The sequence below is a fragment of the Puntigrus tetrazona genome, chromosome 12 (genome assembly GCF_018831695.1).
Source record: "Puntigrus tetrazona isolate hp1 chromosome 12, ASM1883169v1, whole genome shotgun sequence".
NCBI lineage: Eukaryota > Metazoa > Chordata > Actinopteri > Cypriniformes > Cyprinidae > Puntigrus > Puntigrus tetrazona.
Window position 1 is genome coordinate 3108802 of NC_056710.1, and position 72089 is coordinate 3180890.

Here is a 72089-nt window from a genome sequence, read left to right on the forward strand (position 1 = left end):
CAGAACAAGCATCTATTCTTGAAAGTCTCTCGTTCTAATTATTCCATACCAGCCAACATAATCTTGCATATAAAACAGCAAACTGAAGGAGGCGAATGTTTTTTTTGAGAAACAGGGTCAGCTTATCTAGAAAGCGATACATCCTTAGTCTGAAAGTGCTTATAAAACTTGGATGAGAGTCAAAACATATTATTAACTTTGTCCATATAACACCATTTTTACCTTGCATAACCCTTGTTTCACAACATCTGCATGCAAGCACATCTGCTGCTCCCTTGTCCATGTTAGGTAGCGTGCTAGTTGTTTCTTCCCCTAAGGGTCTGTGTGCAGCTCTATGCATCCACTGTTTGAAAATCCCCAGTGATAAACAGCACCTTGACCCAAAACTTTTATGTCTTTTTTTTTATTTCTGGGAAATTTGCTGCAATAGTGAATGCTCATCTATTAGGGTTGTAAAAAGAAACAATTACCATAATACAACACAGATGGGTAAGAATAACTGCACAGTTGTAAACCAAATACCACCTACAATATGAGCGTGGAACTAACAAATCATGTACACCCGCTGTTTTTTTTTTTGCTATAAATATTATCAGATCTGCAGAAATTCATAGGAAATGTCTTTTTAAATGCCTCTTGACAACCTCTGTATCAGAGGGAAAAATCTAAAGTTTCTAAGCTGAAAATTAGTTGTGAATAGGAATTACATTTTACTATTGTAGAAACAGGCTGGTAAAACATATTTGTAGGCTTATATAACTGATTGCCATTCCCTCTAGCATATCCCATCATGACTCTGGAATCTTGATAATGGGATTGTTTTCCTCCCTCATAATATGGCTGCACATCTGTAGAGGTTTAGCACGTTTAAAGCGAGAACATTTCATTTGTTATGTCACTAGCTGGCACAAAATCTAACACATTTGTGCAACCCACATACAGTCATGTTTTATGCGAAAAGTACAAATAATGATTCTATAGGCTCAGGGACGCGTGAAAAGGTCAGGGAAATGGCCACATGGACATCTGCTTCATGCAAGTGCAATTTTAACAAACTGAAAAAAAATGGCTTTGCTTTCATAACATTTCATTTACTTACTTCAGTGTTTTTGACAGATTTCCTCAGAACAAAAAGCAAGGGAGCCCCAAGTTGGAGTAAATGGACGTATAGCCTTAGACTGTGTCAATGTTTTTGTATTTTATGTAGTTATAGGATGTCTTATACATTATGTGCCACCTTCAGACAATTTTTCAAAATCATACTTTTGGTAATATATAAAACAGCTTTAGTAACTTCACATTACAATAAGAAATAGAAAATTACATTATTTTTGGTAAGTGTATAAAACGTATTTAAAAAGTTTTTAAATATTACTTTTGACCAATTAATGAGCAGAGTCTGTATGAATCATGCACAATTAATCACTCAACTTTCACAGCTTGCTTTATATAATGAAAATATGATACCAAGGGTAAATAAGTGATAGTGAAGCTGCAATAACTAACATTCAAGCTATTGTTCAGATACAAGTGTTCCAGGTACATTATGTGTTAATGTTAACTATCTATAGATATCACTCTTTCTACTGATTCCAGTTTTAGTGGAACTTTATTATTATTGCATATAAGACTAATAATCATTTTTAAAGATTATTAACATCTTGATCTACAGTGAAAATACTGTCTTATTTGAATCAGGTTTAAAAATTCATTAAAAACCTCCCCAACTATCAGAAATAAATACCTCCTGATCTTTCAAATTTCCTGTGATGTTTTCCTTGTTTACCCATTGGGAGAAAAAACTTAAATTACATCGTTGAATTACTTTCAAGATTATCAGTTTTATGACAGTCAACCATTGTTTGCCAATTTCATGACAATAAAAAGAGTACTGCCATAAGCTGAATCACAGAAAGCTTGACTAATAGCTTATTTTATTTCATTGTAAACTCCAAATACAGCTCACTCTAAAATGGCTGTTTAATAGTAAGCGCCCACTCTTAATGTAAAACATGCCAAAATGATATTACATTGCATCTTACAGGTTTTGCGACACTTTAAAATGTCAGTTTGTAGTGATAAAAATTTTTACAGTTTACGGAAGCAGATACATAAATCTCGGTTGCTGTACATATTGCAGCAGTGGCACCAAAACGTTAATGCTCCTTACAAAAGTAACATAACTGACAGCGGGATAAGTAAATCAGAGACAACAAGCGCATTTGCTGATGCAGCTAAGCCATTTAGCTATTTCTTTGAGTTCTTTTACAACAACTCGTAATCCTGAGCACTCAGCATTGTAAATTCAACTCTGTACCAGGTGCACTACTGAGCAAGTTTACTGTATCAAAAAAATTGCTGGTTTAAGTAATGCAAATTTAAACCTTATTAGTTTACAAATAATGCACCTAGGTTAAATATGTTTTGTGGTCATAACATAGTATTGTACACAGGAACCAAGAAAAATTAATTCTACCCTGTAATAACAGTTTTTGGAAATGTATAATATTTGTTGGTATTTTACTGTAACTTGCATTCATTTTCATTAAAGTGTGTACTTAGGCACTATTCTATGACAGTAGAAATATAGTATATAGCAGTATTGTACTATAGTATGTAGTAATATATAGTATAAATAGTAAAGAGTAGTGTGTTCATACTGAAAATTCCAATAGGAAAAAGTGCTCTTTATGATGTGCTTAAATAACAAAAAAAGAAAAAAAAAAGAAAGAAAGTGTGGAATGTTGGACACTCCGCATACACATGACACAGTTCAGTTGTATAGTGCATCATTTTAGGACATTAGGAGGACATCTTTGGATACTACTTTGGATACTACAAATACATCTTGCTTCTTTAATAATCATAGTTTCACAGTTTGACATTTTGATACTAATATGTGAATTTTAACAGTCAAGCGATGGAAGCCGTTGATGTGATACAGATGTGGTACATTTACCAGAAAAGTCTGGCCATTTTATGGTAATTTACCTGGTTCAGTGTGTGTAAGTGCTAATGAAAAGCAATGTGTTATAAAGACAGCACTGCAATAAAGTTGCCCCTTGTTTGTTCGTCAGGCATCACATGTTTCTTAAATCACGTGTCCGGCATGTTATAATTTTTTTGCTAATGTTAGATAATAAGCGTTGGTGTACAAAGCGCAGTTTACATGTTTATAAATTATACAAGAGGCTGATATGTCATCATTATCCTGCATAAATGTGTCTTGTTGTCTTATCGTGAACACCCGATTTGGTCACAAATATTTATTCAAAATTTCGAATTCGGCTCTTTGGTTAAATTCAGTTATGTTGCTATGTATTGTTTGTCATATTAGGATTAGTATTATGGTCACCAGACTAAAAAAAGTGTTTGAAATTGTTTTGGATTACAGGTTATGAATCATGTGGATATTCAGATATTCCAGGTGAAATCTGGGCCAGTTCTTTTTATGAATGGGAAAAACTGTCGTAAATGCAAACAGGCGTCATTAGCCTCATGTGAACTATAGTACATTGCCAACTATAGTAGGAAGGCTTGCAAATAGACTTAGAGACAGTTGTGATGTAATGTCGTTTGTGTGCTATTAGTGGGTCACATCCTATTGACTTAAACACAGAGGCGATTTCTTACCAACAGTAGCATTAGTGTAGCCACATGATTTTATCATCTTTAAAGAGCACTATGTGAAATATAACGAATGTAATTGAAAGTGTAGCCTATATGTTACAAATCTGAGCCTACCGGGATGGTACTAAATAACCACTTTGAAATTATTCATTTTATGAATTACTCATTAACGCTTGCGTTACACATCTCAAATCTGAATTCCAGTTCAAGGACCTTTCTCAATCCCTTCCTGTCTTCTCACACTGTCCTAGCACAAAGGCAAAAAAAAAAAAATCCTTAAGAGTTTAAACATTCAAATTATATCCATTTGTCATGCAATATCTGGCAACCGGAAGTCTTGGATCAGTAGTCCCAGTCAAAGGGAGTAGCGCAAGTCTGAAACATACCTGCCCTCCCTGACGATTTTTCCACATTTTTGCCTGAACTCAGAACTGCGGTGTAGACATAGGATTCTTAAACTTCCCTTACGGTTCTTATACTCTGCATGCCACCGGCTGAGATTGTCTTACGGTATGCATTTCCTCCTCTAATACAAACTCAGCACTTGGGCAAACCAAAGTGTGTGTGTGTTGGCTTTACTGCAGCGTACAGTGGCACCCTTGCTTCTTCAGCTTATGTTTGAGACAGACGCTCTTTATACTGTCATTTATGCAGTAAAATCTGTAGTCGTTAAAAATCTACACCACTGATTCTCTTGCCCAATAAATCACCAATAAACTGACGTCTGTGAGCAATTAAAGCCAAATGCCCTCAGTTTGGGAATTTTAAAACATGATATCACACATATGCCCTTCGCGGATCGTTTGGGCGTACAAGAATGTAAGTGTTTGGGCAAGACCCTAGACCTCTCATCAAAGGCGTGGACAACATATAAGGGTGTTTCTTAAACACTTAAAAAACGATAAATTCTAGGACATTTTCTTTTGTTATATAAAGACAATTATTTTTATTATGTCATCCTCATTTGCTTTAATACTAAATATATTTTAAGTTTGGGAAACTAAATGGCTGGATATTATTAATGGACATCGACAGGTGTAAAAAGTCCACAAGGCCAAATGCTTCTCTAAAGATCTCCTGAATTTGTAGTTAAGAAAAAAAACAGCTCCAAGACTGTAAAATTTGACCTAGATCTGGATCCTCAGAGAATAGGCTTCTTAGATAATGTCCAGCCTCGAGAACTCCAGATGTGGATTACATCATGTGATTAGAGATGTCTTGCTGTAATAGTTTTGACTGAGTAAGAAACAGAGCCTTGGCTGTAGATCTAAGGCGAACTTTTCAGCACAACCGGGTGCACAAACACTGTAAAGCGCTATTTTTGGCCAGTCCAACGTTGGCCGGAACAGAAGTGAGGTGATAGCTTAATGAGCCAAAGGGAATACGCAGAAAGCCGGGTTACGTGGATTTGTGCAGACAATGCCAGGCTTGATTTGGAAATCATGTCCAATGACATGAAAGGCCTGGTAGCACCTAATTAATCACATCAGATGAGGTTTGTTCAGTGTGTTCAGTCTATCTGTTTCAAAACCTATATTGTTGAAACAAAATTGACAAATTAAAATTTCAGAGAGGCTGGTCTAATTGTGCAGTCAGAATCTTATTTTCCATTTTGCAGCTCGTTTTCGAACCGACTGTCTTATTTCACAAGCTCATAATAGATTTTATGCATCAGATAATTTTGAAACTGACAAAAAAATTAGTTTAAATCATTGTTGGCTATCATTTGGATTTTTAAAATCTAATTCGTTTGGTAGCATTTTTGCTTGTGGAAAACAATATGGGTGGTAGAAAACGACTTTTTGAAACACCTAACATTTAATGAATACCTCTGATGGGACCAAACCCTTTAATGCACTAAATTTATGGAGACCACGCTGTCTCTCTTGAAACTCAAACTTTTTGGAATCTACATTTCCTGTTGCAATTCAAGAAGAATCTGGATGAACTACAGCTGACTCCTCTTGCAGGGAAGGGTGTAGGCATGTGGTTATCTGCTGTGATTTGTTTTTGCACCTTTTTCCAGTTTGTTTCAGTGCCAAGCATAAATCCAGTAATGGGGTTGCAGACAGACTGGCAACATCTAATAAGCTTCTGTGTTTACTGTCTTGAAAGGAGCCAGTTTAAATCACGCAATATCAAGGCGCTCAAGCATTCTGCCAACTTAGAATTTTTGATTAGGGAGTATAAAATTCAATCTTTTCTCATCCATTAGAGAGACTTGAACTATCAATGTTATCTAAATTATAAGAGATCAGATAGCTGATAAGGTAAATATTGAAGAAATTATAAGAGTGGGTATAGTTGGATAAAAGAAGCAGGGATATGTGAGTCATTGCTGTATTATTGGAGTGTATTTGATATTTTGTCTGAATTCCCTCTTGGGCATTTTGACTTTATAGTTTTCAGCAGACTATACATTTATATAACCCATGGTGATTTTATAAAAGAAAAACTCTTAGTCTTTAGAATTGTCTAAATATTGGGATGCTGATCTGAAGAACTTTTTTTAATTTTCTTTAAAAAGCCATAAATAAACCCCAGAATTAAGCTTGGTCCGAATTAGGAGTCTTAAGCTCACTGTGTTTTGACACGGTGCTCTAAGATGTTATAGGCAGCTCACTAGGTTTGGGATTTTTGGTTCCATGAAAGAACCATTCAGGTCTGAGGAACATAAAACAAAATTGCACTGTGAAAGTTCTTCATGGAATCATAGGTGCCAATGAAGAAACTGTGATATTAAGAGTGTAGGATGCAAGCACACAAGGTCTTACCTTTCCCGCAGGCTCCTCTCTGGATAGAAGATGATGGGTGGCTGCTGGAGTTTCTGTGCCCGATTTACTGACTCTCTTGAGCTCGCAGATGTTCCTGTAGACACCCCATCACTGCCACCGCAGACAGGCTCGGGGATCTTACAAACGCACACGCCGGTCTTTCCTCTCCTCCCTCACGGTAGTTGTTGATCCGACCCCCTCAGTGACGGCGCACTCCAGACCCTCTCCACACTCCGGGTCTCCCAGTTTCCCTGTACCGCCGCAGGGCTCATCCTCGCCGGCCGCGCACGCCGGGCAGCAGTCGCACTGGTCCAGGATGTCTCCGGCCAGACACTCGGCCGGTATGGGCGGACACACACTCTTATCGCAGCGCTCCGGACATCCGATCACATAACGCTTAGAGATCCGCGCATCGCACAGCACAGGCACCAGAATAACAGACGCGCAGAGAACCCACAGATGCATTTTAATATTGTTCTGTGATAAACTTTTCAAGTAGAATCTCTTCAAAGTAACTAAGTTGAAGAATACGTCGCCGGACAAATAAAAATATAACGAACGTAAACTTGACAGAGTTTGTTGTGCTGTCAAATGCCCGTTGCCTTGCGTTTCTGTGACAGACTTTATAAAGCTTAGGGAGTATAAACAGCAACGCCGATTGGATGGATAGGAATGACGTCAAATATGTGGGCGGGACGGGAGAAAGGGTAAACATTGAGGCCACGCCTCAAGCATGTGTTTAAATATTGTGCTAACAAATCCCATACATCCCATATATACATAAAATGTCATGCATAAATAATAAATAAATAAACAAAAACATCTGCATAAGTTGTATTTGCAAGTATATTTTAAGGTACAATTCATAAAACAGAAAAAAACAAACAAAAAACAATAAAGATCTGTCACAGAACGATTTCAGATTGATTTTATAAAGCATACTAGACTGCAAATGAAAAAAAGTAAAAATAAATAAATAAAAATAAAATTGTATCCTGACAATCACAACTTTTAAATTCAAAATTAGTATTATTATTAAAGTCCAAATAATCAATCTAAATACATTGAATTTATACTATCAAAAAAATAATAATAATTATGGATTAAGTCAGTAGACTGGCAATTTCAGGTTATTTTTATGGGTTAATTTAGGTATAATTAGCTCTTCAAGGTAAAAATTGAATCTTACTTATTAAATTATTACAGTATCTCTTTAAGATGCTTTACAGTATATTTGTATTATTATACAACTATTATTATTCAAGTCATAGAGTGATGTGACAGCCTATTCTTAATATTTATTGCCATATTAAATTTAACTAATTTGGGATAGTACAAAAATACTTTTAATATTTCAGATCTAGTTCTTTAGTACAGAAATACCTGCAAACATAAAGCGATGGGTTCCTGGGATCAAAGCGATGACCTTCATTAGTGAAAGTTGCCGCGTGATTTATACAGTTTGTTCATTTCAGTGTTCATTTTATGCTCTTCGAGCATGGCGGTATAAATCAATGGATTTGTGAACATTTGACTTGTTATATAAGACATCTATTATAAAGCTTTTAAATGACCAGTCTGCTTAACTAATAAATCTATAAGTCATTGTGGAGATAACTGGAGTTACATTTCAAGCCTATACTTTGTAGAGCTTAATAATTGACCTACTAAAAATACATTGAAAAAGCATATCCGAGCTCGATCCAAGCTCATAAACTTGTGTTCAGCACTGTAGTCAGATGTAGTACTTGAAGAATTTTTAGACGTGCTTGAGTCACAGAGTTGCGGGTCAAGTTGTCCTCCCATACAGCTCTCTGAAGGGAGGCGCTCCAGCATTATGGGAGTGGATCTCCTCATGCTCACTGATCCTAGGCAACGTGTAGATTTTCTCAATATTTGTACCTCACAAATATCTCAATATTCTGGAATTTGAAGCCATGACTTTTCAGAGGCCAAAATGTGAAATGAATCAAAGGGTAGAGTCAAATGATTAGAGGAATTTGCTAAGGCTATTACATTCGCTAAGACTTAATGATCGGGTTTTGTTTCGCGTTTTTGCATTACATGTCTCTCTCGATCCAGCTCAAATTCATCTCAATTTGAAATTATTTGTCTATAAAAGGAAAAATCTCTGGCTAAAAATCCCTTTATATATATATATATATATATATATATATATATATATATATATATATATATATATATATATATATATATATATATATATATATAAATTATATAATTCTAAAAAAACAAGTGATTTTAAAAATAAAAATAAAAAAATTGTCTGTAGGAGCGAGGATAGAATCAGCAAATTCGATTTCAAAATGATCTGATTAATTCAGGAAAGAAGCATGTTTATAAATGGTCACTCTCAACCTAATCAACATTCATTCATTCATTTAACAAAACACTACAGTGTATTTGCTGAGAGAGAACTCAATGGTTTCAAATTTAGCTATTTTGTTGGTGAAATATTATCAGTTATGCATCTAAAATGTCACTTAAAATGAACATCCCTGAACTGCTGGAACAAAATCAGTGTCACGTTTGGAATTGTTCTGACATTCGGGAAAAACAGCTCATGTGATAATGCTTGAAATAACACCCATCATAGGCTATAAATAGAAGCGTATAGAGCGTTTTGCAGTGTCAGAAAAACAAATGTGCAGCCGTCTTTAAAATAAAAGAAATTGAATTTGCATTTACTGCAAGTTCCCAGCTATTAGAGTTTTAAACGAGCGGTTCATTCATAAATTTGTATGACCTTCACTGTTGAAATACAAGAAGTACAACAGCACAAGGTTAAAAGGCGTATACTTGGGATCTATAAAGGGTTATTCTTTAGAACCTATGCTCATTAATTTGCGCTTAATTTTAGTAATGTTTAGTAATGTTAGGTAAGTCCCTTTTCTGATCGTATAACTCACGCATTTGAAGAACATTCATGTGAGCACGCGTGCAGAAATAGCCTAACTTACTTCCGCACTAAAAAATAAGGTGGAGAATTTGGTTTGAAAGTGCACCACTGAAGCATACTTGGCTCTTTCGTTAAGCATATTTCTTGTGCATACGTTCTTGTTATGCCACATACGGAAAGCCTGTATTTGTTGAAGTTACTGTTACCAGCATCACCTCACTAAGGGTGTATGGGAATGATTTGATGACATCATCTGATTGCATCAATTCCAGAAACAGGCTTTTCACGAAACATTATAGCTTTACATCTATTTAATTACATCTCAATAGCAATAATACTTTGACAGGGATAACAAAATATTTAAAAACAGCATGAAATATGCTTACTAGTTGACCATTTTACGATGTATGACCTGTTTGATAACGTTGACTTGGATTGTAATGAAATCAGCTCATTTCAGTGCTCTGTGTAACACCATCCTACACTGGATATGGTTGAGGATATGATATGGATATGAATACATTTTAGTTCATATTCATGTTGTCTTAAAATAACACAGTTGAGTACACTTTGGCGATCTTAAGTTTATCTTAAAGTACTAAAAAAAAATCATTTTTAGTATATTAAGTACAAAAAATTTGCGCTCGAAAATAGAGCACTTTAATTATTATACTTGTCTTTTACCTGGGGACATTCACAGTGTTGTCTATAAGCTGTGTGTGTTTGGGGTCGTTGTCCTGTCGGAAGGTGAACCTTCTGCTCAGTCTGAGATTTCTGAATGCTCTGGACTGGGTTTTTATTTAAAGCCATCTCTATATTTTTGCTGCACAGAGCGTTCCTTCTACTCTAAAGACTCCTCATTCCTGCTGCTGAAACACAGCCCCTACAGCATGAGTCTGCTACCAGCACCACTTTACTTGTAGGATGGTACTCTGCAAGTCATGAGGCAAAGCTGGTTTCATCAAACATGATGCTTGGAATCGAGATTAATCCGAGACAGAATATCTTGTGTCTCAGAACCCGAGGGGTCTTTTTTTTTTTTTTGCAAATTCCAAATGTGTTTTCATGTGTCTTAACTGAGGAGAGGATCAAGTCTTACCACACTGCTATAAAACCCAAAGTGATGTTTGTCTTTCTGTAGATTTCTTCTATCTCCACATACGATCGTGAAGCTTTACTAGAGTGACCATCAAGTTCTTGGTCACCCCTCTAAACAAAACCCTTCTCCATCAATTGCTCAGTTTGGACAGGAGGCTAGATCAAGGAAGAGTCCTGGTTTGTTTCAAACTTCTTCCATTAAGGTTTACAAGACTACATGCTTCTGACCCTTCAGTGAAGCATCAACTTTTAAACTCTTTCACAGATGTATGGCTTGAGTACAAACCTGTTTCTCAAATTCTTTAGGCAGTTTCTATTCACCTCAATGTATGGTTTTTGCTCGTCGCATTATCAGCTGTTAAAAACGTTTTATTAAGTCATGTGTGCCTTTCCAAATCATACCCATTCAATTGAATTTGCCTGGCAGGTTCGCCAGACCCCAAATATATTAACATCTACAAACAGTATGAATGCTCCTGAGCTATATTTCCAACTCCTTCAGATAGGGATATACGGACTTTATGCTTTGGAATCATTTTATTTTTTTGTTTTAATAAATTTGCCGTAGTGTATGGAGTGTAGATTGGTATGTAAAAATATGTATTTTAACATTTAACATTAAGTTAAACATAATGCAACAGTAACGTAAATGAAAAAACAAAACTAAATAAAGTATCAATACTTTTACAAGGCACTGGGAATATATATATATATATATATATATATATATATATATATATATATATAATCATGAACATAGTGGTTGTATTGCTTCACAGTTTTGTGTAAACCATAATACTATTTTATTTATTATTGGATAAATAAGAACAAAATGTTTGAAGAAACAACAGCATTTGTTTGGTGAAATAAATGAAAGTTGTAACATTATAAATATTTTTACTATCACTTTTAGTAAGATTTAATGCATCCTCCTTGAATAAAAAAGTCATTTCTTTTTTATTAAAAAAAGTATTATTATAAATATAAGGTAATATTGTTTCATCATTGAAAAGACACTGATTTGTACTGCAAGATGAAGCACAAAACAAACAAAAGTCTGAGGTTAATATGTAGAAAAACAGATGCAGATACAGATATAAAATAAAGACAGTTTTATAAATTACACTTCGCTACTTTAAATCTCCAGGATGTATCACAGCTGCATATTGTGTTGATCCATCCCAGAGCGATAGATTCTTCAACACTTTTATCATAAAGAGCAGAGTACAAAGTTGGCAAATATTGCACATAAACACACTGACTCAAACATCTGGACATCTGTGGACTCTCTCAAACACACAGAAGATAAAAAATAGCAGCATGAATCATACAGTACACAAAACTATAAACACCAGATTTGTTTGACGTGCTGTTTGCGTAATACATGGTGCGTTTCCAGCGCTGTAACTGAGCACATATTCCCTGCAACCGTTCATCAGGCTGTTCACTATTCCTTCACTTCTTGACGTGGAGAGTATCAAGCTGGGCTCATATCAGATGGAACAGCAGCATTCCAGGAAAGCTAGCCTCCTCCTCCCAGAATTTCCTGAAACAATCCCCCAGGACAAGTGAGTCACTCTTTCACATCAGAGAGCATATTTCACTCAAGTAACTTTTAATTATGGCACTTCATTTGCTTTTGCTATGTTTGGTACTACAATGAATCAATTTCAAGTCAAACAGAGGAAGAAGGGAGAAAAAAATCCCAAAATTGCATAATTATGTTGGCTTGACAAAATGTATACTCTCATTTACTAAAGAATTAATTTAATACTGCAAATGTATTTCCTACAGCTTTTCAAGTCTGACCACAAAGCCCTAACTGCGCACAAATATAGAAACAAGTAGTGCAATTAATTTCAAAGTCCAAAGTTCAGAATTTGTTTAACTCTCTGTAAAGACCATTAGTAGACTCATACATCACGCCTCGATCTACCTTGACCTAAATTGGCAATTGAGTATAGCTTTACATTTAGAATGTACAATAATGAATCATGTCTTTGAGGTGCTTTATGGATTTCCACTAAGCATAAATACTATAACATTTGCAGATACTTAAAAACATGTTAAGTTGTTTCATGTATATGAAAAACAATCACAACAGTCAATTATTCTCCTTTGAAAATGCTGACTTCCGTACGGAATGTCTGCGCTATTTTAGTTTGTGAAACCGCCCGCTGTCCCGTTGTTCAATCGTTTGGAACCCCAGGGTTGCCAGTTTGCAGAAACCACAGCGTATTTATTTCAATCGTAGAAGCTGGAAAATAAAGGGATGTGATGGAGAATCTGGCAACCTGCGTGTGCGACAAGTCTGAGTAAGGCGAAAGCCGAGTGAAAAAAAAAACGTCTCAGTATTTTGAATTTCGACTGCAATAACTAGTTCGACCACTCGGTGCAATTCTACATTTAGCACCTTTAAGACACTGTACTTAACATAATGCATAACAATGCCTCCCTCTCTGCTATAAATTGTAATCAAGGCTTAATAGCTATTATAATAACTTTCAACAATGTATTTTAACTGTTTTATCGGTAGCTAGCCTAGTTTCTATGCTAAAACATTCTAGTCATGTACTAAAAGGTGTTCAGCAATGCTATAGCAGCACTAGGAAAAAAACATTCTTTATGGAATAAATAGAAGAAACACTTACTTAGCCACATTAAAGCAAGGTAGCTTGTTAAATGAACATGCCTACTTAAAAATTAGGCGTATTGTTAGTGTGGGCGTAAAACCTCTTCAGAACAAATAATTGAATAAACTGATCGCCAGAACTGGAAATACCCAAACCAAGCCCCAACGCTGATTTACCGTGAAAAACAACAACAGCAACGAAAAACCAGTTAAACCATAAACACAAATTTAGCCATGTACTGAGTTACTACACCAACCATCTTTTAACCATGATAGTTGCTTAGCAAGGCATGTGGTTTCTAAAGCTGATAATCAATACTCTAAAAAACATTTTCACTGCCTTTTCATAGTAAGCCATGTGAATATACATATATATATAACACATAACATATATATATATATATATATATATATATATATATATATACATCCATTCATTCATTCGGCTCTGGATTACTGGCAGAAGAAAGAAAGGTTTACCTGTTGAATCAACCCAGAAATCAAATGCAGCCGTTGCTGCTTTCTGTAGGCCTATGTCTGATGGAGCCCTCCCTGGTTAAAAAACAGCACATGCTGGTTGGGGATATTTTGAGGCTGGGATACGGTTTAGATAGTCCCTTTGCAGGTTTTTAATCTGGTTTGACAGGCTGAAGAACAGCTCAAAACAACATCGGAGTTTAAAACTATATGCAGTTTTTGAGTTATTTATTTTTCAAAAAGCTCAAGCTCAAAAATCATCCAAGATAGCAAGCGAAGATAATAAAGAGAGTGATACAGGAATGTTTTATTAACACTCTTTTAAAACTGTCTGTGGTAGGTGTCGATAGCTTAGCGACATGCTGCTGTGCCATTTCTGCCAGAAGATCGATAAACCAATTGTAGGTCAAATCTTCAGACTTCTTTATATTCAATCACCGTGAATATAACAGTCCCTTTCTACCACAAATACTGGTGGTCCTGATTATACATAACCAGCTGCTTGCAAGACCTTAAGATGAGCTGTGAGAATTAGTGATGGGAGTCCCAAGGTTCGAAAGCGAGTCCACAGTCATCACATTTATCCTTTCTGAACTGAACTAGCAGCAACTCCCTCAGTTTGCGGTTGTATCACTAAGATGATTCTCACTCTTTTATCAGGCATTTAGCACTGCACAGAGTGTTAAACAGATGATAAACTCTCTCTTACACCTCTTTTTCAGTCTTGAGATAAAATACATTATGAAATGATGTACTTTATAAATGTATGTAAAGATGTTAAAGAAGTTATTTCCATCCAAATCCCTTTCTGGCGAATATTGTACGTTTGATCATTTTGCGCAGTGGTCTAGGGAGAGATATGATTATATACGTCCAGTGCGTTTAATAAAAGAAACATCCAAAATGTGCAGTGCTGGATTCCAAACCAAGACCTTAGAAGCACTTTGACTAAGCGAGGCGCCTTCATCAGAAGCATCTTACAGTATTACAAATAAGGAAAAAAAACTGACAATTCATCATGAAGGAGATAAACAATATTAAGCACTTTTCCGTAATGTAAATTTCAAAACTATGGCACAGCTGTCGTGCGTAATAAAACCTGGCTTAGAAGCTTGATTTGTGGGACATTCAGCGGCAAATGCATTTTGCAGGACAAAGAGCGAGGATGATGAGATGTGGCATAAGTTAGAACAAATAATATAACCCTGCGTGAGAAAAATTGCGCTTGAGTTGTCATTAAATAGATATACTTGATGGTCAAGTCCTGTAAGCATATATGTTAAACCAATAATATGTGTGAAGTACACTTGAAAATAATATTCAAATAGAAAAGTCCCAGCGAAGACCCGATTTAATTATACATTAAATTGCCTTCAAATACTATGCTTAACACTCTCATAAGTATAAAATCTTGCGCAGTTCATTCTTAGGAAACACTCCCACCCCCAAAATATGTTCTTTGGACACAATTTAAGATTTTAGGATGAAATTATGGCTGTCCACTGAATACTTCATTTGACAATGGAAGAATACTTCCATCACAGGACATAAAAAGCTTTTGTGTATTTCAGAGGAGTTAGGGCTGGACGGCAACCCAAAATGCAGCTAGCCTTAACCTTGTGTATGACCCAATATTCCTTGGTTATTATGAAGATTTGTTGAATACAGGGCACTTTTGCCAGCGTTGCTATAATAGCATGAATCCAATAAACCTCCCACCTGTTCGCCAGTTTACTGAGTCAAACCCACTCTTTACTACTTTCCATCATGGACTCACCTTGGGCCAAACTGCATGAAAGATGAACAAAACAAATCATACCTAGCTTGTACAGCTGTGATAAATTTCCTAGCCACAGTTTTCCTATTTCTGTCACGACGCTACAAGACATTTCTGCAGTAAACTAGAAACTATAAAAAGAAATCAGCAGAGAACTTTGCAGAGCATCATAAAAAAGGCTGCACAGCCCTGAAGACCAAGGATTACGTTTACACAAGATGAATTTTTTGTTCACTAATAACTCTCAAAGAGTTCCTGGCTAGGAGTTTTGCTTAAAACTGGATTCACAAAATGGATGAGAGCACATTTCCATTCGTTTTAGTAGCAAAATAGCAATTTTGCAATTATTAATATACTATTTGGATCTTTAAAATATTAGAATTAAGTGAGGTTGATGAAGGCTGGTTTCAATCCCTCTCACGTGCGTTCCTCTCGAAAGGTTTAGGGATGATCAGGTATAGAGATTCAGAGCCAGGCTTTCAGGCGTTCTTCTAGGGAAAGCGATGTTTTCTTCCTCACCGCTCTTACATGGATGTCATTTTTGATCAGGGTTGGACAGAGGATGTATGAATAGCGTATTTTTATTAATTTTAGAGAAGCCGCAGTTCCTGCGAGTATTGTATTTGAGTCTTTTGTGACTTCCTAGAGAAGAAGGCAGGTCGATCTAGGAGGCCATTACTACATAAATCCTGAGTTTTTTCCCCCGTTTGCCATGTAGATATTACCTTTCACACCAGAGCTGAAGTCTGTAGTAATGCCTCAAGGCCCAAAATCTGCATGAAGACCCTCTACTTTAGGAGACCACTTTCCAACCAGGCAGCTTTCACGATAATTCGCTTTTAAATCCACCTTGCTGAAGCTTAAGCAATAGCCAGTATGATCAATTTTTCACAAAACACATGAATTCCTATAGAAATGAGTCTGAATTTGTATTTGTATATGCATTAGGTATATTTGAGTCTCAGACAAGGGCGTATTTTCTTTTATAATGGTTTTGTAGTTAGTGTTATTAGCTGGTTTGAGCAGGTAGGTTTTTGGCAATTTGGCAAACACTGGTTTAGCAATTTAAGTAACAACTAAGTAAACTTTTACGATGATTATCATGTTTTGTTTTGTTTTTTTCAATAAAATATCAAAATCATATAAATGCCAAATATCGGGCTTCTCATAATGTATGGCAATAAGAGTGCGTGAAACATCATACAAATGAAGACATCCACAAAATGTGGTTTTATCAGATTGGCTCACTTCTAGTTACAAATTTATTACTGTAGTGTATATGGTTAAGTAGAAGTAAATGTACACACACACACACACACATTGATTGTATCGGTGGTTTGAGGACTCTCCTTGGGACGTTATGGTTTTTATACTGTACAAACTGTATGTGCTGTTGCCCTACACCTAAACCTACCCCTTACAGGAAACTTTATGCACTTTCAGATTTTAAAACCCACTTTTTCCCATTAAAATACGTTTTTGAGCCTTTTTGAATTATGGAGAGATTATCCAGCGTCCTCATAAACCACCTTCAAAATTCATTACCTATCTCATATCCATAGCCATTAAACACATTTGCTGTCCCCCATAAACCACAAAAACCAGCACACACACACTTCACTCAGTGGCACTTTGTGATGCCTTCTACTGCATATACAACACTAATTCCCTGACTCAATCCACTGACCCTAAAATAAAAAGCAAAACAATTATTTTGATTCATTTTCAAAATATTTTTTTTTCCAGCCAAGGACAACTACATTACATTACATAGAAAAACATAATGTTGAAATGTCACAGAATCCACAGTTCGACAGCATACAGTATTTATCCTTAAAGTACTTTGACTCTGCCCGCATTCACTGTGCTATACTAACACATGGACCTTTTTCACATATCTATGTACCATTTGTAGAGTAGCATTTTTTTTTTTACTTTACAAAACAGAATAAAAATGTAGAGAATCCCCAGGAGTCAGGCGAACAGAAATACTGTATATGAATTTGTCATCTTCCTCACGCTACAACTACATTTGTAATTGGCAAGACAATACAGAACAAAGTAAGTGTTATGTACAGTTTGTACAAAAAGTACATTTGTAATTTAAGAGACAGAGAGAGAGAAGGTAGAGAGAGAGAGAGAGAGAGAGAGAGAGAGAGAGAGAGAGAGAGAGAGAGAGAGGCAGAGAGAGGCGAGAGACACAGAGAGACAGAGACACAGAGAGAGAGAGGCAGAGACACAGAGAGAGAGAGAGACACAGAGAGAGAGAGAGAGCGGAGACACAGACAGAGAGAGACAGAGAGAGACACACAGAGAGAGAGAGAAAGAGAGAGAGAGGCCACACAGAGAGAGAAAAGAGAGAGAGAGAGAATACACAGAGAGAGAGAGAAAGAGAGAGAGAGAGAGAGAGAGACACAGAGAGAGAGATACACACAGAGAGAGAAAGAGAGACACAGAGAGAGAGAGAGAGAGAGAGACAGAGATAGAAAAGAGAGAGAGAGATTCAAAATAATAATAATAATAAAACTTGGCTAGATTTGCAACGTTTATAAAATAAGAGTCTATGAAAAGGTCCATTCAACAGTGTTCAGTGGATGCCTGTGGCCGTTGGTAACATGAGTTGCAATTAATTAACATTCGTAATAATGCATTAGGTATCATTAACTAACAATAAACAATAGTGTTAATGTTCTACATATACTAATATATTTGTTATTTGCTGAAAACTCAAAAAACATTTCAAGTACAAACATTCATTGAATTAACATTATTAAAAACCAGTTTGTACATTAATAAAACATTTCATTGTGGAACATCACTACTCATCTAAACCTTGCGACAACAGACATAATGAATTCATTAATGTTAACAAACTGAACCTTTTGTAAGTCTAACCAAAGTGTTTTAGAAATACAGACTCCTCGTTGACATGCATCTGGCAAACAGGAGAGCCACTAAGTGAAGTCTCGCTCCCCAAAGAGCTGCCTCATGGTGAATGAAATATAATAACACAAAACCACGAGCTTGTTGCGGTCAAACACAAAGTCAATTCAATTTATCACGTAAATCATTTCAGCAACAAAAAAAAAGGAGATTGAATAGCCAACCAAGAAGACAAGAAGGTAATCGTTACTGCAGGACCCCAAAAAATGATGTAAAGACGCAGATTAGTTTAAATAAACAAGCCAGAATTTATGGATTCAAGGATTCCAGTGGCTTTGTGTGAGGGTTATTAGCAACATATAGCATATGATTTTGCTTATCAGCATCAGTTTGATTAAGTCAATACTGAGAAACTACTGTTTTAATATTAAGTTCTTACATTTTTTTATACATGTGTTTTAAATATTAAAAATGACCTACTTTCTTTTTTAAACAATATTATTTCCAGTTTTTGACCGTTCATTAAATGATTCCTGGATTCTACCAAATTCACTTTATATGCATGATATTTAGGATTAAAAAAATATACATTTATAACAATAACTATAATATCAGCTTTTTGGTTGCTAATTAGCAAAATAAATGCCCATTGGCTCCATTTTTTAAGTCTCCAAGCATTTTCTTGGTTTTGAACTTTTTGGATTTTTCAAGAGTTTTTTTTTTTTTTAAGAGCTTTAGTTCAGGGAAACTCCATATCCCATGGTGCACTGGGCTCGATCTACATTCATGAGTCCCTGTCCTGCTTTTGGCATTACTGATTTGTTTAAACGCAGTAATGTGTGTGTATTTATATACCAGAGTACACTGTTAAACCTGGAGTTACATAATGGTCTTCTTCTTGTAGGATATCGGAGAGGCATTGTTACGCCCGCTTCTCATTACGCCGCCAGTGACTTAATGGTGGTCAGTATTTAGCTTGAAGAAGATTTGGGGCTACCTCCTGCGGCGTGGCAAGCGGCGCTCGTGGCCCCGGGCGCCGGCTGGTTCAGGGTCCGGCCCTCCACGCCATACCGAGGGCTCGAGGAGGAACGGCATTCTGGGTGAGGATGGAGTCTGGCGGGGGAGTGGGTGTGAGCCAGGAAGTTGCGAGACTCTGTCTGGCCGAAGATGAAGAGGGAGATGGGTTCAGCGGCTCCTGTGAAGATTGAGGCACTGTTACAGAACGCGAAAGGCCAGGAAACCGCTCGGGAGAAAGGGAAGGTGGAGGAGAAAACTCAAGAGCGAGAGCGTAAACGAGGAAGCAGGAGGAATAGCAGGAAGTTTAGCTTTGCGTGGGCGGCAGTCAAGGCCACATGGAGCGGGGGAAGTCAAAAGCTACAGCAGGAACAGGATGTGACTGCTAGCGCAGAAGAAGGGCTTGTGTTGGAGGTTGTTAGTGTCTCCAGTGTCACGCTTGAAAATCTCTGGAAAGGGAAAAGCGAGAGGTCTGCGAATCAGCAGCGTGAGGAAGGCTCTGGCGGAAAATGGATTCTGCAGGAAAGGAGGGGTTAAAATAAAAGCATGTGTGAGAATATTTACATTCAAACTAATGGTTTTATTCTCTTTTTTTTTTTTTTTTTTTTTTTTTTTTTGTGCATTGGTCTGAAAAGAAGTACCAAAACATTATCTCAGAATTGGGGAAAAACTAACTTGTGTTGTTGTAGATAGGCCTTGAAATGAATACAAAACCTTAGCAGAAAAGTAGGGTTAACTTCAGAATATTCTTGCAAAAGGGTAATTATAAAAATTCACGCTTCAAAACAACGTACTTACCCAGCTATGAAATGATTTCAAGGACATGCTTATTTTAATAAAATCAATATTATGCATTGACTTATTTATTTCAAATCACAATTAGTTGAATTTGTACGCTTTTAAATGCCATTTTGTAGGGTTTAAGTAGATTTTAAAACGTTAATTTCCTTAATTTCATGTTTGTGGCTAAAAAGCGATAAGCATTTCTGGTAAAACTGAAATATACTTTTAAGCTATTTTTAATTGAAACGCTTATGCTTCGTGAATTTGCTTCATTTATCATTACGAAGTTGTAATTTTATACATTTTAAATATATCATAACACATCAAATAACACATATAAGGAAAGATTTAAAATTTATGCTTTTAAGTACAGCAGTACAAGAACATGTGCGCTTCCTTCTTTTTCACAAGTAGCTGCTTTCGGCCAGAAATGAAAAACTCTGCCATCATTTCCTCATCACTTGTCGCTCAGAACCTTTACTGTGACTTTCTTTTTTATGTAAGCGTGTGCATATATTGAGAAGAAGGTGAGTAAAATTATGACAGAATTTTCTTTGGTGAACTATGCCTTAAGTGGTGCACTAAAGCCATTTATTTATGTGGACGCTTTTTGATTATTACAGCTTCACGGTGTGTATAAAACACATTAAAAAGCTAGCTTAACGCCGACATCACGGATGAACAGCCTTTCCTAAACAAATATGACTGATTTGGCTCTACATATTTCAGAGAGAACTGATTGAAATAAATAAATAAATGACTTAGTGCATAGTTAATACCGTTACGTATTATATGCCAAATTCCTGTAATGTGCTAATAAAAAAAAACCAAACAAACAAGAAAAGCAGGTGAGGTTAAGAAATGAATTGTGAATAAAGTTATCAAACATGATTAATACAAAATCATATAATGGATTAGATAATGTGTTGAACAGTATAATATGAAAACGGTAATACTTACAGGATAAATCTCACTTTAACTAACATGCATACTGCTAGCATACTGGCTACTTATTATAAGTTGCTACTTATAAAGCACTTATTCTGCATGACCATGTTTGAGATTCCTTTATCCTATCCCAAGCCTAAACTATTAATCAACAGATCTTCGTTTTACTCCTCGTGTCCTCGGGCGATCGAATGAGAATCTACCAACACCTATCTATGGGTGCGACAATGAGATCGATGTTATTCTTACACTGTCATCAAGGATACGGAGAAGAGAAGTGGGCGCATTACGCCATCGGTTTCAAAAGCTTGCTCGTTTACACACTGGACTTGCTAACCCCTCGTTTTCCAAACCTGGAAAATGGCCTCTTCTGCGTTTTCGGAGTCGTGTAAATGATAGGTGTAACCTTAGCAAAACTTTACGGCGTTTTAAAACTAAAGCATAATAAGCAACCCTTACAAAGCAGCGAAGACAACAAACCACGAACTAAACACAATTAGATATAGTTTCAACTTCATGATAATTTAGGTGGAGATACAAAAAAAATACCAACTTGACAAAAGATCCAGTTAGGTCAACTTTTGGCTTTCAATATATCTTATGAACCGCATTTGTAAGAATCACAAAGGTGGCTCTTTATATATAGCTGGAGTAAGTAATTTATTATTTAATATGGCATCGTTTGCCAAGATTTGATTATTAGATTTACAGTTTAATAAAACACGATCTGAAAGCTGTTCTAATGAAACTGAAAAAGAGATCTCGAAATTTCAATGGTTGTACTATCTATTAAACTGCATTAATCATTGCTCATGATGAGAGTTTATGGAAATGACTACTTGTTTATAAACGTGTGAATAACGCTCAACTGCAAGATGACGAATGGAAATATTTTTGAAAACAGATTATTAAATATTTTTATGAATACGATGTGGACCTACTAGTAAATCGTCCTGCTGTGCTGGCAAGCTTCATGATTCAGTCATTGTGTTTACATTTTGCAGCGCTAAATGCGGATATCCCTAATACATTCTATTATTATTCTTCCTCTCTGTAAATTTCTAAAATTAATTCAGCCCTAGCGGATTCACATACAGAACACATTCAGCTTTAATTAGACAATTTCAGTGTGTTAGTCTTCTTTATTTGTTTGCTTTTTTTAAACAAGTGTAGGAATTTAATTAAAAATCTTTAACTTTAAGAATGTGCTTCCAGTGTAACACTTCAATCTATCTCCATCTTTTTTATAATCCCACATTGGCGAATTGAGATCATTTAAGAATTTTGACAAAAATTCTAAAATAAATCAAAAGGAAATTAGCTAAATAAATAAATGATTTGGTCTTTGATATTTGCAAACCTAATTGACTTTCTTGCATATATTTAAATCACTTTTATAAAAATCTTTTTTTTTTTTTTTTTTAATATGAAATGAGTAACATTAAAATTACATATCAACTATAAATCAATGTTATCAAATATGTTTGTTTTTAATATAGTGGTTTATTCTGAATTCATTTATTTTTATATTTTGTTTTCATTCATTTATTTTAGTTTTCGTTTATTTTATTATAGCAATATCAACTAAATCACACATAGAAATGCGCCTTCATAACTAGGTAAAAATAATTATTTTCTTTCATTTCAGTTTATTGTATTTCAAGTAACTTTTACGTTTGTGATTTTAGCCTGAGTTTTAGTTCACTGTGTTAGTTTCACGCTTGAGAAGTGTGGAAGTAATCGGATGAGCGCGTGAGACTTTAGCGTGGATGTACTGAAGCATGTTAAAAAGAGCAAATGGGGATGATGGATGTCAAGGTAACTATAGAAACGACATGAGGTTCGGGTTTTAGTTTGATTGGCTGGGCTTGGATTATTTAGTTGAGGGCACCTCTACCCTGCTCCAGATCTGGCCTCGAGGACTACAGGCCTCTAAAGTCTAAGCAGGGGCTGGATGCAAACAAACAGGGACAAAGCACTTAGGGGTTTGTTCTCAACACATGTCGTGCTGCATTCACCATTTGCAGGATGTATACCTCTGTATATTAAGGTTTGAGAGCCGCCTGATTTGACGCATCTGTAACACAGCGCACATTTATTAGACATATGCAGCGGCAGAAAGAGAACAGAGACAGACAGGCACAAAGAGGATATACTAGAGCGGGCAGTCTGGTGAATGGAGGCGGTTTTGAGCGGACAATGGCAAATATTTAATTTTTTAGGGTAAACCACCCTTTTAAGATTGAACTTTGGTCATTCCAGCAGTAAACATAAGCGAGTGACGTTGAAGAGACACATGGATGGGCTGGACATGGACAGGATGTGTGGCTACAAAACACTTCACAAAAGACAATTAAAACCAGGAGAGCACAAAGCGGATGAGAACTCGCAATGTCACTAAACAAAGCCGATTCTTACAGAGGCTGCCGAGCGCCTAGGACCCCGTTGGGCCACTATGGCACCAGAGATAGCCTTGATCCAGCCGTGCATCTCGTCTGGGCTGTCCGACTGAGAAATACAGAAAATACAGCAGCTTTCAGTCGAATTGTTTAACATTTATCCTAAATACAATCGATTAATGTGTTTATTACGTATTTAAAAAATGATTTAGAGTTAACCGAAGAGACTAGTCATTGCACGCTTTGTTAAAAAATAAATATAACCTCATCTCCGTGCATCTCATACTACTAGAATTGGTTATTCTCAGCATTTTCTATTTGTAAAATTTTATTTCAACTACTTTATTGTTGAAAAAAAAAAAGAAATTATTTTAAAATCATAAAAGTACCATTCTTATTTTTACCTGCCAATAAGCCCCTACAGTAAGAACTAATATGCATTTATTTTACCTTCACAAAATCGTTCACAAAAAGAATTAATATGAATTAAAAAATAAGATTCAATACTACCTGAATGTAGAAAGTTCTTGAGGTAGTAACCAGTTCAAAAAAGATTGTCCCTCATCATCAAGTCACTATTAGACACAAATCAGTATTAGACAAAAAAAAGCTAATATATAAAAATGGGTAAAATAAACTGTTGTAACAGCACAGCAGCACAGATGCATGATAGAAATGCTGTTATTGTTTGATTACTGTTTGTTTGTGCATAATTGTTTGTACTGTTATGCAAGGTCTGCCCAAACAGCAGAAATTTTAAACACTTTCGTCTAAGCGGTCACGTGTTTAACATTACCACAAACTTGGCAGCCTGGAGTAAATAAAAATAAAACAAATGTCATGTTTGTCTGACTTGATCCTGACAGATCACATGCCATCACCAGGACGTCTGCTCAGTGTGTGTTTTCAACCGAAAGATCCATTTTTAAAAGGTTATATATTGCTAGCATCACTAGCAGCTTCCTTAGAACTTGATTTGGTGGATGATTTCTGATGTAAATCTGCTCTTTTGAAATGTTTAGCAAATTACTTTCCAGATGATTTCCCAGGCGTAAAACAATCTGTGCCCTAATGACTGGCATGTCGCATGTTTAAATGCATGCATTTAAAGTTACGACAAAAAAATGGAAGTAGGATTACGAATTTCTATTTTTTTAAATACATGCATGGGTGAATTTCTAAATTAATTAAAGTATTAAATCTGGGGCCCATAACATTTTTAGTTAAAAAATGTTCCAAAATCAGTATATTGAGCTAGTGTTAAAAAACTATTGCCATGCTTTAGATTTACAACAGTTTAGCTTAAAATGAGGCTTTTTTAATTTGAGTGGTTTGATGTAATAAAGCCAATCGATCGCTCGATTAAATCACCACTGGTAGCGTGATTTCTGATAATGCTTTTTCTCGGGTTGGTCTGAACAAAGCGTGTGCGCACTTGTTATTTGTTCAGATGGCAATCAATAGGTGAAAATTAAGTGCGTGAGGCTAGGACATTAGATTCATCCGCGCTGGAGCACAACCCAATGCATGGAACATAATTCCACAAGTACCTGCAGTTCCGGTTTTCAAACATAGATGGCATCGAAGAGCAAAACGGACTGCAGCTGTAATGTCGAAACAACACGTACTTTTATAGTGCAACTCTAAAGCCGAACAATTGAGGCAATGTGGGTGAGTATTCGTCTCTTACAGTTTTTCCTCTAGATTTAACCACTGGCGTATGCAAGGCAAGACTTCCTTTTTGTGGAGAGCCGAATGACAAGGGGTGTGGCAGAAAGCGTGTTTGGAAACCATTTTGAAAAAAACAACAACAACAACAACAAACAAACTAAACAAGACAATACAAGACAAAACACTAAACTAATAAGAACAGAACAAAAACCCCAGAGCACTACTGACCTTTTGTTTACACTCCTGCACCTTGTTCACTTCTTTTCAGAAGAATGACTCATAACGACAGCTCGTTCCTAAAAACAAAAGCTTCATTCAGTGACTTATTAAATATCGTCTTTATTTCATGAGAGTGACTGAGCAATGAGCAAACATTCCAGCCGTTCTGGCGTGTGCAGTGAGGAAGTGCAGGCCCGAGCAGGGTGCTGAGCCAGGCGCAGGCCTGTGATTATCAGCCCTGAAATAGACTTTATTGACATCTACTGGAATGATTTAGCCTCTGACCAAGCCTCTCCTTCCTATGCCTGCCGTCCTCACACACACACACACACACACACACACACACACACAGAGTAGAGAGACAACTACAGTTAGCTTCCTTTTTGCTCTGCATGAAGCTGCTAAATGTTCTTGTCACTTTCGACAAAACAGCTGTCTTTTCGCGATGGTATTTAACAAATACTGTACTTTATCCCGGCTTATCAAAGCGGTTTCAGTTTGAAAATAGGTTCTGAATGCGAAATCAAACATTCAAGCAAAAAAAAAAAAAAAAAAAAACGGTTTAATAGTCTCTGCTATTCTTAACAAATTACGAATAAAAATAATTAGGCTACTATAAATCCGTGGGAAGTATGTTTTGTCAAACATTTTTAAACAGGAAGTTGTGTGTTTGAACAGTGGAACAACTTTCCCATTGTTCTGCCCCCTCAGTCAAAACAATTAACAACCATTTACCACGAGTTTAAAGGACTACAGGCAAAAAGTGAGTCTGTATGACGGTTTTCTTTATTTTAGAGAAACACGTCATATGCTAAAAATGGGCTTTCCATCAATACTCTAATGAGTATCCCTCACTCTTGAAACTGTTAACTCAAGCGTCACATTCAAACCTGCATTATAAACTTTTGAATTTACCAAATTTAAACCTGTAGGGTTAATAATTCTGATGGTTTAACTCCCATAATGTGGTTTGGAGCAGGGCTTATCTCAGTATTTCTTACTTTTTAAAAAATTACAAGTGTCCACTTGACCTGGGGTTGGGAACCATAGCATTAAAAAAAGCAGCTTTCCCAAGTACTAAAGACAGAAACTACAACAAAGAAAATGTATATATTTGGTTCCACTTTATATTCTGTATTTAAATCCTGAATCACAACTCACATTTGTGACTTAAAATAAATGTATTCTTAAAGTATTAAATATATTTAGGAGAATGTCCAAATAAAAAGTCCCTGAGTCTGTCTAAAGTGAAAAGTGAAAAAAAAAAAAAAAAAAAAAGTATAGTATAGTAGATTCACTTGAAATGTTGACATAGACATACATATATATATACATATATATATATATATATATATATATATATATATATATATATATATGTTTATATGTTTATCTAATTAGGATAACTTTTATTTAATTAGGAAAACTTTAAAACAACTATAAATATCATTATAACATGGCATGACAAAGATCTTAATTGTCATTTTGATTTTTAAAGGCAAAAAAGTATGCCATATGTCTCTGCAGATATTTTTAACATAGGAGTATTGTATTTGTTTCTAAAACATTATTATAGAAATCCCGGAAATTCATTATAAAAATTTAAAAGCAAAGATGTGCTTCCCAGTGTAGTCCCAAAGCAATAGCCACTGATATAGACATGTTCTGACACTGTCAGCCTGTTGACACAAAGCAAGAGGAATTCATAACACTGTGAACAAGTTCAAACAACCACACTAGGTAATGTGCGTGCACACACACACACACACACACACACACACACACACACACACACACACACACACACACACACACACACACACACACACACACACACACACACACACCACATAGTCTCCACTGGATTTAAGCTTTCACTCCCACATGAGTCACTGGTCTAATTTCTAGGGGCACATATATAAATATACTTCATTGGTGAAATGTGATTGGACACAGGATCAGATGGCACGAACAATACACAGGCCGGACTTTCACTTATCAGATGGGAGCTTACAGACAGGCTCATGGATGCACAGGTGCAAAAACACAATGAAAACAAAGAGCAGGACAGGCCAGTGGCTTGTGAGCCTAATCCAAGGTCAACAGCAGTGTGCAGGACTCTAGAGAGATGCAGGAGGAGGAAGCAGAAGAGGGAGAGACTAACCATGTCTGCGATTTGAAGTAGCTGAGCGCATTGTCATCCAGTAGAAAGTATCTCCTTTTTCCAGTTTTTCATCTGGAATAAAGAGAGAAAGGTTTCTTTTGAAAGTTAGCTGTGCTTTATGTGCAAAGCCTTTTCTCTGCCAAACTTCAGTAATGTGAACACGCGCTCAAACCAACAATTATTCAGACACTAGATATCATTTCTGTAATTTTTTATTAGTGGGTGCAGGAGAATGTAATGCATTTATGTGAGAGATGATAGTGGAAATGAAGTTAACTGCGACATGCTACACCCAAAAACAATAAAATCAACCTGGTCTGATAAAAATATGTACCTCTGAGCACTTTTTGCCTTGCTGCACGATTGCCGCGGTTTCAAAGAGAGAAAGCACACAATGAGTGGCGATAAAACACAGGTTCAATACGTGAACCCTGCCCGTTTTATTAAGGCGATATAGTTATGAATTAAGTGCAGTTCAGAATTAAATTATTAATAAGTTAATGCTTTACTATGTTATTAGAAATATGCCCTATACCAAATCCAATCCACACATACCCGTTAGTGTTGACAAATGCAAAACAGACACATTTGTTGATGCAACTGTGCCATTTCAACTTCTTTTTTTACTTTTTACACAGTTTTGTTGAAATGTAGTTACACTGGATTCAAACCGAGGCTCCTTTGCCTCTCAAACACGTCTCTGTACTTCACGAGCTACTGAACAAACTCGCCGTCTATGATATGAAGCTGGATATGTGTGACGCTATGCGCTCAAAAGCATCGTGGTAAAAATACGACGCCAGAGTTCTACTGCCTGTAGTGTTCATTTCTTTAGGAAACTGGCGGTGATATGTACTTACTGGGCACGCATTCAGTGTCTCGCTAAAAAGGCACGCACAGTATGTTTATGCCTTTGTGACAAGGTAGAGTAAAATAGATACAAATTTGGGACCAGAATTATTCAGATACTTTTTGCATATTCCACGCGAAGTGTTTTTCTTTTTAATTGCTAATGTGACCTTTTACAGCACAGGCTGAACAAAAATAAAAGCGTTGCTTGGCCAATTGGTTGACCTAAATTGGTATTATCTAATTGTGTACTTAAATTAAACAGCGGACAGCTATTCAGCGCTTGATTCATTTATGCGAGACAGTATAATCGGAAGGATGGCATTATCAAGATGAATTCGTGTTCGACACGGTTTAACTCTGGGCTCTTGTCATATTTTATTACCATTTTGTAAACTATAGCCAACAAACCGCGATAATGTGAGAAATGCTGAAGGTGTCTGAATAGGTTTTGTTTGACGGCATAAAGCCTTCTTGTATCATATTCGATAAACACATCTTCTCTAAATTATCAACATCGTGTAAAAGCGTATCAAATCACGATACATCAGGCTTTTTGTAGAATGCTTTACTTGTCCACCCTCAATCATCACTCAAGCATTGCGCGTTACATTTTTCCCCACAATAAAAAACAGTACAACTTTGAAAACTTGATCAAATAAAACTAGGTATTTAAATATTATCTTGCTAAGACTACATTGTTGGAAGATACAGAGCGGAAAGGACATTTTTTATTTCATTTATATGCATTTATGCAAGTATTCTGCTATACTGTTATCTAACTGACTTACATTACATGCTATCAGAATTTCATCTCATTTGTGTCGCAAATGAATATCAGTAACTGCATCAAATTGCATATTTCTGCTTATTTCAGACTTCTGAATAAATGTGAGTGTTTTTTCCCTTCCCAAGCATGAAATCTATATTCTATATCATATCACGAGCCCTAAAAAGTCGGATTTATGAAATGTGATACTCCAACAAAAAAATGCATATACAAACTTGTTCTGCACTTTTACTCACCAAAGCTCCTGTTTGACACAATATCCAGCTTTAATGACTGACTGGTCTTGTTACTCCGGCTCAGGTAAAGCGGTAGCTGACCGGAGGTTTTCTCAACCCGCTCTTGTCTGCACCGTTCTGACCTTCCCCCTTTTCTCTCTGAGAGACAGCGACATACAACAATGTTGATTATGTCTATTTATTTTACCACAAACACATGCTTTGAAAAGTTTCAATCAATTGGGTATCATGAGTGTACATCAAAGATAAACCGACTGATTATCATGAAACTGCTCAGCGTTCCATACAGGATTTTGTATTTGCAGTTTTAATATCGTTAATGTGTCACAAGGTTAAATGACCTGTGTGGTGGTGATGATGGGGTATTACTCACGATAATCTCGGTCTTGTAGGACACTTTGTTTAGTGGCGCCTGATGTGTCCACATGATTCTGCTGCATTATGGGCCACCTGCTCACCTGACTTTGGCACCTGGCGAAGAAGTAAGAAAAGACAAAAAAAAGCATAACTAATTTGTATGGAACGAAACTGGTTGCTTTATACATTTACAGAGTTTATTTACATTTGGAATCAGTAAGTCACGATTTTTTTTTGTTATGACTGTTGGTGAGATTTCTATAAAAAAAAAAAAAAAAAAAAAAAAACACTGACCTCATATATAAAAATCCTAAAAATAAATGCATCACCGTTTCCACAAAAATATCAAGAATCACCAATCATCATATTAGAATAATTTCTGAAGCATAATGGCTGCTGAAAATTAAAGCTTTCTTTGTAAGTAATACATTACATTTTAAATATATTAAGATTGAAAACTAATTTAAATAAATGCCATTTTATAATACAATTTTTTTTTTTTTATATTTCACAATATTACTGGAATTTTGATCAAATAAATGCAGCCCTGGTGAGTATTAGAGACTTCTTAAACATCTTACCGATGCCAGTTACTTTTTGTAATGATGCATGTATTAAAGTTTTTTAATTCTCTCCCATTGCCAATGAAATAAATAATAATAAAAACACTGCAATTTAGACAAAATAAATCTAGACATTTTCTTTTCCCCTCAGTGTAAATGAATAATTTGTCCCTGTGGTTGAGCCAATGCAGTGATCAATCGCGCTGTTAGTATAGGCTGACTGACACTACTGATTCTGTGGGGATGGCAGTTCATCGCTTAGTGCCTTCAGGCCAAAAATACTTTACTCATCAATACACCATCACTACAGATGCAGCCCCTGACCCAAAACAAACCGCCAGTTCTAATCACGTTAGCATCCAGTGGCAAACAAATCCTGCGCTGCATGATAACTCTGCATTAACATTCAAACAATGTTATTAGCAGCATCTACGTTATGATTTGACATCGCCCATATTGAATATTCTGATTCTTGTACGCATCATAAATGACCCAATGTGTTTTAAGCTGGATGAAGATGATTAAGCCAATATCAACCTTATAGATGGCTGGCATATACAAAAATATATAAACAAAAAGCAAAGAACATGTACTGTGCATCTCTTTTCTCACAATAGAGGTTGTGATGTAATCAATAGGACCCTGATTTGATGCAAGATTCAATGGTTACTTTTTTCAAAACGAAAAACAACTCAATTCGATTTGAAAGAAAAACAAAAATGTTCTATTAATAGTTAGTTAACTATTTCGCCTTTAGTCGGAGTTTCTGCCTTTAGTCTCCTCTTTCGCTGATGAAATTCATGTTTTATCAGCTTTAGATCTGAAGACGGACTTGGGAAATCTAAGACTTTCTATTTCTTTTTGCGCTGATAAACTCCCCTGACTGAACTGGCAGGATGCTTTGGCGTAGTTTGGTGGCATTTTCTTGAACATTGGTAGCCAAGATGGTTTCTTGCCCTTCCAAATTCATTCTGCTACTGTCATCATGCATTAAGTCAATATTAAAAATACCAAGAGTGCCTCTTCCAGAGACAGCCATGCATGCTCATGCCAATGACACCACCTCCAACAAGCTTTACAGATGAGGCCGTTTGCTCAGGATCATTTGCAGTTGACTTTTTCTCCACACTTTGGCTCTCCCATCACTTAGATAAAGGTTAATCTTTGTCTCGCCTGTTCATAAAACTCAGTTCCAAAACTCTACAGGCTTGCAAACTGTAACCTTGCCTTTGGTGCTTTCTCGGTACTGGTCGGAGGTTTGCATCTTGCTGTGCAACATCTGTAATTTGGTGTCCAATGTGGACAGTAGATTATCAGAGCTTCCCCAGCTTTCTGGAGGTCGTTACGATTTTAGGTGACATTGCGTTCATTTTTCATCAGTTACTGTTGTTTTTCTCAATCAGGTCAATGTTGGTTGCTGATATTGCCAGTGGTTTCCAAACTCCTAATTGCACAACGGCCTTTGATTTTGCCGCACTTTCTCTTTTCTTTTGAGCATCCAAATTGCTAAAAGTTCTCTCAAAGTCATCTTAGGAAAATTATGTAACAAAATGCAACTGATCAACTAGAAAGACTTATGCTGACATCACGAAACTAAAAAAGTGCTGATCTTCTGTGTTGAATCACCCAATAATAAAATTCCTGACGTTATGGAGATTTTGCCTCATATTCGCCTTTTAATCATATTTACAGATTTCTTCACTGTCCAGCAAACGGAACAAAAAAGCCAATAAATTCATTTAAAGAATACTATAACATTTCTCTTCTTTTATGTTTACTGCTACCTTAGTCTATGGCCTAAGACGCTGGGATGGGTTTCAGTATACCCAAGTGTTTTGAAGAACACAATGGATTATTTTCTTATTCAATTTTAGCAGAGAAACTGTATTTAATGTAGGTTAATAGTGTCGGAACTGTTCTCTGCTTGGAGAACTGTTCTCTGAATATTAAGAAGAATTTGATCCAGGGTCAGGACTTACTGTGATTTTGGTGGCGTTGTTGAGGGCACTGACCCACTCCACTAAATCCTGTTTATCATTCGCCTGCAAGTAAAACTTCCTCATTCCAGCGTTGATGACTGTGGGAGGACACCAAATTTTTATATTTAAACAAATTTGAGATGATGACATACGCTAATCTATGTCATGTCTAAATCTCTGCTTCTAGGCACGGAAAAAAATGTGCTTTCACACTAGCATTTCTGGTTTGCATTCAGGTTAAAGTAAAATAAAATGAAATATCTGCCTTCCATGAACATCAAAAACAAACAAACAAATAAACAAACAAACAACACACAATTACTAAAATTATTTAAAAAAATAATAATAGTATCTCGGTTATGCTAAAATAACACATACCAGCAAACCACAGCAGGGTCTACTTGAATAGGTAGTAATGTGAACTCCGACACGGTTTCGCTGCTGATAAATGCAAATGTGCAAGTGAACCGCTATTAATGAGGAAATGATTCGGTCAAATGCGTGTGTGTGTGCAGTCGTGTGCAGTCACTTTCTGACAAGTGGGACTGACGTGCACAGAAAGATTGTACTTCTCATTTCTAAATATGTCACTGTTAATTAACCGTCGCTAAACATGAAATGTTATCTTCACAAGTCACAAAGTATTTTCCTGTGCAAGTGTAAAAGTGAAAACTCTCATGTCCCTTTTGTGTGGCTGGCAGGCTACTATAGTTACTGTGTTAACTTAACGCATGCTGAAAACTTCCTGTCGGTGTTTCCAAAAACCTTTATTAAAATCACCCTTGATATCGAGATTCAATGAATTTGACCTTCAATGAACTTAAAGAACATGCTTTTAGTGAATAGCTAACATTAAAGAATCAAATAGCATACGTATTCACGGGGTCTGAATCACTTCAGGGAGGTCATACTGATGTGTGACTAATTTTAGTATCTGTCTGTTGCTCACGTACACTACTGACAGTGGCCTCTCATCTGACTCCGCTGGGTATAGTCCCAGAACTCCCAGTGTGTGATTGTCTCTGGCTCTGATCTCAGAAACAATAGCCAAGGTCAGGGGTCATGGTCTAACATGCCCTACGTTCTGTGTACTGCGTCCTCTGAGTGACACGAGAAATAAATCAATTGCTTACCAAAGCAGAACTCCGCCTTTGGCGCAATTTGGTGGCATCGCTAACCTAGCAAAATATGATCAGATCAATAATAATTCTACACATATGCATATTTAAAGGTGCGCTAAAGACATTTTCTACTATATATATTAGGGGTGGAACAGTACACAAACACGATGGTCAGTACATACCTCAATTTTGACATCACGGTTCAATATGGTTTCAGTACAGCAGGAGGGGAAAACTAAATATAAATTGCTTTTTTCTTTTTTTTTTTATTCAACAATTGTTTTAAACAACTATAGGAAGCCTTTTTTACATTTATATAAGGTTACAATTAGCAAATTTAAATTCAATTACTATTTATTTTAAACAACACTCAAATTTAAAGATTGTATGGAAACATGTAAATAGTTTTTTTAATTAACTACTCATTTATACCATTTCTATTTGTTGTTAAAAACCTGTTTTATGTTAAAAACATATTTATATTATGAAATTGACTCAAGATACTTATCCACATGATAAAGGATATCTCACATGTTTTGATTAACCCAATATCACCCAAAAAATCGTGGTTATGGTTTTTGCCTTTGTATGGCAGTATCTAATATTCTAATAATCTAATATTTCACAAAAAACTGTCAATCATGTTCACAGACTGCTCTCCAAAACATTTGTTTGTCATAAAAAAAAAAAAAGCTGTTTCATTTTCTGCATTCACGCATCTGTAGCAAGAATTTTGATAGGTAAGGATGACGAATATGAAAAAAAACGCATAAAAATTCTGCGAATTTAAATTTCTAAAGACCTTCAGTACAGGCTATGGCGATATGGTGAAAAGAGTGTCAAAACAGGATGCATTGTCTGGTTTTTCTGAAAAAAAAAAAAATGGAATGATAACCTAAAAACCTGTACTGAACATTTTCATTACAGATACATGTACCGTTGCACCTAATACATATTTATTATTGGCTAGGAATTACAATAAACAATGAAATTGAATGCAAAGAAAAAGCCATGTCTCACAAACAAGCAGCACAATATCAAATTTATAGTTGGTAAAATATAAAGTTGGTAATAACAGGTAATTACAAACCTTGGATATATATGTTAGTTTGAGAGAGCTCGACACAGGGATGTTCCTTCTGGAAGATTCTGTAGAAGGAGAAAGCAGAAATCATTAGAGCCAAAATTCAGAATATAAAATGATGCAAGCTGATTTGATGTGAGAAGTGTGTTTGTGTGTGTTTTGAGGCAGTGTCTGAAAACAACCGTGGACAGAATACATTTACGGTGAGAGTAATGGTATTCTCCAAAGTTGTAGAATTGCACAGGGGTCTATGAAAGTTTTAGCACACATCTACAGATGCAGTGAGGTAAATTATTCAAAGTCAGACGTGGCATCAATAAAAGATGCTGGCTGGGGCTACTGACTGAGTCTTAGATAAAGTGATTGGTGCAGAACCCTGCAGCAGCCGAGAGAAAGAGAGAATCCATTAAAGGAAACAAAGAAAGAACATGAAGAATCAAAAAAGACAGGTCCTGACATAGGCTCTTCATCAGTGATCTCAGTTCTTGTCAGCTTTCGCCAGAGATTTCCTATTTTACTCCAAGCTAAATACTGAAAGCATCAAGTATGCACTGAAACACACCAAGAAAAACATTACCATTTATTTTCAATACATTTTATTGTGTTAATTAACTATTTTTTTCATTAAACGCTTTATAATTAACCATCTTCGTGAGATTCCACGACAACACAGTTATGAACAGTCAGTTTGCTAGTCTGGAGTCTCAGACAAGACACCCTTATAAAGTCGCACAGTAAAGCAAAGTGTGACCCACACAGATGCAAATACATTTACGCACATACAAACAACATAAATCTGAATGGTTAGATCACCTAGTTAGATCAACTGGTCTGAGAGGCAAAGACACATTAATGCCCTCTAATACTTCATGAGGTCCAACAGAGGCCATGACACATATCCTTTACCATCCAGCACTTGAGAGGTGAAGTTTCTCAGAGTAAAAATACCAATTACAATTATAGTTTATTATAAACAAGCTGTGTAAAAGAGGAAATGTTAGTATCACACATTGTTTTTTGCATATCAAGGCTCGAACCGTAATAGCAGAAAAGGTCAACTGTGGCTTATGGTTTTCCTGTTTCCCGACAGCAATGAAGGTGTAGTTCTCTACAGTTACCGCCCCAAACCACCAAGACACTGAATCATCGCACTGTAGAACTGTGGTGTGTTTTCAGTGATTTGAGTAAAAAGTTTTTCTTTTTTCTCATCCATTTGGGAACTGGACTACTTTAGTTACAAATAGTTAAGTTTGTGCAGTAGCTTCAGTCGTGGTGTTGTGGCATCAGTTGTGTTTCTGTCCACACAGGCCAGAAGAATGCTTTTATTAAAAAGCATAAAGAGAATAGTTTGATTTCAAAATGTATCCATAACGTATTTATTATGTGAAACTTAAATGGGTCAATGACTAGCCCTGGGGTATACTGCATACTATATATATATATATATATATATATATATATATATATATATATATATATATATTTATTTATTTATTTATTTATTTTTTTTTTTTTTTCACTGACAGGGTGAAAGAGAGGATGATGAGTAGATACCTGAGGGTTATCCATGTACCACACCAGGCTGCCTTCCAGGGTGTCCAGAATGAAGTAACGTCAGGGGAACTTGCCACGCTGCTCTCCATTTCCCTCTATGTCTAGAAAGCCACAGATCCGATTCTGACGATCTACGACGGCATTTCTGGAAACTAAGCATTACCCTGCAAAAACAAAGGAAACAATGCTAATTATAAGGGAGATGAGAAGAGCAGAGAAAGAGGTGGAAGACGGTAATTAAAATAAATTTGTATCTTCGTGTAATCGTCTGGGAAAACGCTGGTAATTTCCTATGATGTCACACATGGTCATGCTCCATGAAAATGACACTTATTTCATTTCAGACCTCGGTGCTGATGAAAGCCCCCATCAGACGGCTGCATGAATACAAATGACTTGATTGTGACATTACCACAGCTGAGAAGCACTGCACAACTTAAACGGTGTAATTTACAATTTAGCTGCAGCCTCTCTCTAAATGTCATAACGGCACCATAGTAACTGTGTGATTCATGCAGAAGTTATGCCCATTAAGGTAGAAATAAAACCAAAAGCTTGAGGGACAAAATCCACAAAAAGTGATGAAAATGCCAGATATTTAAAATGTGGGAGCAGTCAACTAGTGGCTGTGCATCAATCCTTTAAGGATAAGGATACTTAAATGAACTCGACTGTGTAACAAAGGTGCTGAAGTCTTTGAGGTTTCTGAGCTGCAAGACTTTTCCTCTTTAACTACAGGAATATTTCACCCCCAAAAATATAAATTCTGCCATCAATTATGCATCTTTTGTGTCAGCCCAAATCCAAGTAAAGCTTTCATTTATCTTGAAACAGAAATTAAGCTATTTTAATGAAACCTGTAAGATTTCTTTCTTAAGTGAATAATAGGAAGATATTTGAATTATTTACTAATAAGCTAGTGTTTTCACAGTCCGCAAAAATTCATTTCCTGATTCGCCATCTCCACATAGATGCAGCTTTAGAGAGAGAAGTCATCTTTACAGATTATTCATTATTATTATTATTATTATTATTTCTATAGATATATTTATCATATCACCTTTTCGCCAAGTCTCTGTACATTTTTGTGAAGTGCTCCCTTTCAAGACGAGATGGCAGAAAGCACATCGTGTTTGTTTTCTTTATTTTACAAAATGACGTTTTGTTGATATTGTCAACGCACATTTATTATTATAGCGCAGGTTTACCGTTTAAACATAGGTATACTTGACACGTCTATAGATTTTATTTTAGGCATGTCGCAATGATTTGAGAAGGCTAAATTGATCAATCATAGTTTATAATCCACTGTCTGCAGCTGAACTACAGTGAACATATTTATATATGTTTTTCTAAATTGATCGAAATATAATAATTTTGCCATTACACTCAAAACTTAACTATTTTAATAGCTGAACCAGTACCCGGGCTTTGGACCCGGGCTTGAGCTTGAGAGTCTCGGGCCAGGGCCGGGCGGGGCTCAAATTTGAGGCCCACGCTGGGCTTTAATACAGGAGTACAATCTGAAGGCACTTCCAAGTCCAAGCACTCAAACTTCAACACACATTTTCCTCCAGGCTCTGATACTCACTGACATAAAGTGCAAAGCTTAACAAGCTATCATGGTCAGATCATGTTTCGAGCAAGAGAAAGCTCTTTCAGCCTCATGAGTCCTCAAGAAAAAAGATGAAACTGTTCACCGACCACTGTGAAAGACCACATGCTAACACTATAGAGATATTGTGATAAAGACAGAAACAACAATCGATTAAAAAAAAATACTAATATTCGACACAATAACAAGAAGTAAAATATCGGCATACTTAGACAAATTAAAAGAAGATGGAGTCAATGCCTGTGAATGGATCCACCGAACTTCAACATTAACAACACGAAAGCGTAATGTTTCCTACTGCGAGAAAGCGATTTATTCCTACATCACAACGATAAGCGACAAGAGAAAGGAAAACATTTTGTAGACTCAGACAGGAGAATGCTTCTTTTCTCCATGGCTGCCATCACTGGAGAACTGTCACATTTCTGTCTCGAACGCGAGAAGAAAATTTCATGGCAAAAAGAGTGTTTTCTGAGTGACAGCTTCCATCGCTTGAACAGCCTTAATCTGGGATTGCAGTGATGAGATAAAATGGTTTGTGATATAGTTGGAACACTCAACGGATTTAAACTTAAGATGCGCTTTATATTTGTAACTTTTGCAACTACTATGCTTTCCAACACCTCAAGACTTCATAAACAACTCGACACAACAAATTGGAAGAGATATGATGAAACTTTGCTGCAAGGTTTGAAGACTTCAACACACCTCCAGTTAATTCAATTTGCTATTGCTGTAGAGAGAGTTTGCGCACACAAGGTTCTCTGCACGATAGCGCAGTCCTTTATGTGTTTATATTTTTCCTTTTTGATGTTGTGGATATTTAAGACTTTTTAATCATTTTGTGGATATATGCACTATACGTAACAGCCAGAAACAATGTGGCAAAATTAAATATCTTTCCACTGTTTTTTGTGCCATGTAATGAAAATAGCAACAGTCTTGAAAAGGATTATTGAAAAGAAAAACATGTGAGACAGGGTCTTGGTTTAATCATTAAATTGTTGGTATGAATGGAGGAAGAGATCAATGTGAGATTTCAGTCAACTACAGGAAAGAGACAAGGTCTCTGCAAAGCTCTGCATTACATCACTAATGAGAAACATGTCATTTTTACAGGAAGTTAACATTTTGATTAAAAACATTAATGAATTACAATTAGATCAGTGCGATGCATTTACAAAAAAGTCAATATTAATTTCATGCTAGGGCATTTTGTCTTTCATATTGATAATATTAATTATATTCAGTCTAGATAACTCTGAAAATGCTTGATAAAATTATATTTTAATAATCTAGCCCTCAAAAGACGATAGTTTGCCCTCATTTGCTGTATTGTGATAACACCTGTATGTACAATTTCATACGCATTTGCTGTAGATTTATTTTTATAACACAATAACTCACTTAATGCAACGCATTAAATATTTAAATAAATAAGCAGCACATTTTTAAATTGTTTGAAAAAAATGATGAAGATAAATAAAAACTACATCTAAGATGCTAACAGTTCCCCTCATTCAAAAATCAAAACACAAAAAGCTGTTCTGAATATCTGCTTTTCAGAAATGCGAAGCAGGTTCAATCTCGAACCCAGATTCACTGGAAAAATGTGTGTCTATTTTTACAAAGCTCCAAAAACACACTTAAGCATACAATTTCGACTTACGTGTACACTAGTAGCAGTAAAACACCAACGATTTATGTTCCTTTTAACGCAAATCATTACAGGGGTAGAAACGTCAATTATTGTCTTACTAATAAAGACTCAACGCTATGTTATAATCTCAAAACATCTGATTTTGTAATGAATAGCCTACATTTTTAGCCTCATGCATACGGAGTATATGGCTTTTCTAATGCAGTAAGCTTGCTTGGTAGCTCACCCGGTACAGTACGGTAGGTCTCGCTATTTTTCAAATGAATAAGCATTAACCTTTTACTGCCACTCATTTTGAAACTTCTGTGTAACTCGTGTAAGCAAAGTAATATGCATTTGTCAAAAATGTTGCCATAGGCAAATATTTTTTTCATGAGCCTGGGTTGGCCAATCCTCTTCCCCTTCTCTCCAAAGGAATTTTCTCTTACTTTCTACTGCATTTGTGAGGTATGTGCACAACTACATATTACCGTGCATGTTGTCTGAACAACAACTAGTTGAGCAGTTGGTCTTAACCCCGCATAACTAGGCTGCAACTGTCTGACATCACAAATTATTTTGCATTTAAATGACCTGTCACTGTAAACCTGTTGGATTGCTTCATAATGTAGGAGTAGAGTCAGGAATCATGTGCTCTGTGTCCTTGTGCAACTAAGTTACTAACCCTGTGTTTGAGCAGTTGGGAGCCACTCCGGCATGACGAACATGCTAGCGAAGAGATTTGAAAGCTACAGTGACTCTATAAAAAGGAAGAGAAAGCGTAAGGTTGGCTAAGCCATCACAGATTTGCAAAAACAAACGATAGCATGCTCAGTACTGGTAAAAAAAAGCTTAAACTGGGTAACTGACAAAAAAGGTGAAGTTTGAAACACGCAGGCTCTTCAAGAGAAAATAAAAAAATTAAACCAGCAAGTTTTAAACTACCAGGTGATTAGTCTAAGTGACTAAAAAGTAACTACAATTCATATACATGCTGAGATATGCAAATTATTTCAAAAATAATTATAATTAAACACGAGCCACGCAAACGTTTAAAAATACCAAAAAGGGCCATTCGGATGGCAAATTAGCATTAGATCGCAATACTATAAAAGCGCGGATGGGAGGAAATAATTCTGCATTTGATTTGCTGACAACGCGAAAATTAAAGAACGAAGACGCGCAACTCATAATAAATCTAGCCTTAAACGTGAAAGCTAATAATAATAATAATAATACAACAATAAGACATGTAGTAATAATACTAATGTCAAAATCGTCCATTAGTTCTAAAACACCTCTAGTTTACATACAAGAGGTTTCCAAGTTTCAAAGGAATTATTAAATGTCACCTCCTTCACTTGACAGCTAATTAAAGCTATTGCCATATATGGAAAAGTATAAACCGAATGTCTAAAAAGCAGAAAAATGCTGAGCAACCACTTTTGAAATCTAATGGTGCAACAGTGTTCTGAAATCTTACTCTATAGAGGTTGTGCCCACACAGACCGATGTCAATGCAACATAAACCACAATGGCAGTTTTACAGGAAACATTGACTATTATTTAATAAAGGGCGCTTACAAGTTCGAGTTTTATAAGCGAAGTTAAGTTACAGACATCTATAATTAGAAAATGCAAGACAGGTGGTAAATCCACTTGTTGCGAAGATTATATGGCCCTTTATATACACATATAAGCATATGCGCATAACATGTACACAGCAGCTTCAAGTGATGGGTTGATGGGATTTGGAAAGAGGACCATTTTTTCATCTTTCCAAGTCAAACAATTGCACCTATGCTTTCGTTGCAAAACGCACACAGTACATTTTGAAGCAAGCTATAGCAAAACTGATTGTTTATATAATCACAAAGTGTAAACTATATCATAGCCTGCCAATATATATGTCAAAGGTTGGATATACACTGTATAGCATTCTACTGTATGCATAGTCTCACCTAAAAAAAAATCTTGACTGCTCGATAGTATACACTGCTTGTGGCGAGTAAGTGGATGTATTTATACATCCAACTTGATTATAAAGAGCTGTGAAATAATAGTAGACATATTGCAACAAGGTAAATAAAGTTGAAAAATAGCTTTTTTATTAGTGTCATGATGATGGATAAAGGTTTAATACACAGGAAGTGCTCTGTTCGTCTCTCTCTGATTCATAGAGACTGACAAATATAGATACACACACACACACACACTCACTCACTCACTCACCCAGACCTCTGATGACCATGCGATAGATATATATATACACACACATATACACGCACATAACACCCATGAATGTCCTCACTTATTAAAAAGCACATAATCAATCTGTGCCTACAATAAAAGCAACAGTAGCACGCTGTCTGTCAGATCACATGCCCTGCAGGCCCTACCTGAGCTTCTGTTTATGTTCACAGATTTAGGTTTAAGGGAGGCAGAGTGACAATTCCTTCCATATTCACTGTCAACAGATTTAAATCAGGTGTACAGTCGGAGATTTTTTGTTACATTATCTAGCAAGAGATGCATGTGGCACGTGAGACTGTTCCCGAGTCAGGTAAAACTCGTGAAACTACAGGAAGGGAAATGCTAACTGGATTGACTGGATCTAGAGGAAACGGCAACGAAGTATTCCTATGCTGAGCATTATTGTTTTTTTAAGCCCCTGGATGCAAAAAAGAGAACAAGTCTTACCAATTGGAAAGAAGCACCAGTGGCATTTCAGCAAAATTATACTACGTCGCTAAATTTTGCGATGCTTTAAAGTGAAATGTCCACTAAAAGTGCGTTTAGTTTTCTCCAAATCAATCTGTCAGTATTTTATGATGTTGGTTGTTGTACATGGTTTTCATAGCATGTACAACATAGCACCTAAACCTTAGGGAAAAACGATATGATATCAAGTCCCGATGGTTAGCATTACCGTTTCATATTTTAAATATCGTTAAAACGCATTTGCTTAAACTGATTTTGTAAACTTGCGTGTAACCTCGGAACAAAGGGTTAATAATGCTGTCATAAACTGAGTATGACATTTTTGACCGTGTTTTTTTTGTTCTTTCCTATTAAAATGCTTGATACAGATGCAAAAAAAAAATGCAGTAAATCGAACTTGATACGAATTTTTTTACGACGATGGAACGTTTTGGAGCGTGTTTGAGGTCGTATTTATTTTTTTTTACATGTGAAAATATCAGACAAACATTAAGCGTAGCAACGACCTTTACTCCAGCCCAAAATTTAAATTCTGTCATTAACTGCTCACCGTTCATCATTCAAGTATCAGCCGACTAATCGCGCTTGCTTATTATTAAGCATTTAAATCGTTGTAATGAGCCTTTACCTCGCTTGCCCGATAAGCTACTAAACTGTTAGTTCACCCAAAAATTTTAATTAGCATGTGTTTTTAATCACCTTCAAGCCATCCTAGGTGTATATGCCTTTTTTCCTTTCAGACGAGTCCTGACATTTCTAGTGGGTGGATGTTAAATAAAATGTGTGCAAATGTAATAGAACACAGCTGCAGGATATACCTGAGAAAATTGGTAAAATAATGCAGATTATATTATAATTGTGTGTGTGTATATATATATATATATATATATATATATATATATATGTGTGTGTGTGTGTATAAATTCTAAAAAAGAAATGAATTGATCAACATAACTTTTGAACTATAATACGGTATTTGTGTCCAAACTCTATATTGCTTTACGTGCAAAAGTGCTGTGCAGCAGCACAACACCTGACTGTTTTCACTTCAGCACTGCTGTTTTGGAGGAACTTTGATATATATTTGATACCCTTTGACATACTTGCTCGACAGGTTTGACATATCATCCTTGAGTAAAATACCTTGAGCATAACATCACACAACAACCCATTAATTCTGCATCGTTCGTGCGCGTTAAAGTCGGAAAACCATTCAATCCACTCTTCGGCGTTACAATCTTAGTGCTTGCACTTCCATAATATCGTAATACGAATGAATCGTCGATACCACGAAAAAGTAAATGCACGCTTCAATTTACACAGGTCCTAACTCAAAACCCGTAATATCTGTGGAAACGAGGAAACTGTGGAATAACAGCCATGAAAATACAGAACCCAGCGCAGCAATTCAAAGAATAGTTCGCCTAATTGTGAAATTATGGCAGCTACTATTGTTATTATTATTAATACTAATTTATATTGTTCTCACGCAGCTCTTTTCCATACGCTAACATATTATATAACAAATAATTCCATACAGTAATAAAAAAATGTATCTGAGTAAGGTCTGCAATATCTGAGCCCGAACTACTTTACACTTAAGCAATGACAATGGCAAAAAGTAGGTACTATCATAAAACATGTTTAAACCATTCTTGATGCAGCGTGATTACCATGACGCTTATCGATTACTGAAGGAATGGGGACAGCGATTTAGAAAGTGGTACGCAAAATGCAATTGAAGAGAAAAAACAACAGCAGAGTGCATGCAACAGTTGGGTTCCAGATATTAAAAATCCCATTCATTTTCTTTAAAAGCCAATACTTAGGCAACTATAACTTACACAAAGTACCTATGTATTATTAAGTGGTTGTAATCGAGAGTGGATATAGTTTTGTTAAAGCTGTTAAACAATTAATTGCGTTAAATCACATTCAAAAAGTTACACACCTATCTTACGTTAAGTAAAGATCATGTTCTGTGAAGATATTTTTGTAAATTTGGACAACGACCTAAAAGGTGATTTTCTCTCTCTCTCTCTCTCTATATATATATATATATATATATATATATATATTTTTTTTACACCTTCAGATTCCAGATGTTCAAATAGCATCTCAGCCGAATATAGTCCTAACAAACCATACATCAATGGAAAGCTTATTTATCCTTATTTCAATTAATTTTTAGTCAGAAATATACACGTTACACACATGTAGTATGTAAAAAACAAACCTTTATTTTGAATGTGATTAATCTTGATTAGGCATAATCATTTTGCAGCCCTACTCTAAATCAATAGTTATATATATATATATATATATATATATATATATATATATATATATATATATATATATATATATATACAGTACCACAGTACCATATTTATTTATTTCCTTAAAATCAAAGTTTGTTACGTTGTGAATCCCTTGAAGCTGATTTGTTTGTTGTTTGGTTCATTATCATGTTTCATCAAACAGGTCCAATTCTTTATGAGAAAGATTCACTGTACCTCAAAAAAACCAAGGCCACTGAAAAAAAATGGGCGGCACTTTTTAACTCTAGATCAAAACTGTGATTGAACTGGTCTTTTTCCCCATCTCAGTACCATTGACATGGTAACACCATCTGATACTATCACTGCATCGCTGTAACACGGTTTCACCACATTACAGGTATTTCTACAGCATTTACGGGCATCACATGCGCGTTTGTGCGTTCCATGCATGCTTATTATGTCTAAAAATGCTGTCTAGTTAAGCAGTAGAGCTATGACTACAGACTAACGCATCAATGCCATGTCCTCAGACAAAATCTATCTATATTTCAGATAGCGAGGTCAAAAAAGATTTTACACGTCAAGGCTAAATTAACTAATGTGTTCCGATCGGCACGTAACCTGTTATCTGTAACAGAAGCGACAGGTTTTGCATAAAGTGAGCTAGTGAACTGCCCCAGTAAATGTGTAACTAACGTTACTGATTTGATCACAACCAATACAACGCATTCAAAGTTTAATATTCCACGATATGTCTCGTTAGTATATGTGTAGATAACTTACACGCTTATAAGCAGCTGTGAAACTCCTGTGCAGCAGTGTTCGGTCTGCCTGTGCTGGACTTTCAGCCCATCTCCCACAAACTTCCGGACGGTCTGCCTATCCCGCAACTGACGGGCGGAGAGCGGAACTGCGAATCCACTATGATGTGGGATGCGCTCATGCGAATATTAATTAGGCCCTGCTGACGTCGCTAGGCAACCTTCCTAGAATGTCCAGTCAGGCTTCTGTATTAATAAACATGAGCCAAGCCCTCCTGGCAGTTGGACTTGACAGTTGTGTAGCAGACTAACGCCCACATTCCTATCCCCTGCATTCAGCCAATCAAATAGCCGTCTGTCAGGGGATGTGATTAATATTCACGACCCAAACCTTCACCATAGTGGGATTCATAAAATTACGACCGAAGGCGGAAAAGGCCTCTTTTTCTCCGGATGTACAGAAAGGATTATGGGACTTGTAGTTATAAATAATGTCTGACGCTCAGCCTGTTTAAGTGTAAGTCACTTTTGATATCGTTTTCTAATAGTTACATTGCAGTCACGTAGATGTGATTCAGAAATCACTGAAATATACTGACTTAAAATTATAGCTTTTAAAATAAAAGCTTTTTTGTTTTTTTTGTAGAATTTATTTCTATTTTTATTTAAATGTATTTCTTTATAAAGGTATTTATAAATTGATAACTGTAATAATACTTTTGTTCAGAACAAACTAATCTGAATAAAGTAATGTCTGTTGAAAATTCAGCTTTGCCTTCATAGGAATAAATTATTATATTACAGTTGTCATTATAGTTTTAATTTTTACTTTTTACTAACATATTTTAAAGCTTTGGGGCTTTTACCTCCACAGTGTGAAATAATTTGGTGGTATATCAGTTCTTTCAATGCACTAGGTGAATGAAGAGAAGGAAATAGTGTTGTATTATGGGAAATTCCCTGGATGCTCTCACCCAGTGTTTTATTGTTTAGGTGCACGTTGGAGATTCGAGCAAAGGTTATTAGAGGTTATAGTGACCTGCAGAGATTGCACGTATAGAAAAAACAAAACAATACAAAAAACAAACATGATATTTGTACTCAAACAAACTAAAAAACACTTTAAACACACCACAAATTATGTCTCTAATCAATGGCAATATTAATATATAATAGTGAAATACATTTTTAGCAGTTTGAACAATAAATGCCTGTTATTATGCACGGCTGAAAATGTACATAAACGTGAGACTGAAACTGCAAATTTCTGAAAAATAACTACATGCATAAATTCTGTTTTCTATAGAAACCTGTTTTCAACTGTTTAAAAAAATTGTTTGTGACAATTTGGACTTTTCATATTGCAATCCTATGCTAATATCTCAATTCTGAGATCATTTCTTAGATTTGCACAACAATAAGTCATCATCTTTAGGTATTCTCATAATAGAGTCAGAATTGTTTAAAAAATATGGCATTTACTTAATAACATTTTTTTTTCCATAGTTTTCTGATCAGTCGTAAGGTAACAGTTCACTCGGACATTACAGTTTTGTCGTGTGCTGACACTCAAGTTGTTCCAAACCAGTATAAATTTCTTTCTTCTGTTGAATGCAAAAAAAAAAAAAAAAAACCAAGAATGTTTTTGAAGAATGCTGCTAACCAAATAGCTGGTGCAGCCATTGACATATGGAAAAAAGAAGTAAAAAGAACGTTCACGCTATATCTAATTACCGTAATTACAAGATACCGACTTGTAAAAAGTGCCGTATAGAACTCGTAATTACAACTTGTGAGCTGGGAGTTTTCTGAGAGCTATGGCTTGACGCGAAACCAGAGACCATAGGCGGCGGCGCTTCCATTAGTAAAATGTAATTTTTTCATAATAATTCTATTTAATAATTTGTGACTTTTTCCAAAGTAAATGTGAACGTAAATGAAATGCATGCAGCCGCAGAGCTAGATATCTAGGCTATCCATGTAATGACAACCTCAAGAAATAATTATGAAGTGTAACAATAACGCATGCACTTGTGTTGCGAGTAGCATTCCTTCACTCTGGTTTATATAATTGACTGTCGCTATAGAAACGGATGGCGCTTATTTTGTTCTATTTTGCTAATACCTAAACTTTCTCTGTGACGGGTTAGCAAGACTCTTCTGCTTTCTCATATTCGCTTTCGAATTAAAATGTGGGTCAGGGGAAGCCAGTCGCGGGGTGGCTTTATTTAAAGCCTGCGTGGGGTCAGCGGGTCACGCGGTAGCCTGCGGACGGCTGCTGTATATCCGCATCGCTCGCCTGAGCGTTTTCCAGCATGTATTGTGATCGGGACGGCTTCGCTTCCTCAGTGGCAGTTTGCCCATGTGAAAACACAGAGCGCACCACGCAAAACACGCTTCCTCTTCCCTCAATTCGCAGCCCTTGAAAACAATAGCAATGCAGCACGTTTCAAGAGGAGGGAAACTATTTTGAGGCAGCGCGAGCCAAATGACGGCAGTCCACAGTGTTGACGTGGACACCGTGTCAGATCTAGGTATGAGAAATTAGCTTCAAAGACAACAGCTTATACTGCAATAGATGCTCCTTACGGAGATATTTTTCATTTTCAAATTTAATTTCACAGTATATTATGCAAATTGTATATTGTATGCATGAGCTTCTGCATTCGCCAGAATGTGCAGTACTAGCACACCGGGCAACTTATTGTATTGTAGGGGGAAAAGGCAGCAAGAAGAAGAAGAAAAAGAAGAAGAAGAAGAAGAAGAACAAAGACTTTCAAGTGTTCATGGCAGACTGTCACCAGCCTTTCCTTCAACAAAATTTCAGACATTAATCTGGACAAATGATGCAAACAGACAGAAGTGATGAAAACTGAACGTGCCAAAAAAAAAAAAAAAAAGGAAAAACAAGAAAGAAAAATACAGAAAAAAACTTTTATCAAATTAAAATAAGAAAACATATGTCAAACCAAAAATAAAAACAATATATTCTGTAAAAAAAAAAAAAAAAAAAAAAAAAAAAAAAATATATATATATATATATATATATATATATATATATATATATATATATATGTCACGACTCTGGACTCCTTGTTTATGTTTTTCATCCCATGCCATGTGCTCCCTGTGCCCTGCCTTCCCTCTGTGTTAATTGTATCATTATCATCAGCTGCGTGTCGTTAATTTTGTCAATTACCCCGTGTATTTAAGTCTTGTGTTTTGAGTTCTGTTTGTCCGAGCGTCGAGGTCCTTACTTAATGTCTTTACCTGTGTTTATCCTGCCTGCCTGCCTGTTCTACCTGCCTGCCTGTCTGTATATCCTTTATTTTCCATTTTGGAATTAAACCCTTTTATTTTCATTTAATCTTGTTGTGTGCTCTCGTGCTTACCACACAACCGTGACAGAACGCTCGGACCTTAAAAAGTAAATAAATAGCGTATTTTCCCCCTTATTTTTGTTTTTTTTTTTTTTTTTTTTTTTTTGCCATGTTTGCCCAGTTTAAAGACCCAAACTTCCTCATCCGCCTGCTGGAGCAGGGGGATTGCTCTCTCGAGGACTACACCGAACTGTTCCTCGAACTGGCCAACGACTCTCGCTACGGACTGCTCTCTGCTCGAACTCTATTTCCGCGGACTTAACACCTCCAGCCAAGCGCAGCTGTCCGGGAGCGGTCCTCGAGAGAGCTCGCCGCATCGTCGAGTGGGTGCTGGTGTCCTGCAAATCAACCATGATGGTTGCGCCTGAGGACAACGACACCAGCCCCACTCCAGATCCAGAGCCTAGCCCATCCCTTCACCGCATGGTGGAGCCCCAGCCTGAGCCCACCGCTGACACGGGGGCGGAGTCGAGCGTGACCACGGACCCATCGTCACAGAGAGCGACAGAGCCGTGGAGCGTAACAGGACCCGAGCCGTATACGTCAGACCAGGTGCGCGAGCCAGCAACGGAGCTCCCGCGGTGGAGACAGCCGACTGCGAGAGAGCGCGGGAGTGGAGCTCCGCCCACTACACATCGGCTGAGGATGAGCTGATCATCCACCTGGGGCTGCTGGATCTGCAAAGGGAGCTGGATGATGTAGACTTGGACTTGGACTTAGACTGGGCACCTCCCCTGTATCCTGAGTTCCTGTTCCCGTTCAGCTACCCAGTAAGCCCGCTGGTTCCGCCCAGCCGTCCCGTTAGCCCGCTGGTTCCGCCCAGCCGTCCCGTTAGCCCGCTGGTTCCGCCCAGCCGTCCCGTTAGCCCGCTGGTTCCGCCCAGCCGTCCCGTTAGCCCGCTGGTTCCGCCCAGCCTTCCCGTAAGCCCGCTGGTTCCGCCCAGCCTTCCCGTTAGCTCGCTGGTTCCGCCCAGCCGTCCCGTTAGCTCGCTGGTTCCGCCCAGCCGTCCCCGTTAGCTCGCTGGTTCCGCCCAGCCGTCCCGTTCCTGTGCCCGCGCCACGTGCGCTCTGTCGCTTCTGTGTGCCCGCGCGCACGCGCGCTGTCCCCATTCCTGTGCCCGCGCCCGCGCGCTCTGTCCCGTTCCTGTGCCCGCGCCCGCGTGCGCTCTGTCCCGTTCCTGTGCCCGCGCCACGTGCGCCTGTCCCGTTCCAGTGCCCGCGCCACGCGCGCCTCGTCCCGTTCCAGTGCCCGCGCCCGTGCGTCTCGCGCCCGTCCCGTTCCAGTGCCCGCGCCTGCGCGCGCTCCGTCCCGTTCCAGTGCCCGCGCGCGCGCCGCGCTCCGTCCCGTTCAGTGCCCGCGCCACGTGCGCTTCCTCCCGTTCCAGTGCCCGCGCCACGTGCGCCCCTCCAGTGCCGCCTCAAGTTTTCCCACCCTCCCACCCATGCCACACCACGTCGATGGATCCCAGCAGCCCCTGCGCTCATCCTCAGCAAACCATCTGGAGCTCGCCACGGGTCTGCCGGTCTCCATCGCCATCGAGGTTGGAGGATCCCTCGCCTCACCGTCCTGCCTCCGAGACCCAGACTCCTCCTCGGCTCGTAGACCTGTCGCTGCTCCCCTGGGCTCCTAGCTCCCTCCTCTACACCGTGGTCCGTCAGTCCACCAGCTCCACCAGGCTCCATCGTCCTCTCCGGCTCCGCCTTGGTCTGTCGTCGACCATCCGTCGCCTCGGATTCCTCTCTCCGGCTTCGCCTCGTCCCTCCATCCCACCGGCTCTGTCAGGCTCCTCCTTCCCTCCGGCTTCACCTCAGTCCTCAGTCGCTCTGGCTCCGCGCGTCCCCCTCCCCGTCCCCCGTCTCCGTGTCAGTCGCCGAAGCCTGCGGCGTCGCCTTGACCTCCAGCGCCTCGACGTCACCCTGGCTCTTGGCTCTCCGTCTCCACCTCAGTCTCCTCCTCCACCTGCTCCGCCGCCGTCGGTCGGCCCCATGGAGTCGATGGCTGCTCCTCCTCCATGGCTCCTCCCTCCGTCCGGCTCCACCTTGGACCACCATAGCTGGGCTCTGGATCTCCTCCTGCTCCGGACTCCTCCTGTCTCCTCCCTGGCTCCTCCCTCCGTCTACACCTCCTTGGACCCTTCTGCCTTCTGCCTGCCCCCTCCTGGGATCCGTCCTCCACCAGAACCTCCTCCCAAGACCCGTATCCCCAAATCCTAGTCATTTTTGTTTTGTTTGTTTATTTGATGTTACCCTTTAGGTGCGAGGACTCACCTTCCGGGAGGGGGGGGTAATGTCACGACTCTGGACTCCTTGTTTATGTTTTTCATCCCATGCCATGTGCTCCCTGTGCCCTGCCTTCCCTCTGTGTTAATTGTATCATTATCATCAGCTGCGTGTCGTTAATTTTGTCAATTACCCCCGCAGTATTTAAGTCTTGTGTTTTGAGTTCTGTTTGTCCGAGCGTCGAGGTCCTTACTTAATGTCTTTACCTGTGTTTATCCTGCCTGCCTGCCTGTTCTACCTGCCTGCCTGTCTGTATATCCTTTATTTTCCATTTTGGAATTAAACCCTTTTATTTTCATTTAATCTTGTTGTGTGCTCTCGTGCTTACCACACAACCGTGACAATATATATATAAATTCTTTCTTTCTTCTTTTTTATCTTTCTATTTATCATACTTTTCATCTTTTATCTTTGTATCTTTACTCTCAGATATTTGCTACCTTTGCATTGTTTATTGACAATTTTTTGTACAGCAATGAGGCCACTTTTTCATTAATAATTAAAGCTACAGAGGATTTTGAATGCTGTTATTTTTGTTTCTTAAGCTGGGAATGAATAAAAATACCCAGATGTGTCTAACTGTCTTTAACTAGATTTGATAGATAGATAGATAGATAGATAGATAGATAGATAGATAGATAGATAGATAGATAGATAGATAGATAGATAGATAGATAGATAGATAGATAGATAGATAGATCATAACTATTCCTTAAATATAATTTAGTACCATAAAATGGTAAACGTTAATCATGCAAAATGTTAATTTAAATAATAAACAAACTAAAATAAAGTTAATTGAATTCAAATGTAATAAAAACAAAAACAAAAACAAAACAAAACATGCCGCATTGGTGGGTTATTATGTTACTATTTTTACTATAGGTATATAAACAGTCTTTTCTTTACCTGCAGTAAAGAGGAGTTGACTTATGCACACACAATAAAGATCCGCTTCATAGTTTCATTCCTTTTCATCAAATTGTGCACTCAAAAAATGCTGGGTTAAAAACAACCTTTTTGTTTTTCTTAAGCCCAGCAGCTGTTTAAATGATTTATTTTAAGAGGTGGTTGTGAATATTTTTATGGCGCAAGTGCCCACACTCAAATCCCTGATATGATGATATAATAAGCATTTCTGTGCTTTTTTAAGCGTAAATAATTAATAATTTAACACAAATATCAAGCAAGTGCATTGCTCATGTTTAATTTAATGACTAGGGGAATTCGTAGCATTAGACATAGTGTCCACTAAACATGAACAACACAAAAGCGTTTTGTCATTCTGTATAATCCATTTATATATTTACTATGAAACGGGACTAGATGCAAGCTCAAAATGGGAATGCCAGAGCAAAGGTCACCAGGATGGGAGAAGAAAGTCCTTCAATCTGGGCGGCTGTTAAAAAAAGGACAAATTAGAAAAATGTAACTTTTATAAAAAAAAAAGCATCAAAGTGTATTGTATTGCATTACAGATCAACCACCTATTTTTAAAAATGATAATAATTAAATTAAATAATTAATCATTATAACGCGACTAAAAAAACATGGTTATTCTTTCATTATTTATATTGTTATCAGGTTATTATTGTTAGCAAAAACTAAAACCATAAAAAGCTAACTTTTGTTATCATAAAAAGTTTGTTATCATAATATATATATATATATATATATATATATAGATATAGATATATCTATATATATATATATATATATATATATATATATATATATATATATATATATATAATGTAAAAATAATGACATATATAATTATATAATGACATAAAAATATCAAATATTTTTGTCAATATAGATTATATCAATATAGATCATATTTACTGTATGTTTGTATTTATATATAAATAATAAATATATACCGAACACACAAAAACTGCAAATAAACTGTTCGGATTATTGTGTTCATCCTGCCTTTAGTTTTTGTTGTTTTATATTAGACTCTGGGTGTTGGTACCTTGCTCCTAGAGCGGCGCTTGCATAAGCCAAACTCTTGATTGACAGGTCCACTGCTGTGCTCTTGCCATTGGCCACTGGCAAAGCTTTGCACTGTGATATGATAACACACTGATCGATCAGATCGCATGCTGTACGGACGGCTCACAATGGAAGACTGGCACACAGCAGGATCCCAGTGTCTTAACCTCTACACACAGAGAGAGAAAGAGGATGACATATGTTCTGAAGAATCTCTCTATGAGTTCACCCAGAATATAAAAGATAAAAAATGTATGACTTTTTTTTCTTTTGTCAAATTCATGCAATGGTCTTCCATTTTTATAGTTTGACATCTCTCTTCTGCTTTTTTTTGCCCCTTGGAGCTTAGGCTGAATGACACAGGAATTCATGAATGATGACACTATTGCTCAAATAACTGCTTTTTTTCCACAACATCAATTAAATACATGGAATACATTGATAGCTCCATCTCAAATCCACAAATCTGGTTCCCAACTTGTTAGACATACAAGATTTTAGTATAGGGACCAATACTGCTATTAAATGGTTACTCCACCCCAAAATGGAAATGTCATTAACCACTTACCCCTATGTCATGCCAAACCCTTAAAAGCTCATTTTGTCTTTGGAACGCAATCTAAGATATTTTAGATCCCATTGACTGTCATGGTAATGAACACTGTCAAGGTCTAGAAAAGTATGAAAGATATCGCCAGAATAGTCCATCTGCCGTTCAACCATAATGTTATGAAGTGTCGAGAATAGTTTTTGCACAAAAAGAAAAATAAATAATGACTTTATGGTGTAGCTTCATAATGTTACAGTTGAACCACTGTAAGCAGATGAACTATTCTGATGACGTCTTTTCTACTTTAGTCATAACCCCATTTTCATCCAAAATATCTTAAATTGTGTTCCGAAGACAAACAAAGCTTTATGGGTTTGGAATGACATGGGAAGTAAGTGATTAATGACAAAAGTTTCATTTTCATTATTAACATGCCTATTACTAAAAGCTAAAATATAAGCTATAACAACTACTGTACCTTACTATTAATAAGCAGAAAACTAGGAGTAAATTAATGAACAATTTATATGGTTTAACAAGAATTGGGCCTTAAAATAAAACTGTGCATGAGTACTTTTGATCCAATTAAGTAAGTACATCTCTATATATTGCTTGTATTGTCTTTGAAAAATGGTTAAACTGCATCGCTAAATACACTGGCAAGCATTCTGGGAAAACAAAATATGCTTATCATTGCCATTGGAACTTGTATGCCATAATTATGTTCATCACTATATATTTGTAGTGAAGTCATAAATATGTTAACCTTAATTGCTATATAAAACAACACACTTTATCAAGTGCTTAGTCAACATGTTAAAATAAGTGTCCTTTTCAACACATGATAAAGAAAACGTATAATTTGACGCTTTTTACAAAGCACGCTTTTTGTAGAAAATTGGTCAGGAAGGGTATTTTCAGTATTTTCAGCTCAAACCTCAATAGAGAAGCTGTACGTATCTGATTCCTCCATTTTAGCAGCTTGGAGAAGAAAGTAAAAGCCATAGATGCTGATGGTTTGAGCGTAGCACTCTTGCTCCTGTACGGTGATACAAGGAAAAACAACACACAAAATACTGTCTTACAAGCAAGTAAAAGAAAAAGCACAGACTGATTTTGTTGTATTGTAATAATAGTAACTGCAGGTGACTTAAAGACCGAAAAGCTCCAGGAATGGCCATAACGCATGAAGTGTCAGAAAGTGTACCGCACCCTATCAAGCATCATTCCAAAGCGGATAGCTTGTTTGGAGAAGTCAGTCAATACCATGTCGCCTCCGCTGTAAAGCTATGGAAAAAAAAACATACAGATAAGCCCTACAGCTAATGAATTAGTTTTAACATGGAGCCAAAAAATCTATACAGCTGATATTAAAACAAGCAGCTTATGAATTATGTATGGGGTGCATCTTGAGTGACTGGTGGGTTGAATAAGGTGTTGTGTTTGTGGTCTCTACACACACTCACAGTGTGGTAATGATTGGACAGGATGTGCAGCAGCCAGGATTCAGGAAGAACTCTGATGTTTTGGAGCTCCTGCAGATGCTGCCCTGAGACATGAACACACATAAACAACACATACTCAGCTGAACAAATGTAGTAGCTCTCTCAAATATAAAAGTTTTCTTTAAATGTTTTCACTCATAGTTTTCAAGCTATACATTGTTTTTCATCAGAACGGATTTATAGGAATTTAGCGTTACATCACTGGTTCTGCTTTGTTTTACAGAACAGAATCGTTGCCTGGGTTGCGTAGGCTACATATAAGTGGGGTGGAGCAATTAAAATAGGGACGAGGTCCTTTTGGGGTAGGGATCATTTCAAATATCAACATTGGCTTCCAGAAATTCCAGAAAGAGTCTTAACTTTAAACTGTTGCTTCTGTTAAAAACATCTCAAATATAGATTTGTTTATGAGAAACACACAGCTGTTTGCTTCAATGGTGTCTTGCTATTTGGGGATTTTCAAACAATATTTCAAACTAAATGTTGTCAACGGTCACCCAGGTGAGACACAGGGCCCAAGACTCATCTAAATTATCCAGATAGAAATCTGTTACCCATTCTCAATTGAAAAGTGCCCAAGCATAACTGTTAAAAAAGTCACCAGCAAAAACGCTCAAAACACTGCTTAATGTATCTTTAGCATTAACATAACTAAGTGCTAATAACCGTTTCCTTTCAGGTTTCCCACGTTTTACATCTCATGACACTACAACATTTTTTTTTCCGTGCAGGTTTGTATGACATGATGGGTATAACAACAAAGTGTTCCTTTTTTTGATACATTATTATTTTAAGACCTAAAAATAGCCCACATCAGTAGTGTGTCTGTGATGTATTTCAGAATAGTTGATAGAGTTGTCCTGTCTGTTTGGTGGGCGTTGGAGGACCAGTGGTTGAGGTTCTGACTGTGACCATGACGTGATCCTGTAGCTGGGATGTACTGTTTGTCTGGACACGCTTTCGCGGAGATATACACATTCATTGTGCCAAGCGGTCTGTTTTCAGTTAAGCTAACAATGAGGCATAACAGCCTTCAGAGACTGGGGACAAAGATATGCTTGGTTTTGAAGATCGATGTTGTAGACGGTGTTAGTTTGTGATGTTGTGAGCATCTATCACGAAGCAGCCAAACTTACATTCAGTAATGCCATGCATGAAGAGAGCTTGAAAGATAGTAATGTATTTTTTGACCCTGAGGCTGTTCCAAGAAAACAGCCGTTTCCTGAAACAGACAGATAAATGATGGAGGGATGTCATTAAAAGCATATGTGCATGAAACTAGCTGTATCAAGGTCATTTCAAAAAATGAATGAATAGTGTACTGAATTACTGTAATGTCCTCCATAAATGGAGTTCTACTAATGGATCACGTGCATTGTGTTTTGCTGATAGCTGTAAATACCATAAAGAAGGTTACCTACTTGGAGAAGAAGGTGATGACGGTGCTGTGGGCTGGTAGAGTCTGTCTGAGAGGGTTTAACTGCAGGTAAAGCCAGCACAGCACTGCTCTCAAGACCTCATACTCATTAGATGTGAACAATCTAGACACAGAAATCTTATTAGTTTCCTGCTGATTTACACCATCTGCTCAATTTTGATGCGTTCTAATAGCCACTATGTATGCAGAAGGTGACTTGAAGTACAGAAAAAAGTACTTTATAAGTGTTATTAAGAATGTCCAGGCCAGATGTCACCCCAAAATCAAAACTACGTTTTGCACAAAGAAAAAAGGCCTATTTTAAGAACCTTAAGTGTTTGATAGAGGGAATGAGGCTAAATCGTATTTTACCCATTATAATGTAGAGATAAAAAAATATATAAATAAAGACGAATGTGAATATGCATTGTGGTATTGGTATACGGTATCACGGAGCCCCAGAGACATGGTGGTGGAAAAATTCTGGTTGAGTGGAATTTTTTAATTTTTTTTTGCATTCCCTCCAAAGTTTCTCAGGGGATTTTTTTTTCCTCCACCATGTCCCTTAAGGGGCTCTGTAGTATTATTTAGTTTTGTGTGCATGTGTGTGTGAAAGAGAGAGTATACGCATTAGTGTTTTGTGTTGCATTATGACTTGACACATTTCCCCTATCGATAGATAGATAGATAGATAGATAGATAGATAGATAGATAGATAGATAGATAGATAGATAGATAGATAGATAGATGCTTGTTCTAATTTGAACACTGCCTGTGACTTGGTGTTACAAGCACTTACTCTGTCTGTTTGTCTCTCAAAAAATGAATCACTTGATGTACTCTCAATTGTAAGTCGCTTTGGATAAAAGCGTCTGCAAAATGACTAAATGTAAATGTAGATAGATAGATAGATAGATAGATAGATAGATAGATAGATAGATAGATAGATATAGAGTGTTTGATTCAATGTACTTATTTTATGTTGATGTTAATGGAGAAATGAAATGCATTGTGTAAATGAAGAAAACATTTGCTGAAAAGATGATTTTCCTGACTATATTACAGTAATGAGAATCTAATGAAAATTACCATTGAGAATAAAGGGAATTACAAACAGCCTCAAAAGTATGCAATGCAGTAATGAAGCTTTGGAAGGAAAATGTCACCATGCAAAACATCCTAATGGTCTTATAAACAGACTTCATCTTCTTTATGCAAAAGCAATGTAATCAAGATCCTGATGGAAGTGCTTCTCAACGTGATTTGTCACTGAAAGGTCAAAAAGACATGAAAAAAATATGAGACCTTGGACTAAGTAGGGTCTTCAACAGCAGGTCAAAGGTCATATCTCTGAGTTTTATATGGCAGGACAGTTTAGTCACTAGAAACAGCTCCAACCAGCGCTCACATGCACTCTGGAGAACAGTCTCTTTAAACTGAAAAACACAAAAAGAGATTTAAAGACGTTTACACGCTAAATATAGAGCTCCCCCTATTGGTAATTTAAAGAACAATTAAACAAAGCAAGAAGAAGAATTGTTACCTTGCAAGACACTTGATGAAAGCTGCACACAGTCAATGGTGATATATTCTTTAACATCTCTTTAAGACACCTGTCAATCATATCCATCAGCTTTAAAAGGACACAATATTTGATATGACACACAACACAGTGTATTCATGTATGTCTGGATTATTTCTGATATTCTGAAGTGACATTCTAAAAACTAAACATATGACATATCGTGATTGCATGTAAAATTTAATTCCCATTTAAGATTACAAATTGACGCACCCATGACCAAGGGAAAAATGCCCTGTTATGCAATGCACGCTATTAGTACGTTTAAACTCTGCTGGGTGGAACATCGGGTGATCTTATTTGAAAAATATCTTTCAAATAAATACGGTGACTGACTGCAGTGCCAAATTTCACATCCAGTTCCACCCAACATCCTGGATATGAATCAAGCTGAGATTGGACAGCACAAACGTCTCTAGAAACCTGGGTGTGGGCTTATACACTACTGGATCAGTCTTTGTTGCTTAATATGACACACTACACGCACACAGGAATCGTCTTTTTTGTACTTTCTTTTTTTGTAGGAGACATATTCTACGTGACCCTTTCTCAAACCTTTCCTAATCTATGATTTATTTTCATACCAAAATATATGCAGAAACTACTAAATTTACCCCCTAAAATGTCATTCAGTGTAACAATCTTGTCAGGCATATGTACAAAAAAATGAATTCATGACACATTAAAAAGATTAATTCTTTTCACCCTAAGTAGCAATTAGTTTAATTTAATTTTTTTTAAATTTGCCACCATCCTAGGTTTCACTTACCACTTTTTTTACTAATTTAAAACTAAATAAAATGTAATATGCTTCCTTATTCTGTTGTCATACAAGAATAAGCATGTTGTTGGAATTTTTACATAAATACTGTGTTACACTGAATGACAATGTAACATAATTTAAACCACATTTTATTCTCCAAAAACTCATTAGAAACCTTAAAGTAGACACTTAACTTAAACATAAAAACATAAAAACACTTTTTGTGAATTTCTTTTGATGTGAACATCTTTGACCCATGTATAAATGACCGTGACTGCAGAAGCCTTGTGTTTTGGACATCTTGTACTGAACCTGCTAGTGCAAAGACAGATCTGAAATTGCCAATACTCACTTCTGGAAGAGGTCTGACATTCCCAATAACGCAGCAGTAGACAGCACAGCCTCTCCCCACTCACTGGGCGTTCCTCTGGGTCGTACAGGGTCCGCAGGGCAAAAGACAAAGCTAGAACACAGCAGAGATTCTTACGTAACTGTGTTTCTCCTTAAATGTCACTGTATGCCCCCTCATCAGTCAACATCAATGATAGCACACTTAGTTCAGAAGCTCATGTGACAGCAAGTCAACAAGTGATGATGATGATGACACAGCTTGTTATTTTAGCGCTATAATATAATAAATATGACACCTTCTTAGCGCTTACTTTCTTTATTGATGGAGGCGTCTTTGACAGGCAGTCGGAGAATGAAAGGGCCGCTGTGATGCCACTTTCTGTAGACCAGTTCTCTTTCACGCTGAGACCTATTAACTCTGCTGTCTTTACCGACGGCTGCAGTACACAAAGCGAAACAGAAGGCCTGAATTTCTCTCTTGAACTGTTTGCTTTTTTAATATGTCCATTCCATAAAGTCTAATATAAACATGTGAAATATTTATATCCGAAGCTGTATATTTATTATGATGACTATAATGGGATCTTCACTTTTGCATTATTTATTATATAATATTGGTTTACAAGTTATTATTCTGCATATTTTATGACTGTTTTAATGAACTCCTTCATAAATAAACAGTTATGTCACGTGTGCTTATTATATAATGACCTTTGAATGGGTTTGGCTATGCTTCAGGACTTTTTTGTGCTATTCCTGCACCGAACTAATGACTGTTTTCAAACAAGTTTCCAGATCTTCCACTGGTTAGTCATAGATCCTCATGTTACTAGCTGAGCCATTGTTTTTGTATGAAGCTTGGTGGGATATTCAAACGATTTTCAGTTTGCACGAGATACCGATCCCACCTGAGAGTGTTCGTGCAGCATACTGTTGCTATGGTTACACCTTCACGCAAATTTTAAACCCAGAAAACTAGACAATGCACAACAAACCAAAAGCAAACGAACAAAAACAAAACAAAACAAAACCAAGTAAAAGAAAACTAAACAAGCTAAACAACAAAAAAAAACAAGTAAACAAAACGCACAGAAAACATATACTGTAGATGGGCACCATACCAGCTCTCTTGTAGTTGAACATCCCTCTGTTTTTTGCTGTCAGCATACAACTCAGATAATGTGTCTGAACTGCTCAGGACAGAGCAATGCAACTCCCACCTGACCCTAGACATTCCAGTACTGCATCTATGAACATAAACAAATCCTTACTATATCATTATATACCATTTTATAGAAGCATGCAGTTGCTATGTCATTGCTAAGTGGATGCTAGGATGTTCAGGGTGGTTGGTGTCAAAACAGCCCAACTCCAAGTCTCCACAGCCTCTATTTCAGAACAAAAAGGCTACAAAACTAGGATTGTGCCTTAAATGGTATTTATTTATTGTTTTAAAATATCCAAATGTAAAGAGTGCATTATTTTTAAGTCTTCTACAGACTCATGCGATTTTAGCACTCAATAAGATCATTACAAATCACAATGTGTGACATGAACCTAATAAACTTAGGTACGAGATTTATGCAGACTGTCCGATGATGACACCTAGTGACTGGGCAAGTTACTATTGAAGAATAAAACGTCATTAGCATGCACTAGTGCTAAACAAAAAGAGCACGATGAAGCACAGTTTGACAGTTGCACTTTTTATGTTTTCTGATAAAAGAGGAAGGTAAGCAGTTTTAAGATTTAGCGTCATGTCGCACTGATCAAAGCCATTTTTTACTGCATTTTTATTGGCTGGTCAGTAAACATGATTGTAGCAGCAAGCACGATGTGTGATGATCATGCTGAATTTCTGATACTTTCAGAAAACAAATACAAGCTATCTTTGATCTTAGGACCACTGTTTGGTTTAGGAATCATGATCATGATCAGAAATTGACACATTGCTAGGGTGTTTCTATGCCGTAATTTTGACTTTAATATTACTTTTGGCTTACTATTCAGGCTCTAGATGTTCAGGTACCATTTTATCACGTAGAAATACAATAATACACCTCTTCTACACACATAATTTGAGTCATCGTCAATTAATGCACGGTTGTCCAAAATAAATTTGAGTATTAGCAATAATAATTGCTGTTTTAGCAAATATCACAAATTAGATCTGTCAATACCTGGTTTAGCGTTTTGGGTCAATCTGCGAGACAAAATATAAAATTGTTCCTCTGGAGTGTCAAGCTTTGAAGACCATGTGACATCTTTGCTGCATAGAAAGGTAAACAGATACATTATAGGTGCAACTACACACACACACAAACACACACACACACACACACATTTTGTCAGTTTAATCCTCTCTAATCCCACAGTGCTTTAGTGCCAAGTGTTCTGCGGCCCCTCCTGATAGTCCTTTGTGTTCAAAGGCCCACCAAATTGAAAGTTGTCATTCTCTAATGTGCTATCCAACCTGCTCCATAATGATAGCATGTGGCCTGGCAGATATCCCATAGATCTATCCCTGGAGTGAGATAAACTGTCCCCCTCTCTCCTCGTCTGCCCATCTCTCCCCCGCTAAACAGTTGTCATGGAAGTCTACTTGCCCCTGGCAACATACCAGAGTCTGGTACGTCGGCTGGCCGAGAGGGGTGAATGAGACGTGGCAAAGGGATTGTGGGCAGCTAGTGGCATCCTCGTTGCCAGTGGAGTGCACTGGGGTCAGCTGCAACATAAACACACAGTGAGAGAAACTCCAAGAGTGTGCATGTTCAAGAATAGGATGAAGTGTTCCAGATATTTGAGTTTTGAATAAACATATGTCTGTGACAGATGGCTGTGTGCTTTAATGAAAATAAGAGTTAATTATGAAAAATAAATGCAAATTAAGAATATTCTACTGTGGATTTATTTACTATACAATTTGAGATCATTTCTATAGCCTTTTAATAAGAAGTGCAAAAGGATTCATAACAGACGGTCTAGTTAAATGTTAGTAAAAAGTAAAACAATGCTGTTTTGCATCAAAATGTGTTTGTTTCCTCATCACAGAGCAGATTTGGAGAAATTTGCATTATATTTCATGTGATTCCAATGAAGAAACAAACTCATCTACATCTTGGGAATGCCTAAGGGTACATTTTCCAAAAAAAAAAAAAAAGAAAATAGTTTTTAGCATTTTAACTTCGATATAGCTTTTTTTTAAACGTAATCTTTGCAATTCTGTTTGCAACACTCCAACAATATTTGGGACATGACTGAATGCAGTTTGAAAATGAGCACAATTATATATAAAAAAATAAAAATCTATATCCATATAAAAATATAGTTAATGCAGCTAATCCCTTTAAGCTCCTATTATATTAATATTATATTAACTTAATGTATTTAAAAAAATAAATAATTAAACACTATAATCAAGCTTGCTAGGCAGCTGAAGAGTCATACAGGTTTGGAAAGACATCAGTCAGTAAATGAAGTGGAATAGTGAACTATCCCTATTGTTTAACGTATTTAATAGTTCTCTCCTCAAAGACATGGGGTTTGTACCTTTACTGCTTTAACAAAGCAACAAAACAGCAATTTGCTCCTATTTCTGTAAAAGTATGTATTTACATCTCTAAATTCATCCCTATACCGTCTCTGAAAGACAGCAATAACTCCAGTCATGAGAAGCATTCAATTCGAGCATATGCCTCTCAGCATGTGGACCTCTACTTCATCAAAACATTCTGATTATTCTGAATTAAAAAGACTCACAGAAACCTGGCATAGGAATCAAAAAGCCATACTGTCTTTCTTATTGTTTCTCTGGGTAAAGGGGCGTTAGTCAGTGCGTAACTGCCAATGCCTCTTAAACCCCTCCCGTGCAAAAACCCTACAGGTGCCTATCTCTAAAATGATGCCAGGTTTGTGACACCAGGTCGGCGGGTTGGCACAGACTGGCACTCATCCCCTGGTCAGCCCAGGAATCTGGCAAAAGTCAGTGCTGAAGACGCACTACGGCATTATGGCTGAAACTCATTCATGCAAGTTGGTTACTTCTTGATATAACAAAGCCTTCACAAATATAAACACCATTCTGAAAGACATGTGTTGTCACGATTCAAATAGATAGATAGATAGATAGATAGATAGATAGATAGATAGATAGATAGATAGATAGATAGATAGATAGATAGATAGATAGATAGATAGATGATAGATAATTTGGACCGTATTCTATGATGTGACATTATAATAAAATAATTTTAAAAATAATAAAAACTTAACACATAGATACTGTTGGGAAAAATCTTCGTTGTTTCCCATGATAAAAATGTGGTTTATTTTCAATGTTTTTTATATTTATGTCAAACCATAGGACACACTGATACGTTGAATACCCACATACTTGCATAAATACACACATACTGTTTTTTTAACTTTTGTTACATTGCATTTTTTGCATATACTGTAGTATACTGTTAACTTTATTTCAATATTTTATCATAAACTATCATTTTTAATTTGGGATTTGAGTGATGTTCTACATTGTAAGATATTATTGTGTATGATGTTCAAGACGATGTTTAATAGTGTTTAGTAACAGTAAGTTATAGTAGCCTAATTGTTATTTTTAACATGCCGTTTACAGTTTGAATTTTCATTTTCGTAACCTATCCTAAAAAGTATTTATATAGTCTGAAAGTAAAAAAATTGTTTTTCATGTGTGCATGAATCCAACACAATTTTTCCAGATTGCATTTTTAAGCTGATTGCACATCTTACCTGACTTAATTTTTCTGTCGGCTGATTTATCACCAAACTCCTCTGCCCTTTGAACCTGTGCCTGACCCAACAGGTCACTGCCTAAAGCACCTGCCAGCTGCCAGCGGTTAGTGTGCCCAGCTTGTGTGCGCTGACATAGTGAGTGAGCCGACACCTTTTAGAAACATAGAATAACAGTATGCGCTAAATATTCCAAAGGGAAATGAATAGATTTGGTACAGAGTTGTAAAGGAGATTTCAACGTACACTTCTGGTAGGCCTTTTTTGTAAATTGTGCGAGGTTATGAACATCAACCTGAAAAACAAAAGTACTGAATGAGTGGCCTAATAAAAATGCCCAAACACAATTCCTTAAAACCTTTTACTTTATGAAATGAACTATAGATATGAAGTGTATTGTAAAATATTTGTGTTATATTGACAAAATTAAATAAAACAAACACTGTAGAGTGACTTAAAAAAGTTCTTAGTCGGAAATAAGACAAAGTAAGAGATTTTTGTTTTTTTGTTTTTTTTTTATTTAGTACTGTCCTGAGTAAGATAGTTTACATATAGACCACAAGACAAAAAAAGTGAAAACTTTTTCAATTTAAGATCAAAGTATATTGTACTTAATTTGTCTTCGAAAAATGCTACCTTCTGTTGCTTCTGAAGGGCAGTACTATATGGGAAAAAAATAATTTCAACAAATATGAAAACTTTGAACATATTCATCCTCTTGAACATATTCAGAGTCTTAATGCATCTTGTTTCCTTCTGGAGCATCAGTGAATGTTTTTAATAGTTATGTTTCGGTCCCTAAACTGTCCACAGTGTGAAAAGATGGATCTCAAAATCATATAATTCAAGTTCAAATATGCAAAAGATGCTGGGAGTCATTCTGAATGATTCATAACCTTGTTTCCTCACAGGGAACGGATATTGCCATCTTTGTGGGGATATATGGTACAAAATATGCGAATATATACAATATAAAGAAGTTATTTAATGCGTAATGCTATTTCCCAATATTAATGTTTTCGTGATTTAGCACGTACATGCACTCTTGATGAAAATGAGACATTATTAACAACATTTAAAAATCTCTTATGAATTAACCCACCTTGTGTGAGGTCTGAATGCCATATTCCTGCTTGATAAATGATTCCACTGAATGTGCATTCTCTTTAAATACAAATAATTTCGCTAGTGGTGGCTGACAGTTCACTTCATGTTTTAAACACTATTACGACGTTAAAAGGCTAAAACCAATAATGAATATAGCGTTGTTTCTCGCTACATTTTAAATCAACACTGAAAGCCGCTAAATAAATCAGGCAGCACCGTACAGGTAGATGAAAAGTAGAAGAAACTCAGCGTTTATGTCCCGTGTCTCCTTCCTGTTGACAGTTCCTGTTGCTAGGAGACATGTAGGTCACTTGATCTGTCAGATTCCTGACCAAAATAAACGGAAAAATAAAATGATATATAAACAAACGAAAATATTCACTATTGGCCCAAAATGTAGATAATGCTAAACTGCCATTTTTTTCTTCATTTAATTGTGTTATTAATTACTAAACACTTGTTTTTTACTAAACAATACAACCTTCTTGCACATGTGTATATATAGATATTGTTGCGTTATTTCAGTAAATTCCTTAACATAAAACCAACAACTGCCTACAATTCCACAGTTCAGCGAGGAGTACGTGACGCCCATCGCGTTCAAGTTCAAGTCTCTTTTCAGGACTAACCAATTACGCTCCTCGAAAAGCGTCTGACGTGTGCAGCGCGGCGCGTGATTGGTCAAAATATTTACGCCTGTGCCGCGACGCAATTGTCGTGACGCGAAAAACGCGAGGAGGGGAACGCGAATGGAGGCCGTTGGTGTTTCAGAGCCGAAACAATCGAGTGATAAATATATGAGAAAAACTTAAACAGAAAGCTTGTAAATCTTTATATTCCGTTATATCGAAACTCATATCTTAGATACACGTATAACTGCGTTGGTTGAGCTCGTGAAACAGTGCTTGTCAGTATTTAGTGTTTGTTTATAGTGTTAGTGGAGCTCGGAGGCCCGGATTCACTCTCTTCATTAACCAGGCGAGTATTTAACCTCCTTCGGTCCTGCTGTGGGGTTCAGTTCTCCTGTAGATTAAAAGTCAAATTTTTAACCAATGATTTCGTTTTATTGCTGGACATAGGGGTGCATTTCGCAGCATTGCCTGATAGCCTGCTAGCCTTTTCACGCTAATCCTCTTGCTAGCCCATTAGCCGTTAGCATGGTTATGTTGTTTTTATCAGCTAAGCTGGTTTTCAGACACTCTTTTGTTGGATTAAAACATAAAGAGGTTGTGTTTATGTCTTATTCGCTTTATGAAGGGAAGAACTTTGCAAAGTGAAAGGTAAACAGGAGAGAACAGGTACAATTAATAGCATTAGCTAATAATCATATTAGCTTTTAGCATTCATAGTTTATTGCTGAATATTGAGGGACAGTCTCTGTGTTTGCAATAATATTGATTGGAATTGTAGCATGCATTTTTGTTTAATATTTTTGGGGTTGTTCAGTTGGCACTAGTTAGTTTGTAAGCAAGTGAATAGCTAAAATTATAATGATTGTAATGCATGGGATTGAATGACTACTATATGGCATTTTACTTGGTACGTCAATGCATTCAACTCTAAAATCTATGCTATTTATTATTTTTAAGGACTTTAAGAACGCGCACAGCCTGTTTTATTTTTTTTTTTTGATGTATGAATACTCAAGACTAACCTATTATTTTTTTTCTTTTGACCACTTTTTCAATTTAGTTTTTATGTAGAGTACAAAGCCACACTGATTTATTCTGATACTTCTGATTGATTTGTGTTAAGAAAGTATTTAATAAAAATTACATTTTAGCATAAATTTTGCTTAATATTTTTGGGGTTTGTCCAGCTGGGTCTAGCTAGGTTGCAAACCATTGATAGCCTCAAATTATCCCAGTGGTAATATTGTGGTTATGAATGATTTCTGTGTTAATGTGCCATAGCATTTGTATTTGCAGGAATACAGGTTTACAACATTCTGCCTCAAATTTGTGGCAGGTTTTGGTTTAGTTTAGTTTAATGCTTTATTGTAGTCAGAATTATGGAACTTTCACGGTGCAAAATGAAAATTTGCTCAAAATTTTACTCGCACTAAAGGCCGTGCAAGATGTATATGAGTTTTTCATCACTGGATCAGTTTTTGAGAAATTTAGAGATGGTTTGCTCATCAAATCATTTGCTCTGTGATGAATGGGTGACATCAGAACGAGGTTCCTAGCAGCAGATAAAATCACAGTGTAAAAAAAAAAAAACCACACACTATAATAATAAATAATCATATAGTTCAAATGACTCCCGTCCATTAATAAGCATTCTATGAAACGGTAAAGCTATTTGTTTGTAAGGAACAAATCCATTAATAAGCTTCTGCCTAAAAATACAGGTCCTCTATCTATAATATTGCTTTCTTCAGTGAAAATGTTGTTTTGGCTCATTCAGGAGAGATATATTCTCAGGTTAAGGCCTATTTACAAGTAAAATCAGTCCAAAACGGTTCTAAACAAATAGGTTGATGATTTTGATTTTATGATTTATACTCAATGAAATGACATTATGATTTTTACTCAATGAAATGTTATAGACTGGCAAGCAACAGTTCAAAGTTAATGAGACTTACATGCACACACACACATACATAAAGACTTGATGGCACCCATTCACTGTAAAAGATCCATTGGTAAGCAAAGTAATCCAATTTTTTCCCAAATCGGTTTCCCACGAAGGCCAAATAAACTCAGCAAAATGTTGAATGTGTGTATTGAAATCAAGATCATATTATGAAACGTTCTAGTATCCTTCTTTTACCAGCACAGAAATGCTAGAAGTTGTCAGGTTTGTATGAGTTTGAGTGCATCTGTTTTGAAATGAATAGCCCCAAGATCTTCACACAAGCAGAGTGCTGAATAATGTTGATTTTACTCATTATGAACAGATGAATCTTGAGGCAGGTTGAATACAAAACAGCCAGTGAAATATTTGTGTAACAGTTGACGATTGTTCACAGGGAATATGAGACAGATGCCACAATGACATCTAGATTTGGAAAAACATACAGCCGAAGAGGAGGCGATGGGACCTCGAAGTTTGACGAGGTGTTGTCCAATAAAAGAGCCACGCTCAGCACCAAATGGGGCGAGACGACTTACAAAGCCAAGGTGGGAGCAAAGAGGCCCGGTTTGAAGACCGAGGTGACGGATCAGACCAAGAGGACCAAGGTCTCGGACGGTGATGGCTCAGAGGATCCGTTCGGATTCGACAGCGACGAAGAATCCAAGCCGGTCACGTCTCGCAACGTAGCCCAGGCTAAATCCAAAATGACGTCGACAGGGGGATCCCAGGCCAGCCTAACGCTGGAGCCCAACAGCAGGGTGAACCAGCCTGCCAGTGTAGAGGCCGTGGCCCCAGCAGGGCCCCTTTCTCTCAGCAGTGAGAGAAGTGCTCACAAAGTGCCAGAGGATCCTGGGAAATTTTTAACACTTCTACTACAGGTATGTTTTTCCTTGAAGGATTTTTTTTTTGTTTGTTTCTTGCATAAAATACATTAGTTGTGTTTTTTACATTTAAACAATACCTAATTTTTTCTAGCGTCCCTGCATTAATCAGTTGTTGTTTTATGCTCTCAGAGTGTTTCAGGTGTTTGACCTGTTTAACTTTACAGGAAGCGAGTGTTAGCTTACCACATCGTATAAACCCGCCTAGATAGATAGTTTTTTTTTTGGTTGTTTACTTGCCTGAAACATTTAAACAAACACCTTTAATCTGTTGCTTTTGAATATTTAATTTTGACGTTGCAGTTTGATGAAGTACATCATCCTGTGGAGGGCTGTCAGCTGTTTCTTATAGTTTCCTTTGCTCAGATTTAGAGAGGTGCACTTCAGTTAACATCATCAGGTGTTTCTGAAGTGCATGTGTATGCTTGGATAAAAACCACCAAAGATTAGGCCTACTACTTGTTATTTAAGGCTAAACCAATTTTAAAACATTAGACCCGGTTTTACAGACGAGGCTTAAAAGTAGTCCTAGACTAAATGTAAATCTGAGCTGTTTCAACTGAATGAAAATTAGACTAACTGATCTTGAAACACGCCAGTGTGTTTGTTTTGTCTTTAAGATGCACACCAGTGGTGCTTTTTTTCTAAAGAATGTTGAGCTATGGCTTACTCCTGGAAGCTAAGCCCAATCTATGAAACTGGGCTTAGGTTTCGTACACTTGACGACATCGTAATGGTTTAATTGGAAAAAATGTCATCGTCATAAAATCAACGACTGAAGTTCACACACCGCTACACTCTCAAATCATTCCAAACCCAACAAACACACTCAGAAATGTTACCAGGAGATGAGTAATAAATCAAAACAATGCGTTCTTCTAAAATTGGCTCAAACATGTTTGATATCTTCCGAAGGATAAAATCATTTGTGTGTAGTTTCTAGTTAAAAATCCCAAAATGATGTGCCTCAAAGTATATTTAATCGGTACTAGCCATTTTCAGGCTAAATTCATTGCCTGAAAAATTCATCCACTGTTCATTGGATATAATCGTGCAATGCTTCTTTGACATTCTCTTACACCGTTTCTATGAAACGGCTTGCGTGAGTTGAAGCGAAACCAAATCTTCACTGTTTGCAATGATACTGTAGAAGCTATGGATTCTCGTGAAAAGCGCTTCCTTCTCATACCCAACAAAATGCCAAAAGCAAACTGTCACACTTGGATTTTTTTATATTTGTCACAAGGAGGAAAGAGAAATGTGAAGTGAATGTGGTGGAATTTCACATGCGTGTTGCTGTAGGGATGCTGGTCGTAGCGGTACAGATCTGAGATAAACTGACTCATCAATCACACAAGTCACTTTTTTTTCTCGTTTTTTTTAATAATCATCATTCACATTTCACTGAAAGCTTCCTTGAGGGTATCTGCTGCCATGAGTGCTGTAAATGCTCAAACACCAGCGTTACAGGCTGTAGACTTGTGTAACACCCTGCTTAATATCACCGTAAGGATACGGTGGACTGGCTCTCGCAACAACAGCCTGGAGCTCCCAGCAGACCAAGAAATGAAAATCTTTAATTGGCCCAAACTCTATTTTACATTTCCTCTGCGTAATTGCTTTTTCAGGTTGGTACTCCTCCAGGGTCTTGCAAATCATTTGGCTGACTAAGTAATCAATGAGGTGAAGTTAGAGGAAACTTTCAGAACACTGACACCCGTCCAGCGCGATGTTAATACGAGGAGAACACTTAGACGCAGATGAAGCGTAGCGTCTGGACAGGCTCCTGTGAGCTGCTTATCTCATTTAGAGGCACAGCACACAGAACTCATCACCTTGTCTGTAACTGCTAAGGGTCTCTTATGATAACAGATGCTGATGAGTGGCTCTCCTAAGACACTTCAGTTTTGTTGCTCGTAATGCGCTTTGGCTTGGATCAATCCATTAGCGAAAAGTAGATGTTTGTTCATATCGCTTCTCTAGACCACCGAACAAAGCCCTATGGATCAAAAAGGAATTTGTCTGTGAACAATAACTATAAATGTTACATTTTAATTAGCGTTCTAATTTAATGAGAATAAGAAAGTCCACACCACAGCTAATACGATAAGACAGAAGAACAATTTTATTGCAATCACTTTAATTTGTTTTCGCAGCTGACGAAAAGGGATGTAACGATTAATTAACGTGCGATGCGTATACGATTCATGATACTGATGATGAGTTTTTTATTTTTTTAGAAAGACATAAGTGAAATGATACCAGTATTGCATCTAGTTGCATCTAAAAACAAAGTTGCTTATGAAAAAACTACTTTAAGGCTGCAGTCTGAAATAAATAAATTATATATTGCGATGATGGATTTCCATCAATTGCAGGATTCCTGTCTGTCCTAAATGTCACTTTTGATCATTTTAAGGCCGTAAATAGGCTTACCTTTCTCAAATAAATGCAGGGATTAAAGTTTTGTCATCACTTAGAAAAAATGAGGGGAAAAGAAACATTTGGCACATTGTTGTTGTTCTACAGGCACACACAAAATCATCCACGCCACAGCTGCAGCTTCTCATCGAAAGCATTGTAAACCCCCTCGCATCATTCACAGTCGGGTTATTAGCAAAGAACACAGAGTTGAACTTGAATTTCAGCATGGGTTTGCAGCTATTAATAATAATTCTGCTCATTCCCACAGTTTCTGACGGAACGTGTCAGGTTTGGACATGCTTTTGAGCCTTGAGAACTCATTTGCATGCTCTCATTTTCTGTGTCCCCACACATCATAAGGAAAGTGATGGCTTTTTAATAATTATTAAGGGAGTTTGCAAATGTAATATTGATTTAATACAACCGATCAGTAAGCAAGCAATGATTTCGCTCTATATCATCAACAAAAATAGTTCCAGTGAGCCGCTGCACAGCAGTGTTTCAATCATAAATGAATGATTCACGATTACCGATTTATAAAGACAATCACTTGATTCACTCCTGAATGAATGAATGAGCCGTTTGAACAAATCAATTCCATGAATGATTCAATGATAAAATCAGTGACATGTTTTCTTTTTGTCTAGAATATATTTTAAATTTATTTAATGTGTATTTTTATATATTTAATACATAATTGTATTATTTCTGTCTTTTAATATTTCAAGAAATTACTCCTAAAAGATAAAGCATCTAACAGACATTTATTTGCTTTAGCGAGAAATTTTTTTTTTTTTTTTTTTTTTTGATTCACCTCAAAATTTATTACATGTACTCTTAGACCATGAGGGTGAGTAAAGGATTTTGGGAGGGTAATTTAATCAATTTTATTATTATTACTATGGAAATAGATGATATTTCTTTAATGATAAGCTCGGTTTCACAGACAAGGTTTAAGCTAGTCCCAGACTAAAATTCATGTCTGAGCTGTGTCAACTGAAAATATCTTGCTCTAACATATCTTAAAATAGGTCAGTCATTGCAGGTGTGCCTCTTAACACAGTACAATGTTTTCTTCAAGACATTTTTTTAAAAAGTTGCTTTTTAACTAATTATACTAAATAATTTAACTTTAATTAGATTCAAGCCCTAGTCTTAGCTTAAGCTACATTCCATTTGTGTAACTGGGCATAAATAATAAACTAAAACTGTCGGTAGGTAGCGGTAAATGTCTTAATGATTAAGATATCTAGTCATTTATTCATTCGTTTGATTTGTTCAAATGTAGTGAATGAAGTAAATGGTTCTTTATGAATAGTCTATTGAATCATTGGTCTTGTTTGACTTGAAGCACATCATCACCATCAGACTGATCGGTGTATGACATCCAAGTACAGCATGCTTTTGAACTGCTCTCGCAATACTTTTAATGCCATGCATGGATTGGTCTGCATACAGCAGCGCTTCAGAACGAGCCTAATTGTTCACCCAGTTCATTCAAAACATGGTTTAAGAAATGAAATGCCACTGCGTGTTGTTGCTCGGAGACGAACAGTTCTGCT

General features: G+C 36.8%; 1 protein-coding gene and 3 pseudogenes across 1 annotated transcript in view; 1 reads left to right on the plus strand and 3 right to left on the minus strand.

Moving 5' to 3' along the window:
• The window catches only part of LOC122355764, a 7452-nt pseudogene extending 562 nt beyond the window's left edge, over positions 1-6890 (minus strand).
• Positions 6891-22950: 16060 nt separating this feature from the next.
• On the minus strand, positions 22951-45122 carry LOC122355765 (annotated as a pseudogene).
• A 6837-nt stretch (positions 45123-51959) lies between these two features.
• On the minus strand, positions 51960-64895 carry LOC122355767 (annotated as a pseudogene).
• Positions 64896-67638: 2743 nt separating this feature from the next.
• Positions 67639-72089, plus strand: part of LOC122355768 (wings apart-like protein homolog) — a 34913-nt gene continuing 30462 nt past the window's right edge. The window contains exon 1 of the mRNA XM_043254326.1: positions 67639-68038. Within this exon, the coding sequence (XP_043110261.1) occupies positions 67639-68038 (400 nt within the window). The remainder of the gene's footprint in view (positions 68039-72089) is intronic.